Source organism: Cibotium barometz, chromosome 33, assembly GCF_041138505.1.
Source record: "Cibotium barometz isolate CiBa-2024 chromosome 33, ASM4113850v1, whole genome shotgun sequence".
In the NCBI taxonomy this organism is placed as follows: Eukaryota; Viridiplantae; Streptophyta; class Polypodiopsida; order Cyatheales; family Cibotiaceae; genus Cibotium; species Cibotium barometz.
The window spans coordinates 44365752-44437840 of NC_141078.1; the positions used below are offsets into that span (position 1 = coordinate 44365752).

General features: G+C 43.9%; 1 protein-coding gene across 1 annotated transcript; it reads left to right on the forward strand.

The window, feature by feature from the left end:
- Positions 1–1688: 1688 nt before the first annotated feature.
- IWS1 (Transcription elongation factor (TFIIS) family protein) lies at positions 1689–46691 on the forward strand. Its single transcript, XM_086773296.1, has 11 exons — positions 1689–1769; positions 1916–2378; positions 2611–2733; positions 2836–3059; positions 3202–3331; positions 44962–45024; positions 45121–45198; positions 45288–45379; positions 45486–45557; positions 45775–45928; positions 46133–46691. The coding sequence occupies exons 1-11, from the start codon at positions 1762–1764 to the stop codon at positions 46229–46231; spliced, it is 1506 nt and encodes a 501-aa protein (XP_086629422.1). The 5' UTR covers positions 1689–1761; the 3' UTR covers positions 46232–46691.
- The last annotated feature ends 25398 nt before the right edge of the window (positions 46692–72089 follow it).

Below are 72089 nucleotides of genomic sequence, written 5' to 3' on the forward strand. Positions count from 1 at the left end.
CAAGATTGAGGCATGTGAATGCAATGGTTAAAAGCTACAACTACACTAACACTTTTGTATGGTCTTTTCTTTTCTTTTGTTCCACTTACATGCACATAAACAAAATAAGTATTGTTGTATAACAATTAACTTCATCAACGATTAATGTTGGTTAACATGTTGACGTGCATGGATTTTATGAGTGGCTTATTTTATACTCAATATAAGAGGATCTTCCTTATTTTTGACAATAACTCTCAAAATTTACTCCTCAAAGAATAACTTCTAGCAAGTACACTTCTCAAAGCAACCTTGTTTCATTGTTGATGAATCATTATTTCTTCCTATATACTTATATTGTTCCATAAATTCATTTATATTTCTTTGAAGTAGTAGTGAGAATGAATCATTGAAGTATTAGTGTTTATAGCAATAGTGAGAATGAATCGTTGAAGTGTTAGTGTTGTGCATGCTTGATTTGCATCAATCCCATGTCATTTAAAAAAGTTAGCTAAATAAGAATGAACCATTGCGAGTTGGTGTTCTGCATGCTTAACTTAGGAGTAATGCCACCATTAAGCAAGCTCGCATGTTGTCTTTGTTTATTTAAAGCACTAGTGAGATTGAGCCACCAGTCTCAATGACCGCATGCTTACGTTTGTATCAACGTGTTTATTTCTACATTTCTACATGGAATGTTAACAACAATAAAATGATTAATAGATCAATGATCTACATGCTTAGGTTTGAATCAATGATCTGCATGCTTAGGTTTGTATTAATGTGTTTATTTCTACATTTCTACATGGAATGTCAATGATCTACATGCTTAGGTTTGAAACAATGCCACCATTCAACATAGTGACTCGTCCATTGAGAAGAGTTAGAGCAAAACAAAGATCTTGATCAATCAAGAAGTTGTTGGTTCATTTATCTTCATCGTGCTTCATCATGTGGTCAACTATGATTGAGTTGTATAAACAATGGGTTTGCTAGTGCGCAAGTCCATATTCTTAGTGCTCCTCTATTGTAAGTTTCATACCAATCATCCACACTCTGGAACTTCTCATAGAGGCTTGTGAACGACTACCGAAGCATTCTAGTTTTGAGACGGCACCTTGCTAAGTTTAGAACTTTTTTTAAGAGGCTACCTTGTTGAATTTGGAACCTTTTTTTTGGGTTTTTTTAAGAGGCTACCTTGTTGAGTTTGGAACCTTTTTTTTAAATTTTTTGAGAGGCTACCTTGGAGAATCTAGAACTTTAAAGGGATGCGTGCCAATTATTTTTGGTGTGCCTCTTTCAAGTCAAAGAGGCATGATTTATTTGCTTACTAAAATAAATAATCGCGTATACAAATTCACAACTATTATTTCTTTTTATCCCCCCCTCCCATGGGTGCATGTGTGTGCACCCATGGGGGGGGGTGCATGTGTGTGTGCACCTTATGATACAACAATTTGATTTAATTATTTAAGGATTTGATAATGCTTCCTTGATAAACCTTTGTTTTCAAAAGCCTTACTATACTCTCTCTCTCTCTACACATTATAAAATTTATATTTTGAATATATAAAAAATCGTGAAATATAGCAAGGAATAATTAAAAATCTATAATTATATTTAATTTTAAATCAGTAGACATGAATATATAATGTATAAATCTAAATCTAAATAAATATAAATATAGATATATATCTGGAACGCGCACAAGCCATTTCTTTCTTCTCCCTGCGCGACTCCTGTGATCCCACGGCTCTGCCATCGCGTCGCAAGTTCTCAGCAATGGACCGGTAAGAATTTGCGGTTACCTTCTGTTTCAAGCTCGAGGTCTGTGCTCTGTCCGATCTCTGTGTTTTTGGAATCTCGCCTTTGCAACCCTAAAAACTGGTGTTTTGAATCCGGACTTGTAAAACCATGCGTGGGTGCGTTCTTGCAGTGACTATGACGAAGAAGGAGAGCCCATTTTCGATCCGGACGCCCCATCCGACAGGGAGGCATCCCCCGAGCCTGCCGAAGAAGAGGATTGGGAGCAAGAAGCTGAATTCGGTGCAGAGTCTGCCGACGATGCTGATGCTCCCAAGCCTAAGCCCAGGAAACGGCTGATCAAGAAAACTGCAAGGGAGAGCCCCTCTGATGATGAGGTACCCTACACAGAACCCCTGGACGACCATGAAGACGACATAGTAGAACCCGAGGAGGAGCGACCCAAGAAAATCAGGAAAAGGGACAGCAAACCCTCCAAAGAAGCAGGAAAAGGAAAATCCAAGTTAGGAAATGCAGAGAAGCTTGCCAAGAGTAGCAAGAAGAGGGAGAAACCCAGTGCTCCCTCCCATACTGGCAAACGGGGAGATATGGAAATGAAGGAAATGTGGGACTCTGTTGCAGGAAATGAATCTGAGGTGCTTTCCGAACAGTTCCATTATGTTTTGTTTTACATGTCCTTTGACAGCATAGGGTTTTGGCATGCTCCAGTGTAAACATAGGGTTTCAGTATGTCATGGGTTGGCCTTTTAGGCCTAAGCATGTAACGTATTTGATACATTTGTGGTTATTGTTTTTTCAACATATTCTAGTCATTGCTACAGCATGCTGTAGTTTACTTCCCTTTGAGATTGTTGTTTGTTGAAGCAGGATGATAATGAAGGGGTGCGGACGAAAGATGATGATGCTTTTATCGATGATACAGGAGCAGATCCTGTTAGTCATTTGGGATATAGTGATGATGAGGCTGGCTCCATCGGTGATGCTCCTCAGGTAGATGCCAAGAATTTTCAGTCTCTGTTGTATAATGTATGGGATTTCCACCCTTTTTGCACATTGTGTACCTGTCAAACTGCTCTTTATGTACGTTTGTAGGCTGAAGAAGGGGAGGAAGATGATGATTTGAAAAATATGTTCAAGTCGGGGAAGTCAAAGAACAAGAAATATGAACGGTCGCCAGAAGAAATTGCAATGCTTGTGGAGCAGTTCATGGCTCGACTGGAAGTTGCAGCTGAAGAGGATGCTGAGTTGAACAGGCAATCAAAACCAGCCATCAATAAGCTGGAATTGCTTCCTTCGCTCGTCAATGTTTTGTCAAAGTAAGCTATTGTTTTGTTTGGAATTTGGCAAGTCGCACTAATGCTGAACAATGTATACTAGATGTCAAAAATGTATTTTTTTCCGCTAAAGGAAGGTATGGAGAGGTCACTTTGACTGAGAGGGAAGTTCCTTTTCTTGCAGGAGACAGTTGCAACAGGAGTTTTTGGATAGAGGTGTGCTGTCTGTTTTGAAAAACTGGCTAGAACCCCTACCTGATGGATCGTTGCCAAACATGACTATTCGCTCAGCAATATTAAATCTTCTCACCGAGGTAAGAGGGAAGGTTTCGGCCATTAAAAATGCCATTCCACACCACCTTTACAATGAACACATGAACGTTTCATTTAGTCTCTCTAATTTTTCATTTATGTTTTCACATTGAGCTGTGTTTGACAGCTAAACTGCCTGATAGTAGGTATGATGGCCATCTAAAAGAAGGCGGCATAGCGGCCTATGCTGCATCTGTAGTTGCTCGTGTTTGTTTCCTTCTTGTGGTTTGCTAGTTAGGCAAGTTATAGTTATGACACTATTGAATGGCAAGTAAATAGGTATGACTTACACACTAAATAGGTTAGAAAGGGGTAGGAGATCGATGGCACACATTGTCCAAAGAGCTTCTGGTGTTGCCTTGTTGTGGTGGGAAGGTTCTTTGAAGCACCAGGTGGTCAAGATATGGAACAGTTGTTGGGCACTCGTGAAGGAATTTGCTCCTGTTGATTTATCGACGTGGAGAGTTTTGCATATAGAAGTAGAGTGAAAAGGTCACTAATTACCTCACCCGCTTGAGAAAGCTATTACTTATGCTCGAGAAGACCTTCCAGTGGTATCACCCTCTTCACCAGCATCAATTACATGCTCTCGGCCTTTATGCATGAAGGTGATCCTGTTGGTCTTGTAAGCCTTGCATAGATCATCACAGTCATTCAAAGGCGCCACCAGAAAGTCCTCATGATCCACATAGCCTTGAATGTGTATGTGCAACTTGCCAATAATAGGCATAACATGCACTTCTCTACCAACAAAGGCAGCCTCTGCTTCAATTTGAGGACCCATGTCCTCCACTTCAATACCCAAAGCAGTTGCCACTGCGATTAGTTGGTGTAAGGTGTGACCGGGATACATTTGTGGTCTTGCTTTGTACACGGGTTGCAATCCCGATTTAAACTTAGTCTTCCTTTCCGCGTCGGTGACATGCATAAATGGAGACATCTCCAAAAGTACTTTCCAAAACTTTTGTACATATACATTCATTGTTTTTCTTTCATTTTGCTTCACTCAATCCCACTTCATTGTTATCTCATTCAATGCATTGGGAGGCAAGAATTGGGCATAGAACTTGTCCTTGAACTCTTTCCACGATCTAAGAGGATCCGGTGAGAGCTTCTCCATGAGCCACTAATGGGCATCAGTGCCTTTCATGAACATGCTTACATGTCAGATCATGGATTTCTGAGTGAAATCCTCATCACTGAAAGTAATATCAAACTAGGCAATAAAAGCAAGTGCCTTTGATGCATCATATTTCCCATGATATGCGTCAAACTTCACAGATTTGTCTCCGGATTTGAAGTCATGAGACTTTGATGCATGTGTCTGTATCTCAACATGTTTTCCCCTATGTTTGTCTATTGGGATAGTCCCTGTGATGACTGGCAGCATTTTAGGAGCAAAAGGTGATGCATAAGGCATAGACACATGTGCCCTGTAAGCATGAGGCATGGCTGGCTTCTCAATATGCATTTGTGCATTTTTAGCGATAGCTTCTCCCTCACAAGCACATGCGAAGGCATGAGAGATATGAGGAATACCTGTACCAACATAAAAATGCAGCCCATGTTACATGTGTTGTGCATGCACATTTTCAACCGGCAATTGCATTTGACATACATTTTGACCATCGCCATAAACATTGTATCTTTCACGGGCTACATAAGGTACTCCTTGCATGGCGTGAAGTCGCAGATGGTTCCTCTCCCATAGCATGGAGATTCATTCTCTTAGACATAAGTTCTTGTTCGGGCACATGTGGGGATTCCAAGACGTGTGGGATGGTTGCCTTTTCTGCATAGGTATCCTCGGTACGAGCCAAGTATGCACGTGCTGCATCTCTCGGTTGCATATGCAACTCTTGAGCAATCATTGCCATTCCATGATCCATATAAGATTCAGCTTTCTTGGCTTTCAAACGGTCATGTACCAATGGATCCTCGCGGCGGTAGAGCTTCAGTTCTTCTTGTTGTGCATGGAGAAGAGCTTACATACGAGTAAGTTTAGCCCTTAAAACTATGGACTCTTCTTCCTGCATTTTCTCTTGGCCATGTGACGGTTATCCCACATATTCATGTTCCCTAGTGTGCACCACATGATAAAGCATTGGAGGCATGCATTTCATTGTCCCCGCCTCTTGTGTTAGCATCTCTAACATTCATTGTACGGCTGTCCATAGTGTTCTAAGTGTAGAGATAGATAGTGTTCACGGTGATTGTCTCTCATGATAGAAGTGAAAGAGAACCGTATGCTCTGGTACCAATGTAGCTTGGTTGAACACAATGCTAATCAATACACTTAAATACACCAAGATTTAATGGACAACATGCTCAGTACAAGAAGTAATTTGTTGAATTGACAAGAGACACACAATGAGCCGGAACGACCGGTCCCTTATTCAAATAAAGTATATTGATCTTGGCCCTTGGGAGAATTAAGTACATAGTGATGTTGGCATTATTATCTCCAGATTGGGCATATATGTGCATATTTCATGCAGTATCTGGCCAGATTTATGAGGCCATGCATAAATCTAGCCAGATTTATGAGGCCATGCATAACCATCAAGCCAAAGGAAAACTCTCAAAAATTCATGTAAGCTAGAAATCCTACTTTTTCTTTATTCTTTCTCGTATTTTGGTGCTACAACAGGGTTTTAACCCAAGGGAGTCATTTCTTACCTCTCCTTTTGGTTTCCCACCCTCCCATCCTTTCTTCTCCTTCCTTTCTCTTGGCTGCACTCAGCTTTCGAGGAGGAGTTTGCTGATTTTCTGATCAGCTTTGTTGAAGAGGAGGATTTTGCTGCGTTATCAGAGATATGGCTTCTGGTCATAGTCATTCTTCTCACTCAGGGATTCTATTTTCTTCTCCCCGCTCCCAAGCCCCAAATTCACAGGCAGCTTCTTCCCAGCTTCCTGTTTCTCTGCCTTCTTCCCAGATTTCTGTTTCATTTCCCCCTCCATATTCCCCACCACCACCACTTCTCTTGTTTCTCCCCTCCCACAAACCCTCATCCCAATCCCTTCCCATATGCCATCCTATTCACCCCCTCAAGTGAGTGATTCCATGAAGCTGACTGCTACCAACTACCATACTTGGTCGTTTTATACGCAATTGCTTCTTGAAGGAGCAGGTGTGTGGCCCTCTGTCACCACTCCTCACTTGGTGGATCCCGCGTTTCGTGGAGTTCTGGATGCACGGGCCCGTCTCATCATCATCCATTGTATGACACCATCTATCCAGACACAATTTATATCTTCCTAGAGTGATGCCAGTTAGATGTGGAATGAGATTCAGAGGAGGTTCGGGAGAGTATCTTCCGTGAAGATTGCTAAGTTGGAGGCGGATCTTGAGAAGATTACCATCAGTGACTCAGATAATATCATTGATAAGATTGGGGAATTCACAAGGATCAAGAGGCAGCTTGAGGAGTATGGGAGCTCAATCAACAACCCGATCCATAAACTACTTGGTAAGCTGCCATCATCCTTTGACTTTCACAGATCACATCTACTTCCGTGAGCCTCTCCCCCCTTTTGAGGAAGTCGTGAGTTATCTCCAAGTCCCACGACAAGTGCATGCTTTGCGGAAAAGGCAAGTCAGAGTCTGCTTTCGTTGCCTCTAACAAGGGCAAGGACAAAGGCAAAGGCGGAAAAGGGAACTCCAACAACAACAAGCAGAAAGTCACCACAAAGTCATCTTCTGACGACGACGATTCTGACAGTAACAAGGGTTCCAGGATGAAGGAATCTTGTGAGTTTTGTGGTCGACTTGGTCATTATGAGGCCAAATGTTTTGCCAGACAAGCTGCTTTCCGCAAAGCTAAAGTCAAAGCTAAAGCAAAACAGGAGTCCTCCTCCGATGGCTTAGACACTTCACCCATGGCAGATGGTTCACATACTTCGCCAACGACAGAGGAGGGTACGAAGTCTCATGCTAAGATGGCTTTTCTTGCTGTCTATGATCCCCCTGTTCTTTCATCTTCACAGGAGCAGGATGAGTCCATCCTAGTGGTCACAGAGGAGTCTTCTGATTCAGAAGTCAGTGCCCTATCTGCAACAGAGGATTATTTACAGGAGTTTCTGATAGAGACCTTATCAGTTCCTATAATCCCTTTGGATGAGTATCTCCCTTCCCTTGTGTTGTTTCATACTGATGCTATTATTGCAGATTTTCTCTCGTCTCTTTCAGAGGAGGATAGTGGTTCTTCTACTGGGCAGGTGGATGATTTTGCCGAGATATCCTCACATATTCTCGAGCTTCCTACTTCGGCAGTTGCTTCTCCTTCCTATGTTTCAGAGGAGGCATCTTCCACTATCTTGGAGTGTGTCCCTACTTTGAACCTGACAACTTCTACTATCACTGATGATCAGTTTGTTCCAATGGTTGTTTCATTTCCTCCTTCTTCAGAGGAGAAGTCTACTTCGGTCCCAATACTTGTTGCAGATGCAGAGGAGGTACCATCTATGAGGGCTTCTCTCTTCAGATTGATCCTATTGTTTCGTCTTCGATATCTTCTCGATCTTCTCGTGGCTTCTTCTGAAGACCTTCTCGGTATTTAGATGTACCATATCTTCGCGAGCTTTGTGTCTTTTATGAGGAGGTTGTTCCTTCAGACTCTTTGGAGGTCTTTCTTCAGCGTGCTGGAGTCGGTCCGCCCATCTGGTGCTGAAGAGGAGGTGTTGGCATTATCATCTCCAAATTGGACATATATGTGCATATTTCATGCTGTATCTAGCCAGATTTATGAGGCCATGCATTCATCTTATTTTAGATATTTTTTTTGGCTATTTTTGTCTATTTTTTAGACATTATTTTAGTATTTTTTTGCATAGTCGGCCAGCCCACTGTTTTTATACTGGCCGACCAGCTCTTGTCCAACCTATAACACATCATTTTTTCAGCTACTGCTGTTGGTTGTATGCACCTACGGGCAGCCCTCGTAGATAACAAGTTTTCTACTTCAGTTCTTTTGCACATGTGCTGCTTTGCAAGATCTATTTGCTGTTTTTCTGTTTTACAGCCATTCTTTTAGTGTCATGGGCATTTCTGACGAGATTTGCATACGAATGTATATGAATACAGTATTGCAAACAAAGTGGTTGTCGGTGTAGACTTGCAACTCACATTACCTTCTCAAGTGTCCATGTTCCCTATCATCTGCTCTCTATTGTTCCACCAACACAAGGTAGCAACACTTTGCAAGAGAGCACGTAGGACAAGAGAACACTACACAAGGTATGTGATCTTGGAATCCGGTTCCTTTCCCTTGCTACTTGCTTCCATATTTAAGAATAAAAGCTTACCAATTGCAAGTAGAGTCGATGACAACGGAAGTCTTCGCGATGGAAGTGCTTGGAGTGTTGAAATCTTTGATTTGTTCGTGACAAAAGTCTTCAAGAGGATGAAGGGAACTTCCCCTATGGTTCAACTTGAGAAAGGAAGGTTGAAATTAGGGTTTTCAACAAAAGACCAGAAATTACACCAAGAAAAAGAGTTGTTTTGCTGAATTTCAGTCATTGGGAGTGTGTAGGAGAGTGAATAGCACCCAGAAACACTCTTGGAAGCTTGGGAAACACCTTAGCAAGCTTGGATATGGAGTTCGGAAGAAAGTGCAGAAAATACAGCCCAAGAGGTCTCATGAAGAAGGTGTCTACTTCTAGAGAGGGAAGAGTGAGGTGGTGAGTTGTCCACTCTAGGTGTCATGTAGATGCTATGTGGTGCAAGCTAGGACGGACACATGGCTGGTTACTCCCTTTGTACAAAGGAGATAAGGTCTGGGTGGTGGACATTGGGTTTTGTCCACCTCGGGACATCAGTGTGTGTGAACATCGAACTGGTCATAATTTATAAGTGAGTTTTGGATGCGCAAAACTTAATGAAGTGTGTACACAGTCACTTATAAATTAGTGCTAATTCCTAAGGCTAGGTTTATGATCGATACTTACCACCTGTCACATGCCACATAACCATGTCAGCAGACAGTTTCACACGGACGGTTCACGGGCGGGCGTCCTCTTACCCGAAACTGCACATTGGTCAAGCAAGCATGAAAACAACATGCAATTTCAATTGTAAGCAAGCACATAAAGATGCTATGCAATGTAGCATTGGTATGGACAATCCCCGTTCATGAGACTATACCAAAATAGACGTGCTCCGAGCAAGTACACGAGGTACTAGACTCAATGGAACACCAATCCACCAGGCATTTCCGGGCATGCACACAAAGACACAAGTCCCAACGGAAAGTCAATTCCACAGTATCACATGAGTGGCATCAATCCCCGGTATATACAACTGCCATGGACACCAGTCCAATGTACATACGTGATGAGAAAGCATGGGTGGACCAATTGGGTGGCCAAATGGTGACATCTAGACCTTGGAAGGTAGACAACGTGGACACTAAGAGTGGGCTTGTCACTAGTTGTGACATAAGCTTACAGGTTACTGGTCCTGGATGTCCAGAACAACAATGGACGTTAGGAACAAGATGTACAAGTAGTAAGAAGGGGATGGAGGGGGTGGTGGTTATCCAATACAAACAGCCAGACATCTTTCGTTTTGTTGGCAATTTGTGGAAGTGTGTTTGTGTGTGAAGCACCTCTTAGAGGGGTTATAATAATATCTTGATATTTTTGTGTCTTATGACATAAGCAGTGATGTCACACTGAGACAACCTTTGTAACCTATAAAGGTGCATGTACTTCATTGAAGAAATCAATCAATAGTTATATCATTGTGTCGTGTATTTCGCTCCATCTCTCTCTCTCTCTCTAGCATTGTCTTCTCTCTCTAAACTTTTTCTCTATCTCTATCGGCTCCATAGCCATGACTGCCTTCACCTTCAAGCCACCATAGGTCACTCCTGTTTAAACATGATATCAGAGCGTTCAACTTCACATTGTATGTCGCCTGCCTTGCTTGTCTATGCTCAACGCCCACTTGTCTACGCCAGCAACTCAGCTGTTGTCTAGCGTCGACTTGTAGATGTCCAATCGAGTGCCACGTTGCTGTCTTACTGCTCTCAGCAACAACAACAGAGGTACAATAAAATCGATTTGGGGTTTTTTTCTTCAGCCTTGCAAATTTGCCTAATCAGAGTAATTATTGTTGATTACTGAAACCGGCCTTCAGAAATTTGATGGGCGGTGGAACAAACACTCGCACACAAAACACTTCATCACCCATGGGAACCTGAAAAGTAAAACAAACAGGGGAGCTAGAGTGCTCCTGCAAATAGTACAAGGACACCGATTGGCCCCAAAACGCAGTGGCGTTAATCCTTTACCAATAGGATCCCTTTTAGCTTTTCACCCAAGACTTTCCAAATAAGAACTCTCGCTATTACAGCAAAGCATTCCATAGAGAAGGCACACCTGTACGACACCTTCTTGCTAGAAAAGGTCTTCTCCATCTCCACCATGGATCCCACAACCCTTTCCCAAACAGCAGTAGGGCTGTACCAAACCATATGTCCTTCCTATAGTCACAGCTTGCATGTAACCTTGAGAAAACTATAACCTGTTCACATGAATCCAGAAACATGTTCTCCACATGAAACCAAAGACCTGTATATGATAAACCATAGACCTGTATCCTCGATACCAAAGTCTTGTTTCTTCCAGAAAGACCAATGTCTTGTTTCCATGACAGATAAATCCACATATGCACAATCCAATCACAGTGCCAAAAACCCATAGACCCGCTTCCATCATGCTGGTCTAAGCCTGTCCAGTCTGGTTGCAGAGATGCCTCGGCGATGCGATCTGCTCCATGATGCAGGAAATCGCCTGCCTAGCTGTCACATGCAAGTAACGTGCTCCACGACCACCAGTACCTGGCCAAATTCATTGCGGTGTGCCCATCCTCTGCACCGCTTTCCCACACCTGGCGTCCATCTGATTGCCCAACTGGCTGTCCACCTAACTGATCGCTTGCCTGGCTGCCCACCTATTTGGTCGCTGGATGCTGGCAGCCTGTGCATATAGCACTCTTGATATCCATGCGCTGGCAGCAATCCATGTGGCGCCTAGAGCTGTTCACAGCCCACCTGACAGCGCCCAGCAGCAACCAGCAGTAGCAGCATCACCCGGCAGCTGTAGCAGCAGCATCTCCTGACGGCGGCAGCAGCATCTCCTGGCGGCGGCAGTAGCATCTCGTGGTGGCAGCATCAGCAGTCGCCTGGCTCCTACGCAGCAGCACCACCCGCCGCCTGTAGCCATACGTGCAGCAGCACCTAGTATAATCCAGCCGGCGACTCCCACACGACGATCTCCACATAGCCACCTTCATGCTCGCCACCCTTCAATTTATAAGGAGGTGATGCGCTTTTTCTCAAAAACGCCAAAAGCAAGGATTTAAAAACGCATGCCTCCATAAAAATAATATTTTAAATCATCAAAGGTTTAAAAACCTTATAACATTAAAATTCCTTTTTGTCCCCTTTCACACTTGGGCTGGCCACACTAATGAATTTCCTTTTCATATCCAATTGATGCATGTTCACACTGTCCATCCTGTGCCCGTGCCCGTGCCCACCTGCTTGTTGTCCAGAGGGAAAAACACAGGGTCGTAACGTACCCCTCTCTTGAAAAAGTGCAAGCGTCCTCGATTGCACTCAATAACATAGTAAGCATCCAAAAGATTCCCCATATGACCAAAGCAATGCCCCTCCAGTGCAACTGAGTGATGAAACAATCATCCTGAACAATAAGGTCACACTGTCACGTCGAAGTGACAAACAACTCTTGCTTGTTCCTTCAGAACGTGCAGCAAAAGTCTAAAATCAAGTGGAAACACGTAATCTGTGTTAGCCAAAAACAAAACCATGCATCATTCTACATACGACAAACATATGCATGATACATATATGCATTCGCAAACAATATGCTCCTCAAGATGCTCTACCCACTCCAAAATAACAGTCTCAGGGTTGCTCGCAAGCCTTACACCCATGGATATCCCGCAGGACACACGACTGACGGTACAACATGAGCATATGAAAGCACTCAATGCATCCAAACAGTACATCCACGAAGTACTTCCCACATATGTCCCTCTTGATGCTTTACCCACTTTGCACATGGCCATCCCGCAGGAGCCACACTCAGTGATACACCATGAACATGGTAAAGTACCTGATGTATCATACCAACATACATGCATCTCATCCTGACACATCAAGAGTATTACCCAATGTATTCTCAAGGGTACCAGGATCCAATGGCACCATAATACCATAATATCTCGGAAAGTGTATAAATACATGCACAAATAAAGTTCAATCCATATATCCATGAACCAAACCAACTCTAGGACTGCGCGCAAGACTAATGCCCTTCATAGAGTCTCGAAGTGTTAGCTCAGGTTGCCGCAGCCTTTGAGCTCAACCAAACCATGCCATTCCAAAGGAGACCAACTCCACAAATAGCATCATCTCAATATCCAATTGACCGATCCTGTGGTCAAGAACAGCCAGAACCATATGACAAAGATCAATCTTCCTCAGTCATACCTTAGTTCTAAAGGCAAAAACCATCCATAGTTGAAGTTATAGTTCAAGGTGCGGCCGACTGTGAACATACCTAACTTTACCATCTCATGTGACTAGTACACAATATCATAGAAGTCCCATAAGGAGATGTACTGTCAGCCTTAGTACCTCGGGTGAATACAAAGATGTCACCAAGCGACTCCTAGATGAAAAACTGAGCTTGTCTATAACAAGGGAGCGGAGGTGCTATCCCCCTCTTGAGCATCAGGCAATGCTCCAAATCCAAGCTCTGCTGAACCTGAATGAGCCGTAGCAAGAGGTGGCTCCAACTCAAAGGCATCAAGATAAAGCTGCAATACTTTAGGTGAACCTGCTAAGTCACCCTCCTCCATCCACTTCACATCCATCAGTGAATAGTTCTTTAAACTTCACAAGATAGCGACAGGAAACTTTACCTCATACCTTTCTTTCCTTGTGTGCCAGTATCTGCTCTGGAATAAGAACCTCATCAAGTTTCTCTGCTTCCGTTTGAGCCTCATTTGATACATCCATAGGCACCCAAAACCTGCTTGCACTCCACCCAATTGGTAAGCACAAGTCCCTAATGAAGCATAGTAGATCACCACTGCTAAACATAGAAAGAAGCTGCCTTCCGAACCCCATAAAGCCTCCGTGAAGATACCACCGGTAACGAAGTGTTGAAAGCCATAGCCTTCAACCCATCTCTTGCACCATAACACTTTAACTGCTTCTTGTTCCTGGCTGACTACTTCTTGTTCTTGGTGTCTTTTCTCCTGAGCTTCATCTTTAGCTTTTCCTCTTCACCTCATATAGGCAAAGACTCATAATCCTATATTGTCTCCTGTACTTTCTTTCCACTTTCCTCATGTAGAAGCTTTTGATGCGAAAACCACAGGCTCGCCTCCTTGAGAAAGTTGACGATATCCCGGCGATGGAACCATGAAACAGGCCTTCAGAAATTTGACGGGCGGTGGACACTCGCACACAAAACACTTCATCACCCATGGGAACCTGGAAAAGTAAAACAAACAGGGGAGCTAGAGTGCTCGTGCAAATAGTACAAGGACACCGATTGGCCCCAAAACGCAGTGGCGTCCCTTGCGGTATTTCTTTATTTGAACAAATATGAGTACAAAGTACAACTTGTCGAATCCTTTACCAATAGAATCCCTTTTAGCTTTTCACCCAGGACTTTCCAAATAAGAACTCTCGCTATTACAGCAAAGCATTCCATAGAGAAGGCACACCTGTACGACACCTTGCTAGAAAAGGTCTTCTCCATCTCAACCATGGATCCCACAACCCTTTCCCAAACAGCAGTAGGGCTGTACCAAACCATATGTCCTTCCTATAGTCACAGCTCGCATGTAACCTCGAGAAAACTATAACCTGTTCACATGAATCCAGAAACATGTTCTCCACATGAAACCAAAGACCTGTATCTGATAAACCATAGACCTGTATCCTCGATACCAAAGTCCTGTTTCTTCTAGAAAGACCAATGTCTTGTTTCCATGACAGATAAATCCACATATGCACCATCTAATCACGGTGCCAAAAACCCATAGACCCGCTTCCATCATGCTGGTCTAAGCCTGTCCAGTCTGGTTGCAGAGATGCCTCAGCGATGCGATCTGCTCCATGATGCAGGAAATCGCCTGCCTAGCTGTCACATGCAAGTAACCTGCTCCATGACCACCAGTACCTGGCCAAATTCATTGCTGTGTGTGATGGGGAGAAAACAGCAATTAGGGTTAGAGTTCATTCATGGGAGACATACACAGAGAAGCAAGGGAGAGAGAGAGAGAGTTGTGGGGATAAGTCAACTCACGAGGCATGAGTGTGTGACTCCCCTATCACACATGTATATTGCACTAGTACACATAATGCACTTAGTACATTAAAAGTACTAAGTGTACTATGTACTATAACTTATGGGCTTGTACACACTATAAGGGTGGGCATTATGCCTTTACCCCAACAACCTCCCACTTAAAGGCAAAGTGCCCTTAAGTAAAGGAAAAGAAAAATCAGCATGTACATGATAATATACAAGGCCATATCAAGGCTGAAACTGGCCTCATCCAATGCCCATCAAGTGTCTGCAATGAGCAAACCGCTCCGGAGGCAAACTCTTTGTCAACAGATCAGCCGGGTTGTCATCCGTGTGAATCTTAACAAGCTGAATTTGCTTGTTCTCTATCACCTCTCTGATGAAGTGATACTTCACATCCACATGCTTCGTCTTTGCATGAAAAACAGGGTTCTTTGCCAACTGAATGGCACTCTGACTGTCACAATGCAACAATGGAATATCCCCTGTATAGCCCAAATCAACCACTAACCGAGATAGCCATAATGCCTCCTTGCAAGCCTCTGTGGCTGCAATATACCCGGCCTCTGTAGTAGATAAGGCTGTGCACTTCTGCATCCTGGGTATCCATGACACAGCACCTCCTGTGAATGTAAACACATAACCGGTAGTAGACTTCCGGTTATCTGGATGACCGGCATAATCCGAATCCGTGTAACCATGCACTAATGCATCTTGTTTGCCAAAACAAATGCACAAATCCTGTGTGCCCTTCAGGTATCTCATGACACCTTTCACTGCTTCCCAATGCTTCTTGCCAGGGTTGGCCATGTATCTAGAAACCACTCCCACTGCAAATGCAATGTCCGGCCTAGTAGCAACCATGGCATACATGAGACTGCCACAAGCTGAAGCATACGGAATCTTGGCCATATCAGCCCTGTCTCTATCTGACTGTGGGCTGTCCATAGCACTGAGTTTCACATATGGAGGCAAAGGAGTACTAGTCTTCTTCCCCCCGTCCATATTGAACCTCTGCAAGACTTTGCCAATGTATTCCTTGTGAGACAAATACAACACATGCTGATTTCTGTCCCGAAGTATCTGCATACCCAAAATGTGATTTGCATCACCCAAATCCTTCATATCAAAGGTTTCATGCAGCTTCTGCTTCAAGGCATCCATCTCTTTACGAGATTTCCCGGCAATCAACATATCATCAACATACAAGATGAGGATCAATAGACTGCCATCCAAAGCTTTCTTGGTGTACAAGCAGTGATCTATGTCACTTCTCCTGAATTTCTGAGATTTTATGAATGTATCAAATTTATGATACCATTCTCTTGGTGCCTGTTTGAGTCCATAAAGACTCTTTTTCAGCTTGCATACAAGCTTCTCCTTTCCACTCACTGCATAACCCTTTGGCTGCTGCATATATATCTCCTCATGGAGATCACCGTGAAGAAAAGCAGTCTTCACATCCATCTGAATCAAGTCCAGATCATCATGCGCAACCAAAGCCAACACAGCTCTAAGTGTGGTCATTTTGACCACTGGAGAGAAGATCTCCTCAAAGTCCACACCATATTCCTGCTTGAAGCCCTTAGCCACTAACCTGGCTTTGTATCTTGGCTTTGCATCTGGTGCAACTTTGAGCCTGTAAACCCACTTGCATGGCAAAACCTTCTTGCCTGCAGGCAAATGCACCAACTTCCATGTTCCATTTTTATTCAGAGAATCCATCTCTGACTTCATGGCACGCTCCCATAGAGCTTTGTCTGCCCTCTGTAAAGCCTCTTTATAACATGAGGGCTCCCCACAGTCAGTAAGCATCAAATAGTCAACCCCTGGAACAAACCTGTCAGGGGCTCTGGAGGGTCTTGTGGACCTCCGTACCCAATGACCATCATTTGCAGGTTGCTGTCCAGCCTGCATATCACCCATTGGTGGCTCCTGTTCCATGCCATAAGGCTGAAATATCATGCCCGGTATCTCCTCCAACTGTGGTATATCCATAGGGATATCTTCTGCCATATCTGGCTGTCCATTTGGACCATTTTCAGCACCATTTAAGGGCTGGTTTTCCTGCTGTAATGGCTGATTTACAGCCCTTTGTTGTTGTCCATGATGTCCATCATCATCAAAGATGACTCTGCCAGGCTCCTGTTGCCTTGCAGGCTCCTTATACATGCATGTTTCATAAAAAATGACATCATTTCCCTGTCCCCTGTCCAATCAGTAGCAAGGCTGTACCAAACATGTGTCCATTCCTGTACCTTCTGCCTGCATGTGACCCATCTCCTGGAGAAACCCAAAAACATGTCTCTTCGAGAAAACCTACGACCTGTTTCCACATGAAACCCTTAGGCCTGTTTCCCTTTGAAACTTATGTCCTGTTTCCAATACATCTAGTTACCTGTTCCCTCATGAAACATCTGGCAACATAGAGATGCCCATAACTGTAGGTCCCACTGTTCCTTTCTAGCAGGAAGAAAACAATCTGCTCCATGAGCACACAGCCATGCGAGCTTGCATCACTCCCATGCCAAGAAACATAACCAAATGACCTTGTCCTTGCAGCCAAAAGCCCAAGCACATAGCTGAATTTGCAGCCAAGCAAAAACAGCCCATAAACAGACCTGTTTCCACCCTCTGAACTGCCAAACCCTTCCTCTCACAAAAGGCTAGAGATAACCACTCTGGAACAATCTTGAGCCAGTGAAAAGAGAGACTCCGAAAGACATCACCTGCAGTCCCACTTGCTCACAAAGAAAGAGAGACTTACAGTCTTTATGTCGCTTTCCACAAGAGAGGGAAAGACACGAGGAAAAGCCCCTTTGTGTCCTGCCTTCTTGTTCTGCAGTCCACGCCTTTGTGTCCAACTCTGCCTGTATGGACAGCAGCGCAGCCAGCCATTCATGCCAAAAGCAAAGGGGAAAGAGGGATTCAAAAAGCGCCAACTTCTGTCCTGTCCGTACAGCTGTCCGTACAGTCGTACAGATCTGCTTGTTTTCCCCTGTGCGCAGGGTGATAAAATAATCATCCTGCACAATAAGCCTCACTGTCCTCTTGCTTGTTCCTTCAGAACCTACAACAAAAGTCTAAAACCAAATGGAAACACGTTAACTGTGTTAGCCAAAAACAAAACCATGCATCATTCTACATATGACACACACATGCATTCGCAAACAATATGCTCCTCAAGATGCTCTACCTACTCCAAAGTAACAGTCTAAGGGCTGCTCGCAAGCCTTACGCCCATGGGCATCCCACAGGACCCACGACTGAAGGTAAAACATGAGCATATGCAAGCACTCAATGCATCCAAACACTACATCCACTAAGTACTTTCCCACATATGTCTCATGGCCATCCCGCAGGAGTTACACCAAATGGTGCATCCATGAACATAATAAACGACTTGATGTATCATACCAATATACATGCAGCACACGACACAATGTAGAGTATTTCCCAATGTATTCTCAATGATACCAGGATCCAATGGCACCAAAATACAAAAATACCTCTACCTCAAAAAGTGAATGCATACATGCACAAATAGAGTTCGATCCATATTTCCATGAACCAAACCAACTCTAGGACTACTCGCAAGACTTATGCCCTCCATGGAGTTATCCATAGTTGCAGTTAGAATTCCAGGTGCGCGCGACTATGAACCTTACTCAACCACCATCTCCTGTGACTAGTACACAATATCATAGAAGTCCCATAAGCAGATGTGCTGTCAGCCTCAGTACCTTCGGGTGAATACAAAGATGTCACCAAGCGACTCCTAGATGACAACTGAGCCTGTCTGTAACAAGGGAGCGGAGGTGCTACCCCCCTCTTGAGCATCAGGCAATGCTCCAGACCCATGCTCTGCTGAACCTGAATGAGCCGTAACAAGAGTCGACTCCAACTCATAGGCATCAAGATAAAGCTGCAACCCCTGAGGTGAATCTGCTAAGTCACCCTCCTCCATCCACTTCGCATCCATCAGTGAACCTCCTCCATCCACTTCGTATCCATCAGTGAACAGCTCTTGAACTTCACAGGATAGCGACGGGAAACTTTACCTTGTACCTAAAGTGCTCGGGAATAAGAACCTCGTCAAGTTCCTCCACTTCCGTCTGAGCCTCATCTGATACATCCTCAGGCACCCAAAACCTGCTTGCACTCCACCCAAGTGATAAGCACAAGTCCTCGATGAAGCATAGTAGATCACCACTGCTAAACATAGAAAGAAACTGTCTTCTGAACCCATGAAGCCTCTATGAAGATACCACCGGTGACAAACTGTCGAAAGCCATAGCCTTCAACACATCTCCTGCACCATAACACTTCAACTGCTTCTTGTTCCTGGCTGACTACTTCTTGTCCTTGGTGTCTTTTCTCCTGAGCTTCATCTTCAGCTCTTGCTCTTCACCTCATATAGGCAAAGACACACAACCCTGCACTGTGTCCTGCACTTCCTTTTCACTTTCCTCATGTTGAAGCTTTTAATGTGACAACCACGGGCTCGCCTCCTTGAGAAAGTCGACGATGTGTCCCGGCAACGGAACCTTGTAAACCGGCCTTCAGATAGCAAAGGGCGGTGGAACAAACACTCGCACATAAAACACTTCAACACCTTGAAGACCTAGAAAAGGAAAACAAACAGGGGGAGCTAGAGTGCTCCTGCAAACAGTACACGGACACCGATTGGCCCCAAAACGCAGTGGCGCCCCTTGCGGTATTTCTTTAATTGAATAAAAGAGCTTTGATTACAATATAAGGCTGGGAACTCAACCGTCCCAGTAGAACTCCTGAAGCCTGCAAAGAACCTGCATCTGGCTTCTTGTCCACACGGCATCCACAAATAAATCCAGCCATTGTTCACATCGAAAGACTCTCCTCACATTGAGCCTGCATTCAGAAGCTTTCTCCCATGATCAAGGCTGCCACAGCCATCCATAGCCTCTCACACTATGAACAGCATCACACCCTGACACATCCAGTGCTTCAGCATCACAACACAGACTCCCAAACTGTCTCTCAAAAGAGTATCACAGCACAGCATACCATACAGTCGACACACCTGTACAAACCCTCTCTACCTTCCAAGGGTACTATCCATCTCTGTCATGGATTCCCTGTCCCCTGTCCAATCAGTAGCAAGGCTGTACCAAACATGTGTCCATTCCTGTACCTTCTGCCTGCATGTGACCCATCTCCTGGAGAAACCCAAAAACATGTCTCTTCGAGAAAACCTACGACCTGTTTCCACATGAAACCCTTAGGCCTATTTCCCTTTGAAACTTATGTCCTGTTTCCAATACATCTAGTTACCTGTTCCCTCATGAAACATCTGGCAACATAGAGATGCCCATAACTGTAGGTCCCACTGTTCCTTTCTAGCAGGAAGAAAACAATCTGCTCCATGAGCACGCAGCCATGCGAGCTTGCATCACTCCCATGCCAAGAAACATAACCAAATGACCTTGTCCTTGCAGCCAAAAGCCCAAGCACATAGCTGAATTTGCAGCCAAGCAAAAACAGCCCATAAACAGACCTGTTTCCACCCTCTGAACTCCCAAACCCTTCCTCTCACAAAGGGCTAGAGATAACCACTCTGGAACAGTCTTGAGCCAGTGAAAAGAGAGACTCCGAAAGACATCACCTGCAGTCCCACTTGCTCACAAAGAAAGAGAGACTTACAGTCTTTATGTCGCTTTCCACAAGAGAGGGAAAGACACGAGGAAAAGCCCCTTTGTGTCCTGCCTTCTTGTTCTGCAGTCCACGCCTTTGTGTCCAACTCTGCCTGTATGGACAGCAGCGCAGCCAGCCAGTTTCATGCCAAAAGCAAAGGGGAAAGAGGGATTCAAAAAGCGCCAACTTCTGTCCTGTCCGTACAGCTGTCCGTACAGTCGTACAAATCTGCTTGTTTTCCCCTGTGCGCAGCCAGCATGCAGTCCACTTCAGAAGGTAAGCATAAGAGAAGCGCAGCCCTGCAGCCCCTGAAAGAAACGCAGCCCTGCAGCCTGTATGCGCCTCTTTTTCCAATAAGCTCTCCTCGCCAGCAGCCTGTATGCGCCCTCCTTTTTTTTTCAGAAAAGCTGTCCTCCTCTTGCGCTGCCCGCCAGCCTTCCTTTTCCCCAAAAAGCACACGTGGCCCCCAAAATACCATAAAGGCCACGTTTCTTTAATGAAAGGCTTTATAAATGATTTTAAAGGTTTTTAAACCTTTTAAGCTAAAATCTCATTGCCCCCTTTCACACATGGGGTTGTCCACACATGGGCTTCCTCTTTCACTCCAACCTGATGCCATTCACACTGTCCACCATGTCCCCGTGCACATCTGCATCTTGTCCAGAGAAAAACACAGGGTCATGACACATCTTGTATGTTGATGATATGTTGATTGCCGGGAAATCTCGTAAAGAGATGGATGCCTTGAAGAAGAGGCTGCATCAAACCTTTGATATGAAGGATTTGGGTGATGCAAATCACATCTTGGGTATGCGGATACTTCCAGACAGAAATCAGCATGTGTTGTATTTGTCTCAGAAGGAATATATTGGCAAAGTTTTGCAGAGGTTCAATATGGACGGGGGGAAGAAGACTAGTACTCCTTTGCCTCCATATGTGAAACTCAGTGCTATGGACAGCCCACAGTCAGATAGTGGCAGGGCTGATATGGCCAAGATTCCGTATGCTTCAGCTTGTGGCAGTCTCATGTATGCCATGGTTGCTACTAGGCCGGACATTGCATTTGTAGTGGGAGTGGTTTCTAGATACATGGCCAACCCTGGCAAGAAGCATTGGGAAGCAGTGAAAGGTGTCATGAGATACCTGAAGGGCACACAGGATATGTGCATTTGTTTTGGCAAACAGGATGCATTAGTGCATGGTTACACGGATTCGGATTATGCCGGTCATCCAGATAACCGGAAGTCTACTACCGGTTATGTGTTTACATTCACAGGAGGTGCTGTGTCATGGATATCCAGGATGCAGAAGTGCACTGCCTTATCTACTACAGAGGCCGAGTATATTGCAGCCACAGAGGCTTGCAAGGAGGCATTATGGCTATCTCGGTTAGTGGTTGATTTGGGTTATAGAGGGGATATTCCATTGTTGCATTGTGACAGTCAAAGTGCCATCCAGTTGGCAAAGAACCCTGTCTTTCATGCAAAGACGAAGCATGTGGATGTGAAGTATCACTTCATCAGAGAGGTGATAGAGAACAAGCAAATTCAGCTTGTTAAGATTCACACGGATGACAACCCGGCTGATCTGTTGACAAAGAGTTTGCCTCCGGAGCGGTTTGCTCATTGCAGACACTTGATGGGCATTGGATGAGGCCAGTTTCAGCCTTGATATGGCCTTGTATATTATCATGTACATGCTGATTTTCCTTTTCCTTCACTTAAGGACACTTTGCCTTTAAGTGGGAGGTTGTTGGGGTAAAGGCATAATGCCCACCCTTATAGTGTGTACAAGCCCATAAGTTATAGTACATAGTACACTTAGTACTTTTAATGTACTAAGTGCACTATGTGTACTAGTGCAATATACATGTGTGATAGGGGAGTCACACACTCATGCCTCGTGAGTTGACTTATCCCCACAACTCTCTCTCTCTCTCTCTCTCCCTTGTTTCTCTGTGTATGTCTCCCACATGAATCTCTAACCCTAATTCTTCTTCTCCCATTCAATGAGAACCAGATAGAACCATGATGATGGAGCACAGAGCACTATTGGCAATATGGACTTGGAGATACTGGAAGGAAGTCCTGTCAGCTGCGTTAGATACAAAGGAGGACAGTCGGCTTGTCAAATCCCCATCAGATCTCCTCGTGGAACGCTCCTGGTACAAGACTCAAAACCTGCAAACAAACAAACAAACAAGGGGATGCAGGCCTGACTCACCTCCCAACCATGACAGCCGTGGGCAAGCCCACAGTCTTGGCTGTCCCCACCGAGCCACGAGCTGAGCTAACTAGGTTGACGTACCGACCAATCTCCACCTCGCGACGTCCCATACCGCCACGAAGCTACCCTAGCGGGCCTCGAGATTGCTGTCGGCCTCGGCTACATAAAGCAGGTGCACGTCTGCACTAGATCCAGGCTCCATACCATAGAGCTCTCACAAATCACGCGAGACTCTATATACTTATGACTAACCTTGGCCACCCTTTTATAGGCTCTTGGTCGGTCATCGGGTGTCCACACTTGGGTGCCCGCCCGTCCATACCTGGGTGCCCGTCCGTTAGTCTATCCATAACTCAGCTAGTCTTGCGTGCGTGTAGCACACGGTAAATACACACTGTGCACATGACATACTCCCCTTCCTCTAAGAGCTCACTCCTGAGCTCACTAAAAAGCCAGGGTAATCTCTCTGAAGAGTAGTCAATGTCTCCCATGTAGCGTCCTCCTCAATACGATCCTTCCACTTGATCTTGTATTCCGTGATAAGCGTATTACGCAATCTTCTTTCACGAAATCCAAGAATCTTTTCAAGTTCGTGCGGAACAAATGTCATGTCCTCGACATCTATGATTTCTTGAGGAGTAACTAACTGGTCTGTTCCACCCAGTACTTCCTTAAGTCTACTGACATGAAATATAGGATGAACTTTCATATGAGAAGGCAAATCCAATTCATATGCAACTGAACCAATTCTTCGTGTAATATGAAATGGTCCACAGTATCTAGGAGATAATTTCGGAGATCGACCTGTTCGTAAAGTCTCGGAATCTTTCGGAACTCACAAATACACCATCGTTCCTTCAGAGAACTCTCTGGGTGAACGATGTCTATTAGAATAAAATCTGTCTCAGTCTTGAACACTTCTAATAGATTCCTTCGCAACTTGTAACATTTCTTGCAGATCTTGCAAAAAATTACGTGCTACATCATGCTGAAGTCCTGATAATCCTACTGTAATAGGTGATCTAGGTTGAAAACCATACATAAGCATGAAAGGACTAAAACCTGTACTCGAATGCTTAGTACTGTTATATGCAAATTCTAAAATAGGAAGATAATCCTCCCATGAACTCTGTCTTTTGGATACATATGCTCGAAGCATATCCTCCAAAATCTGATTCACTCTTTCAGTCTGGCCATCAGATTGAGGATGATATGAGGAACTCAAATTCAAAGTTGTTTCTAACTTCTCAAAAACAAGTTTCCAAAAATCACTCGTAAACTTAGAGTCTCTATCACTGACTATGTCTTGCGCCTGCGGCGGCAACCCGTACAGTCTAAACAATTGCTCGATAAACTACCGTGCTAATTATGTAGCTGTAATAGTCTTCCGGATCGGTAAAAATCTAGCCATTTTTGTCAAGCGATCTACCACAACCCAAATAGAATTGTGGCCTTGATGTGTTCTAGGCAATCCGGTAATAAAATCCATGGAAATACTTTCCCATTTATTACCTGGGATTTGCAAAAGATGCAACAACCCAGCTTGTCTAAAGCGTTCAGCTTTATTTGCCTGACAAATTTGACACTAGAGAACATAATCTTCTACATACCCTTTCATCTTTGGCTAATAAAAAGTGTTTCACTAACGATAGCGTCCTGTGTACCCCAAGGTGTCCAGCAGAAGGGGCGTCGTGACACTCCTTAAGAATCTTGGACCTAATGTCCGAGATCTGTGGTACACAAATTTTGTCATTACGGAATAGTAAACCATTCCGAATCATCCACTGGCCTCCTGCAGCCTGAATGGTAGACTGCTCAGTTATTGAGTCTTGGTCAATCAATGAGCTCCTATCCTGGATCTTCTGCCAAAATGGACCATAATAACTATCAGTCTTGCAAAGCCCTCTCAATGGCTGAAATAAGTCAGTAGAAATCTCGGTGAACGACAAAGTATTCACCTCTCTAATTCGACTAAGCGCATCTGCAACACTATTCATGGACCCTTTCCGATAACGGATCTCAAAATCAAAATCTTGCATTAACTCAGCCCAACGAGCTTTCCTTCCTCTCAAATCATCCACATCACACACATACTTGATTACTGATGATCAGTCAATACCACAAACTTGGAGCCATATAAATAATGTCTCCAAACCTTGAGAGCATGAATCACAGCATAAAGTTCCTTCTCAAGGGTTGGCCAACGAGATTGAGTGTCGTCTAACTTTTTACTTTCAAAAGGAACCGGTCTACCATCTTGAAATAGAGCAGCCCCGATGACATAGTCACTGGCATCAGTTTCAAGAACATAAGGCCGACTAGGATCGGATAATGCTAAGATAGGTGCTTCCTTGACTTTATCTTTCAAAAGTCTGAAGGCCATATCCAAATCGTTATTCCAAGTAAGAGGCTGATTTGACTTACGTCCACGACCTTTCAACAAGTCGGTCATCGGTAGTGTGAGCTGAGAGTACTCCTGCACAGATTTCCGAAGAAAAACAACAAAACTGAGAAAAGAACGAAGTAGTTTCACTGTTCGCGGTAAAGGCCAGTCCAGAACCTTCTGAACTCAGTCATAGTCAATGCTCAATCCATCTCTAGTGATCTTGTGTCCCAAGTAAATGATGTCTGTCATAAAAAACTCACATTTACTTAACTTAGCATATAGTCGATTCTGTCTTAAAATAGATAAGATAATCGTGAGGTGTCTAACATGATCCTCAAGAGTACAACTATATATCAAAATATCATCCAAGAACACCACCACAAATTTTCCCAAATGTTCACAAAAAAGATCGTTCATCATTTGCTGAAAAGTGGCTCGAGCATTGGTTAACCCAAAAGGTAATACGAGAAACTCGTAATGGCCATATGTAGTCCCAAAGGCGGTTCTTTCGACATGCCTTTCATGAATACGTATCTGGTGATAGCCAGTACGTAAATCTATCTTCGTGAAATATTTCGCTCCAGCTAACCGGTCAATCAGGTCATCTGATCTAGGAAGAGGATGACGGTTCTTAATTGTCAGCTTGTTTAATCTCTTGTAATCTATACACATTCTCTCGATGTTGTCCTTCTTTCTCCTAAGCAACACAGGTGCACCCCAAGGTGATTTACTTGGACGGATCTGACCCATCCTCAAATAATCTTCGAGTTGTTTAGCCAACTCATCTTCCTCAGCTTGGCTCATCCTGTAAGGTGGAATACTAACAGGATGAGCTCCAGGGATCAAGTCAATACGATGATCTACTGCCCTTTCAGGTGGTAAACCCGATGGGAGTTCCTTAGGAAATACATCTTGAAACGAATCAAGTATCTTCTGTAATTCTTTGCTTTCAAATACACTTAATTAATTGACTTCCATGGAAGGGATGAGAAATGAAGAAAGTGGAATCAATACACAATGGAAAGCGGTATACAAAGAAGAATCCATTATATTTCCAAAATCAACTGTATTTACAAGAGGTCCGTGAGAGGGATGTATACAATCACCTAAAATACTATACTGGGTGTTCCTATGCTGAAAAGAAAAAATATAACTAGACCAATCTATCTGGACTTGAAGAGTCTTAAACCACGCAATCCCTAATAACAAGTCTACATTTTCTAGGTGCATAACATAGCATTCCAGAGTATCTTTGTAGTCCTGAATCCGGATTGGTAGCATCTCCACCTTTCGATCCCATACTTGCCTTCCCACAGGTAGGCGTATCTCTCATAGGTATGATCGCTGGGTGTCGTATCAAGACTCAATTTCTGCACAAGTTTGTAGTTAACAAAGTTGTGTGAGTTGCGAGGGTCTAGAAGAATGTGAATTCTATGGCCATTCACTTCTCCATAAACTCGGAGAAGATCATGCAAGCCAAATACTTTAGAGTTGAACAGACAATCAGAACATGTACTAGGGCGAGAAAGTACAGTAACTAACGTATCTGTCAAAGACAACTGGTTAGCTGCCTTTGGCTTGGGTCCTACGTTGGTCTTTGCACCCTTTTGCTTCGGGCACTCATTACGCATGTGTCCTTTTTCTTCGCAGATGATGAAACGTCACTCCTTCTTGAGCTTCAAAGCCTTAAGGAGTCGTTTCTTCTTCGCTGGTGTCGAACTGGAATTCTTCGAAGGTTGGCCGAAAGACTTTCCTTCAATCGTGTTAGCCATTGGTGCGGAGAACTTTCTTTTATGCTTGTTCCCCTGCTCGGTAACGGGTTTAGACTTGGAAGAGACCATTGTATCATCATAGATACGAGCTGAATGAATGGCTTCGTCCAAAGTTTTGCATTTGTTATTTTTAACTTGTAAACGGTATGAGTCTGGTAAACCAGCTACGAAGAACCCCAAAAGAGTAGTGGGATCCATCTTTGTAGCTTTCATCTGCGAGTCCCTAAACTTCTGGAGGTAGACCTCATAGGTGAGGTACTGCGAGGTCATGGTCAAAGCTGTAAACCGGGCAACAACATCATAATCATCCTCTTTCTTGAGGAATTTCTTCTTGAAGACGTCTTCGAAATGTGTCCAAGTCGTTGGCTTAGGATTGAGTTCCTTCCACCAAAGCAAAGCTTTGCCTGAGAGGAAACCTGCTGCTAACTGGATCTTTTTTCCATCATCATATGGATGAAACTGAAAATGGACCTGCCACTTATGTAGCCAAGTGTCCACGATCTCCTTGGTACGCTGCTTTTGCTCGCTCCCGAACGGTTCCGGAATAACGTTGGGGCCTAAAGCAGAGGCCAAGGTATCCATACCCGAAAGAGTAGAGAGGATAGTGGTCAAGAGAGAGATGGAGTTCTGCAAGGCTTGCATCTGGGCGGCAATTTGTGCCTGACGTTCCAAAGACGAAGCTTCGAGAGCAACTTTGAACTCTTGGAAATCTGATTTTGACACATAATCGTCAAAAAGATCGGCATCGATATCTTCCGTAGCCGGCAAGCCTTCGCGTTCGACAAGGCGCTGCAACCCTAATTCTTGGGTCGACATCTTAAAGAGGGCAAGTGGAGAGAAAATTCGATCTTTGCACAATAAAAGTGCGAGTGAACTTGAGAGCTTGAGAGCTTGAAAACTCGAGAGATGTGTGGCAAGAAGCCCACTTAAGGGGTTTATATAACTGTCCCCAAAAGCTACTTGAGCTTTTGGTTTTATATATATATATATATATATATTCTACTTTCTTTAAAAAAAACACCTTTAAACCTTAGAGGAGACCTTTAAACTTTTTTTAAAAAAAAAGTTTAATCTAATAAAAATCAAAAACGCCTCAAATCGGCGAAGGCTTTCTTGGATTTTTATTTTTTTTCTCTTCCCTCCTGGATTTAGCGCTGCCGGCTGTATGCTGCCGTCGCCACCTTGCTGCCATTGGCTACCGTGCTGCCGTCGCCTGCTTTTCTGCCTGCGCCGCCTGAGTTCGTACAGGTGGCCTGCGCCTGCGCCTGCGCCAGCTTGCCTGTGTAGGCGTGGCCTGGGCGCCAACCAGCATGGCCAGGGCGCCTGCCTCATAGGCATGGTCGCCTGCCTAGCCTGCGCCTTCAGCTTAAACACCTACACCTGCAGCACGCGACCAGCAGCACACCCGACCAAGAGCACCCTGCCAGCGTCCGACTGCGCATACTACAGTCGGCGTCTCTCTCTCTCTCTCTCTCTCTCTCTCTCTCTCTCTTCACTGATGTATACCATTTTATACCCCCAGTATGGTACAGGATGGAGCTAGCTAGGTTGCATATCATGATTGTATACTCCATGCATATAGCTTTGCATTCTCCTAGTAGTAGAGCTCCATCCCCTGCACACCCAGATTCAGCTTTTTTATTCAGTACTTTTTCATTTTGTTGGGATGACAGAGGATACCCCATACAAGTACTCCGATTTGTCTCATAGGCCGAGTTCGGTCTTTTGGAAGACGTTAATAAAATCTTTCTTTCTTTCTTTCTTTCTTTCTCTCTCTCTCTCTTGCGTGCAACCAAAAGCAAACGTGCTTTTTTTTCTGTTTTCTCTCAAGAGTTCATGCGACTGCACAAACACGAATCTAGCCTTCTTCTTGCAAACAAACAACCCTACCTACACCCTCATCACGGGTTTCTTTGATGAAAAAGCACATACTAACTGAAAAAAAAAAAGCAACATGCATAGAAAAAACAGCAAGCTTCTCGAACTCGTACCTTTTCTTCGACTTCATCTTCTCTACCTACCGACTTGCTCGTTCACGAGGCACGCTCTAATACCACTGTCAAATCCCCATCGGATCTCCTCGTGGAACGCTCCACATACGAGACTCGAAACCTGCAAACAAACAAACAACAAGGGGATGCAGGCCTAACTCACCTCCCAACCATGACAGCCGTGGACAAGCCCACAGTCTTGGCTGTCCCCACCGAGCCACGAGCTAAGCTAACTAGGTTGACGTACCGACCAATCTCCACCTCGCGACGTCCCATACCGCCACGAAGCTACCCTAGCGGGCCTCGAGATTGCTGTCGTCCTCGGCTGCGTAAAGCAGGTGCACGTCTACACTAGATCCAGGCTCCAGACCATAGAGCTCTCACAAATCAAGCGAGACTCTATATACTAATGACTAACCTTGGCCACCCTTTTATAGGCTCTTAGCCGGTCATCGGGCGTCCACACTTGGGTGCCCGCCCGTTAGTCTATCCATAACTCAGCTCACCAATCAGCCTGCCTAGCTCCAAGCTTCCCCAAACCTCGAAGCTAGTCTTGCGTGCGTGTAGCACACGGTAGATACACACTGTGCACATGACACGGCTGCAGATGGGCTGTCGGCTGTACCTGATCAGAGGTGGTGGCTGCACTATAGGAGGCTGTCGGCTGCTGCAGGCGCTACATGTATTATGAGCTAGACCGGTCGGACAAGCATCAAAGGGAATTCATGAACTGTGGACTGGCCGACCAGCAGTCGGCCGGTTGGCCAAGTCTTTACAAAGGCCTATAAATAGGGATGAAGGCTCCTCATTGTAATCATTCATTCCTTTATGGAGTGGGTCCTTAGGGTCCAAGTAGGGACTAGATTTTGGGTGTTTATCACCTTTTGTATGAGGCAGCCTAGGGCTGTAGAAAAGTACCTTTTTGTACTATATGAAATATACTGAATTTCCAGCTCTCTCTCTCTCTCTCTACTCTCTCTTCCTGTCTGCGTTTTGCATCAGCATGTTTCTTAGGGCTGAAAGAAGATTCCCAAAGCTTCCGTGTGTTACATGTTGGGTCGTGGGCTAGTTGATTATTTTAAAAGCCCCAATTTTAACCTTACAATAAAGGCTTGCATTATTAACCCTCTTCATTACTTGTGGCTGCCCCCAGCTGACCGGCGCTGTAACTGATCGCAAGGGTTTTGTGCACACTTGGACTATTAATGCAATTAAAACACTTAAGGCCACAAGTACAAGCATGAGGGCCTTTCCGTGACCACATCATCCAAATACACTCTTCAGTGTTTCACCTTACGTATGTATAAACTCTTGCCTGCAAATACACATGTGTACAGCTGGTGCACTTGCAATACCCAACACCACAACAAAAACAGGGCACCCAACAGAAGATGGAAGTGCCCAACCACCAGTACCATGAGTACAGGTTGACCTACTACAGAAGGTACAATCAGCCAGTACATGTACCCAAAACGTGTGCAACAGGTACAAAGGCACCAGCCACAGGTACAAAGGATGAACTCGGCAGCAACAGCACCATCCAGTACACAAGAAGGTACAGTCAGTATTGTAGGGAAAGCACAACACAGTTGAAAACAGCAGCAAGGTATGGAAGCAACAGCACCAATATGTACAAATGACAGTATGGTCTGTGATTGTCATGTGCAAGACATGCACTGGCTAATCCCAGGGCTAATCCTGAAGAGGCAACAGATAAAGAACCAGACTTGAACCTGATTTTGGAGCAGTTGTTGCTAATATGGGCAGGGAATGATTGGGGGAGGACAATGGGTTGCTGTCGACCAGCACTTGAGTGAGCAGAGGACTTGTCGACTGCAGCAAGAAAAACATGGTTTTGACCAGGACCTGGCTGACCAGTCCATCAGTTTATTCAAGGTCTATAAAAGACAATATTGCTCATCGTTTGCATTCATTCAGTCCAGCATTGGGCTGGATCACTAGAGTAGGATTTAGATTAGGTTTTACACCTTTTCAAGAAGGCAACCTATGGCTGCAAGATTGTATGTACCTTTTTGTACTATAGAATATACTGAATACTCAGTTCTCTCTCTCTTCTCTCTCTTCTGCATGTGTTTTACATCAGCATGTTCCAGGATGTGTTTAGGCTGAAAGAGGACTCCCAGAGCTTCCGCATGTAACAGTGATACCAGCACAACAGCAAATGTATGGATGGAACAGGGCTGTACAGGCAGAACAGCACGTACAAAGCGACAACAGAGAGGCAGAGAGCAGGCAAGTACAAGTTTACCAAGCTCGCGGCAAGTGCATGGAGCTGGCAGCCTGATGCGCAAGCTGTGCAGAATAAGGAAGAAGGTCTCAATGGGGCCTTCCTTTAATGTTTAACCCTCCCCCCTTTGAACAAGACAGCCATGCATAACCATAATGCCCACGTGTTTGGGAAAATTGAAGGGGACCGACCACCTATCAAGTGCCCAAGCAGAAGTCCTCCAACCATAAAGGGCTTCCCACATATAGATGTCCACCCAGAAAACATGGTATGCACGCCCAAAATAGTGTGAAACTCATTAAAATTTATTGAAACAGGGGTGAGCTATACTGGCTTGAAGGTGAAGGCAACCATGGCTATGGAGCAGACAAAGATATACAGAGAATTTAGCGAGAGAAGACAATGCTAGAGAGAGAGAGTGAAGTACACGACTCAATGATGTGGTAGTTGATTGATTTCTTCAATGAAGTACATGCACCTTTATAGGTTACAAAGGTTGCCTCAGTGATATCATTGCTTATGTCATAACACACAAATATCTAGATATTATTATAAGTTTTAACCCCTCTAAGATGTCATAACACACAAAAATCTAGATATTATTATAACCCCTCTATGAGATTGTTCACACACAAACACTACCACACTCATAAGAGTGGGTTCACACACAGGTAAGACCTTGATTCCCAACAAAACCCCCCCTCAAGGGATTACCTCATAGAGTGTCAAGGATAAATCTAGGCTCATGGTTTCTAATGCCAATTTTCCTGGTCAAGGATAAATCACATGGCTTTGTGAGGGCAAAAGGACGAAAGGACCAAATGCACGAAAGATCAAAGCGAAACAACACAACATGAAATGGGTGAGTGAGTGTATATATGATGGTGAGTGAAAACATGTACAAGAGGCCCTTTGATGTGAGGAGACCCTGAATAGAAGACTGGTGCAGAAGTAAAGATGACGTTGGAGCTGAAGCATAGTCAGTGACGAAGACTCGCGTCGATGTGAGGCAAAGGCACTCCGTGAGGTGGTAGGTGTCGAAGGCTCACGTCGGTGGATGCAAAGGCACTCTAAGGTGGTAGTGGGCAACGGAAAGTGAAGTGGTGCAAGGTGTTGCGGTACCTGAAGGGTGATGAGGAGCAGAAAGGGCTGCCATCCCGAGTGGTATAGTGGTGCAAGATCTGGTGACAAGGGTGCTGCGATACCTAAGGGATGGAGAGATGCAGAGAGGGTTGCCGTCCCGAGTGGTGTAAGATGGTGAGCAGAGAGTGGGCTGTTGTCCCAAGGTAAATTGTAGAAGAAAAATGATGATAAACTGTAGCCAAGAGTGGGCTGCTGTCCCAAGATATGTGATGATGATAAAACGCTCAAGTGCTATACTGTGTAGCAGAGAGGACTGCTGTCCCATGAACTGAAGATAAAAACGCTGAGGTGTTGTATGTGGCAGAGAAGGCTGATGTCCCATGAGCTGATGTAAAACGATGGTATGCTCTGCTGTAGCAGAGAGGCCTGTTGTCCCATGAACTGATATGAAACGCTGATGTGCTCTATGTAGCAAAGAGGGCTGATGTCCCATGAACTAATATGAAACGCTGATATGTCAGAGCAGATAGGCAATGATAATGTAGCAGATGTAGTGCAGACCCCGGCAACACCAACAACCAGCAGGTGTGGTACCAGATATGGTCTATGAAGTGGTACAAGATGTGGAATGATGAGGCGAATGCTATACCTTTTTAGGACTGGGAAAAATATTGTTTTCACACAAGCTCTAGTTTCACACGCCAATTATGGAATCCCATGAATAAGGACAAATACAAGATCAGGTCACATACTCACAACAGAAAACAACACTCAACTGAATAGAAAACAAAACATAACTTTAAAAAGCCCAATCATCCTAACAATAGTTTGCTTTCTCTGTGGAAAGCTCTTTCTCCTCCATGATGTTGGCCGATACTTTTTCGTAAAAGTAGTTCTTCTTAATGTGGTTATTTTTCCCACAATGTTTGCACGGCTTCTTTGAGTAACAGTCCTTTTTTGTATGATTGTTCCTACCACAGTGAACATTTCATACCTTTGAAGTTCTTTGTGAAGAGCATAACCCCTTCCAAGGTAAGACTCGACAAGTACTTCAAAGTGGTGATGAGATTTTCATAAAGCTCATCTGGCACCATTGACTTGATCACTATGACTACGGCCATAGCTTCTTCCACTTTAGCTTTAAGTGCAACAAGCTTGTTCATGAGAGACTTCATTTTGTTCACATAAACGTCGAAGCTCTAATGTGGTTACACGATAAGTCCATAGAACTCTATCTGCTATGAAACTTTAGAGTTCTTTCCATGTGCTCAAAAGTATATCCAACTTCTCGTAGGCCTCTTTGGATGTCGGGTGATCTACAACATGATGTATGAGAGGCCAAGGGTTATTAGACCAAAGGCTCTTTGATCCCTTAGTTTTCAAGCTCTTTGAGCTGCATCTTCTTGTTCAAGTATCTTATCTTTCCCTTCGACAAAAGGCCAAAGACCCTCTCTCTTGAGGTTGAATTTCAACTTCAAGAAATGACGAGAAGGTCTTAACAAAGGATGGATCAAATGTCAGTGTCTAGTCCCGTACAGAGAATGTTCCCGAAAAATTAGGGTTTTTTGAAATTAAGATTTTTAAACAAGGAGTTTATAAAATTGATACTATAGGAGGCTAGAGCATCACTTTAATGCAAGGTATGCATCCTCAATTTTGAATTTTATCAAAGTAATTGTTACGACCCTGTGTTTTTCCCTCTGGACAACAAGCAGGTGGGCACGGGCACGGGCACAGGATGGACAGTGTGAACATGCATCAATTGGATATGAAAAGGAAATTCATTAGTGTGGCCAGCCCAAGTGTGAAAGGGGACAAAAAGGATTTTAAAAGTTATAAGGTTTTTAAACATTTGATGATGTAAAATATTATTTTTATGGAGGCATGCGTTTTTAAATCCTTGCTTTTGGCGTTTTTGAGAAAAAGCGCATCACCTCCTTATAAATTGAAGGGTAGCGAGCATGAAGGTGGCTGTGTGGAGATCATCGTGTGGGAGTCGCCGGCTGGATTATACCAGGTGCTATTGCACGTTGCACGTATGGCTACAGGCGGCGGGCGGGTGGTGCTGCTACGCAGGAGCCAGGCGACTGCTACTACTGCTAATGCCACCGCCAGGAGATGCTGCTGCCGCCACCAGGTGCTGCTGCCGCCGCCGCCAGGAGCCACTGCTGCCGCTGCTACTGTTGGTCGTTGCTGCTGCTACTGCTACTACAGCTGCTGGGTGATGCTGCCGCTCGTTGCTACTGGGCGCTGTCAGGTGGGCTGTGAACAGCTCTAGGCGCCAAATGGATTGCTGCCAACGCATGGATATCAAGAGTGCTATATGCACGGGCTGCCAGCGTCCAGCGACCAGATAGGTGGGCGACCAAGCAAGCGATCAGTTAGGTGGACAACCAGTTGGGTAGTCAGATGGACGCCAAGTGTGGGAAAGCAGTGCAAAGGATGGGCACACTGTTGGGGTAAAGGCATAATGCCCACCCTTACAGTGTGTACAAGCCCATAAGTTATAGTACATAGTACACTTAGTACTTTTAATGTACTACGTGCATTATGTGTACTAGTGCAATATACATGTGTGATAGGGGAGTCACACACTCATGCCTCATGAGTTGACTTATCCCCACAACTCTCTCTCTCTCTCCCTTGCTTCTCTGTGTATGTCTCCCATGAATGAACTCTAACCCTAATTGCTGTTTTCTCCCCATCAACTGGTATCAGAGCCTTCAGTTCCTTCGAGGAGAAAGAAGTAGGATTCTCTTCAGGTGTTGCTGAGGACAAGCAAGCTGCAGCTACTCACTAGCGCAGTTCAAAAGGATTCTCTTCAGGTGTTGCTGAGGACAAGCAAGCTGCAGCTACTCACTAGCGCAGTTCAAAGGAGGCATCCCGGCAGTAGTGCAGCAGCAGGAGCCGAAGCAGGTTGACTGGCGCATAACCACAAGGCAGCGTGGAGCGATGGCATGAAAATACGCATGCGAAGGCAGCAGCACAAAGCGTCGACTTCAGGCGTGTAGAAGGCGCCAGCGCTAAGCAAAGCCCTTCAGTGTGAGCAGCTTGTATCAAGGTCACAGTAGCCAGGCGGACAAGTAGTCACGCGCAGCCAATCAAGTGAAGAAGCGCAAGAGCACGCACGGGCGTAGCTGGATGAGTCGGCAGCAGCCAGGCGAGTGTGGCAATCGTAACGCAAGCGAAGGCCTAGCGCTGGCGCTAGGCGAAACATAAGCGAAGAAGCCCGTCGACGTGTACAAGGCGCTAAGCAAAGACTTCCATCGAATACAAGCGCGAAGAGGAGTCGGGTCAGTTTTTTTTTGGTGCTGCGCTCCATTGCAGCTCGCCATCACCTTCTGATCTCCCACTACTGAAGCGGCCGATTCTTGCATCAAATGATTCTTGCTACAAGCAACCATCTTCTTCTGGCCGCTCTGCACTCCTTTGCAATCACGCAGGCCCTCAAGGTTCTCACCACTTGAGTACCTGGATCATATTGCCCATTTTTGCACAACAGCAGCAAAAATTCATCAAACACAATTTTCCTGCAACAGCCTGCAAATTGAGAAAAATCAAAAATTACAAGGTATTTTCCTCAATTTTTTTTGGGTATTTGCAATTGAGCAAGTACAATCAACAATTGAGCAGGTACAGGTGTCGAATTGCTCAATTTTTGAGCAAAATTGGCAAAATTGGGTGACATTGGTCACAATCAGGATAAATTTGCAGGAAATTGGTCAAATCAGGATCAATTTGCAGGAAATTGGATGTCGAAATTTGGGGCTTTTGATGTAATTGTGCAATTAAGCACTCATACATGCTGTATGATGTAAAAAATCGCACATTTGAGCAAAATTGCAGCAAATTGCAGTGCAAATCAAGGGGCTTTTGTGCCGATTTGGTTGATTTGCATGCAGGCAATCGCATTTGATGCTGTGGAGAATGTGTTGATGCCTTACAAGCACTCAATGTGCCTGTAAATCAAGGGGCTTTCATGTATTTGATGTATATGTGGCCAGGGGGAAGCATCGTGAACAGATGGATGCCTTCATGTGCGTCAATGTACCATGCATGATCAGAAATTGATCTCAAATCAAGGGGCTTTTCAAGTTTGTATGCTTGTTGAGCTTGGCAAAGCAGCAGGCAAAACATTTATGCCTTGAATCCTCAGAAATCAGCTTGCAGTCAAGGGGCTTTTGCCCAATTTCTGTTCGTGACTGTTTTATGCAGTGTACAGGACTGTAAAAGTCTGATTTTCACTCATTTGGACAGCCAGGAGAGCATTTATTGCCATTGTACCTGCTGGTACAGATTTGGCACAGCTTTGTGCATGTTTTGGCATGGCTGTACACTGTTTTGAGTGACCAAAAGATTCAATTTCAGTTGCTGAAATTGCCGGTACAGGTTTGGTACATTACAAGTGAGCACTTGGTACTGCTGTACAGTACTTTGGAAGGGCAAAAGAGCACATTTAAGGTGCTGTCCAAAATCTGCAGCAACCAGATTTTGGTGTTTTCATCACATAAAGTGGGAGAAAAGTTGCATTCTTGCTTCCGCAGTGGGAGATAAAGCTTGGGAGAACATTTGTGAGCACTTTGTGTGCTTTGGGTGCAGTGTTTGCACATCTTTTGGTGCAGTGTTTGCACATTTGCAGGGAGTCAGGCATTGACAGGTTGCATTTTGCTATGGCAACCACAGGTGAGAGCTCTTCATTGCTTCACATCAAGAAGCTTGAAGGCTCGCATAACTATGATATTTGGCAAACCCAATGCTACAATGTGTTGCTCCAGAAAAAGCAGCACAAGCCTATCAAAGAAAGGGGTGTGATGCCCGCTTCTCTTACAGCTGAAGAGTGGGAAGATATGGATGAGCTGGCAAGATCTACTATCATGTTGTCTGTGTCAGACTCATTACTTTTCAGCATTCGTGAAGAGAAGACAGCTTGGGGAATGTGGCAGAGATTGCAGGACTTGTATGCCCAACAAAGTGCCTCAAGCAAAGTGTATTGGTTGAAGAAACTCATAGGTCTTCAGATGAAGGAAGGGGCGTCTATGACAGCCCATCTAAATGAGTTTAATGGTATTGTCAGCCAGGTCATCAATCAAAAGTTGGCAATGGACGATGAGTTCAAAGCCACTTTTTTGTTATGCACTTTGCCAGAGAGTTGGGACACATTCAGGACAGCCACTAGCAATTCGAATGCTATGCTGTCATATGCAGATGTTGAGGGTGCTCTTCTTCAAGAAGAGATGAACAGGAAAAACAACTCTGTTGGCAAGTCTAATGCAATGAATGCACGTGGGAGATCCCAGCAAAGGGGGAAAAGCCAAGAAAGGGGAAGGAGCAAGTCTCGCTCCAAAAAGGATTTGGAATGCCATTATTGTGGCAAGAAGGGACACATTAAAAAGCATTGCTACAAATGGAAAAATGATCAAAAAGAAAAGGGAAAAGGCAAAGACAAAGAGAAAGATGAAGCCAAAGATGTAAAGCCAAAGAGCAAAAGTGGAGTCAAGATTGAAGAAATCAATGTGTCACATGCAGGTGGCAGTGAGGATGAGGTCCTATTTACTTCTTCACTTGATGCCCATTCACTTCTTACAGGTGGTCATGGTATGCACTCATGGATCATTGATTCAGGTGCCTCCTTTCATGTCACAGGTTGCAGAGACTTGTTTGTCAGGTATACTGCTGGCAATGAAGGAGTGGTTTATTTGGGTGATAACCATGCATGCAAGATTCTTGGCAGAGGTGATGTGAGGCTTGTGTTTTCAGATGGCTCACAGCTTATGCTCCATGATGTCAGGCATGTGCCTGAGATCAAAAAGAATCTGCTTTCTACTGGACAGCTTGATGATGCTGATTATGTTACCACATTTGGTCGTGGAAAGTGGAAAATTAGTAAGGGCTCACTGGTTGTTGCCAGAGGCTCTAAGGTGGACACTCTTTATTTTATGCATGCAGGTGTTTGTCACCATGCTAATGTAAATGCAACCGAGCTGCCGGAAATCTCTATGTGGCATAGCCGGTTGGGACACATGAGTGTCAAAGGAATGGAGCAATTGTCTTGTTTGGGTTACTTGCCTTCTCTAAAGTTTTCAAGTTTTCAGTTTTGTGAGCATTGTATATATGGTAGGCAACTACAGTGCCCCCACAAGAAAGCTCTTGGACAGAAAGATGCTCGGTTAGAGCTTGTGCATATAGATGTATGTGAGATGCCTCAGCTTTCTTTGGGAGGGGCAAAATATTTTGTGTCTTTTATAGATGATGCCACACGCAAGGTGTGGGTTTATCCTCTTCGTTTGAAGAGTGATACATTCTCAGTGTTTGAGAAGTTTGTTGCTCTTGTTGAGAATCAAACTGGCAAAACACTGAAGGCTTTGCGTTCCGACAATGGTGGAGAGTATATGTCCAAACAGTTTCAGGACTTTTGTGATGCGAAAGGCATCAAGAGGGAGCTCTCTACTCCTTATGATCCTCCACAAAACGGGACAGCAGAGAGGATGAACAGGACCATTCAGGAGAAGGTCCGTTCTATGTTGTCACATGCTGCATTACCTCATGGTTTTTGGGCTGAAGCTGTTATGACAGCCGTTCACCTTATAAACAGGTCACCTAACACGAGGCTTGGTGGGAAAGTGCCAGAGGAAGTATGGACAGGGAAGCCTCCGTCATACAAGCACTTGAGAGTGTTTGGTTGCGTTGCGTACGTGCACATACGCAGGGAAATGCGCACCAAACTTGATCCTAAGTCTCACAAATGCATATTCCTAGGATATGGTGACAGAGGTGAAATGGGGTATAGACTTTGGGATCCCATGAATAGAAAGATCAGAGATGGATAGTACCCTTGGAAGGTAGAGAGGGTTTGTACAGGTGTGTCGACTGTATGGTATGCAGTGCTGTGATACTCTTTTGAGAGACAGTTTGGGAGTCTGTGTTGTGATGCAGAAGCACTGGATGTGTCAGGGTGTGATGCTGTTCATAGTGTGAGAGGCTATGGATGGTTGTGGCAGCCTTGATCATGGGAGAAAGCTTCTGAGTGCAAGCTCAATGTGAGGAGAGTCTTTCGATGTGAACAATGGCTGGATTTATTTGTGGATGCCGTGTGGACAAGAAGCCAGATGCAGGTTCTTTGCAGGCTTCAGGAGTTCTACTCGAACGGCTGAGTTCCCAGCCTTATATTGTAATGAAAGCTCTTTTATTCAATTAAAGAAATACCGCAAGGGGCGCCACTGCGTTTTGGGGCCAATCGGTGTCCGTGTACTGTTTGTAGGAGCACTCTAGCTCCCCCTGTTTAATTTCCTTTTCTAGGTCTTCAATGGTGTTGAAGTGTTTTATGTGCGAGTGTTTGTTCCACCGCCCTTTGCTATCTGAAGGCCGGTTTACAAGATGAGGATCAATAGACTGCCATCCAAAGCCTTCTTGGTGTATAAGCAGTGATCTATGTCACTTCTCCTGAATTTTTGGGATTTCATGAATGTATCAAATTTATGATACCATTCCCTTGGTGCCTGTTTGAGCCCATAAAGACTCTTTTTCAGCTTGCATACAAGCTTCTCCTTTCCACTCATTGCATAATCCTCTGGCTGTTGCATATATATCTCCTCATGGAGATCACCGTGAAGAAAAGCAGTCTTCACATCCATCTGAATCAAGTCCAGATCATCATGTGCAACGAAAGCTAACACAGCTCTAAGTGTGGTCATTTTGACCACTGGAGAGAAGATCTCATCAAAGTCCACACCATATTCCTGCTTGAAGCCCTTAGCCACTAACCTGGCTTTGTATCTTGGCTTTGCATCAGGTGAAACTTTAAGCCTGTAAACCCACTTGCATGGCAAAACCTTCTTGCCTGCAGGCAAATGCACCAACTTCCATGTTCCATTTTTGTGCAGAGAATCCATCTCTGACTTCATGGCACGCTCCCAAAGAGCCTTGTCTGCCCTCTGTAAAGCCTCCTTATAACATGAGGGCTCCCCACAGTCAGTGAGCATCAAGTAGTCAACCCCTGGAACAAACCTGTCAGGGGCTCTGGAGGGTCTTGTGGACCTCCGTACCCAATGACCATCATTTGCAGGTTGCTGTCCAGCCTGCATATCACCTATTGGTGGCTCCTGTTCCATGCCATAAGGCTGAAAAATCATGCCTAGTATCTCCTCTAACTGTGGTATATCCATAGGGATATCTTCTGCCATCTCTGGCTGTCCATTTGGACCATTTTCAGCACCATTTAAGGGCTGGTTTTGCTGCTGTAATGGCTGATTTACAGCCCTTTGTTGTTGTCTATGATGTCCATCATCACCAAAGATGAGTCTGCCAGGCTCCTGTTGCCTTGCAGGCTCCTTATACATGCATGTTTCATCAAAAATGACATCATTGCTGCGTATAATCTTTCTATTCACGGGATCCCAAAGTCTATATCCCATTTCACCTTTGTCACCATATCCTAGGAATATGCATTTGTGAGACTTAGGATCAAGTTTGGTGCGCATTTCCCTGCGTATGTGCACATACGCAACGCAACCAAACACTCTCGAGTGCTTGTATGACGGAGGCTTCCCAGTCCATACTTCTTCTGGCACTTTTCCACCAAGCCTCGTGTTAGGTGACCTGTTTATAAGATGAACGGCTGTCATAACAGTTTCAGCCCAAAAACCATGAGGTAACGCAGCATGTGACAACATAGAACGGACCTTCTCCTGAATGGTCCTGTTCATCCTCTCTGCTGTCCCGTTTTGTGGAGGATCATAAGGAGTAGAGAGCTCCCTCTTGATGCCTTTAGCATCACAAAAGTCCTGAAACTGTTTGGACATATACTCTCCACCATTGTCGGAACGCAAAGCCTTCAGTGTTTTGCCAGTTTGATTCTCAACATGAGCAACAAACTTCTGAAACACTGAGAATGTATCACTCTTCAAACGAAGAGGATAAACCCACACCTTGCGTGTGGCATCATCAATAAAAGACACAAAATATTTTGCCCCTCCCAAAGAAAGCTCAGGCATCTCACATACATCTGTATGCACAAGCTCTAACTGAGCATCTTTCTGTCCAAGAGCTTTCTTGTGGGGGCACTGGAGTTGCCTGGCATATATACAATGCTCACAAAACTGAAAACTTGAAAACTTTAGAGAAGGCAAGTAACCCAAACGAGACAATTGCTCCATTCCCTTGACACTCATGTGTCCCAACCGGCTATGCCACATAGAAATTTCCGGCAGCTCGGTTGCATTTACATTAGCATGGTGACAAACACCTGCATGCATGAAGTAAAGAGTGCCCACCTTAGAGCCTCTGGCAACAACCAGTGAGCCCTTACTAATTTTCCACTTTCCACGACCAAATGTGGTAACATAATCAGCATCATCAAGCTGTCCAGTAGAAAGCAGGTTTTTCTTGATCTCAGGCACATGCCTGACATCATGGAGCATAAGCTGTGAGCCATCTGAAAACACAAGCCTCACATCACCTCTGCCAAGAATCTTGCATGCATGGTTATCACCCAAATAAACTACTCCTTCATTGCCAGCAGTATACCTGACAAACAAGTCTCTGCAACCTGTGACATGAAAGGAGGCACCTGAATCAATGATCCATGAGTGCATACCATGACCATCTCCTGTAAGAAGTGAATGGGCATCAAGTGAAGACGTGAATAGGACCTCATCCTCACTGTCACCTGCATGTGACACATTGATTTCTTCAATCTTGACTCCACTTTTGCCCTTTTGCTTTACATCTTTGGCTTCATCTTTGTCTTTGTCTTTGCCTTTTCCCTTTTCCTTTTGATCATTTTTCCATTTGTAGCATTGCTTTTTGATGTGTCCCTTCTTGCCACAATAATGGCATTCCAAGTCCTTTTTGGAGCGAGACTTGCTCCTTCCCCGTTCTTGGCTTTTACCCCTTTCTTTGATAGGCTTGTGTTGCGTTTTCTGGAGCAACACATTATAGCACTGGGTTTGCCAAATATCATAGTTATGTGAGCCTTCAAGCTTCTTGATGTGAAGCGATGAAGAGCTCTCACCTGTGGTTGCCATCAACCTGTCAATGCCTGACTCCCTGCAAGTGTGCAAACACTGCACCAAGAGCACACAAAGTGCTCACAGTTGTTCTCCCAAAGTATATCTCCCACTGCGGAAGCACAAATGCAACTCTACTCCCACTTTATGTGATGAAATCACCAAAATCTGGTTGCTGCAGATTTAGGACAGCACCTTAAATGTGCTCTGTTGCCCTTCCAAAGTACTGTACAGCAGTACTAAGTGCTCACCAATGATGTACCAAACCTGTACCGGCAAGTACAGCAGCTGAAAATGAACCTTTTGCTCACTCAAATCAATGTGCAGCCATGCCAAAACTTGTACAAAGCTGTACCAAATCTGTACCAGCAGGTACAGTAGCAATAAATGCTATCCTGGCTGTCCAAATGAGTGAAAATCAGACTTTTACAGTCCCGAACACTGCATACAACAGTTCCGAACAGAAATTGGGCAAAAGCCCCTTGACTGCAAGCTGATTTCTGAGGATTCAAGGCATAAAAGTCTTGCCTGCTACTTTGCCAAGCTCAAGAAGCATAAAATCTTGAAAAGCCCCTTGATTTAAGATCAATTTCTGATCATACATGGTACATTAGCGCACATGAAGGCATCCAGAGTCTTCACGATGCTTTCCCCTGGCCACATAAACATCCAATACATGAAAGCCCCTTGATTTACAGGCACATTGAGTGCTTGTCAGGCATCAACACATTGCCCAAATGCGATTGCCTGCATGCAAATCAATCCAGTCGGCACAAAAGCCCCTTGATTTGCACTGCAATTTGCTGCAATTTTGCCCGAATGTGCGATTTCTCACATCATACAGCATGTATGAATGCTTAATTGCACAATCACATCAAAAGCCCCAAATTTTGTCATCCAATTTCCTGCAAATTGATCCTGATTGTGACCAATGTCACCCAATTTTGCCAATTTTGCTCAAAAATTGAGCAATTTGGCACCTGTACCTGCTCAATTGATAATTGTACCTGCTCAATTGCAAATCCCAAAAAAAAATTGAAGCAAATACCTTAGGCAATTTCTGATTGCAGGAAAGGGGGGGGTCGTGCTGATGCTGCTTTTGAATTTATGTGCAGATATTGAAAGGGCAGCTGTAATAATGCAGGCAGCAGTTGCTCAGCCGGGAGCTCCTTGCTGGGAACGATGCCTAAGAAGGCATGCACAATCTCCAGGAATGCTGCTAGTTGCAGAAGGCGAACGAGGTCCCCAGCAGCATCAAAAGGCTCCGTCGATGGACTGCTTGCCAAATGCCTGCGCAACGGATATGGACGAAGCAACGGATATGGACGAAGAGGGCAGGATAGGCGACACGAGCTCAGAGTGCTTCGGAAGAGGAGGCGACGAATGGATCGAAGCCTCTCCCACACGGCGTTCACACAGGGCTTCGGAAGAGGAGGCGATGAATAGATCGAAGCCTCTCTCGCACGGCGTTCAACTCCTCCAGCTGCACGCGCTGGTGAGGCGCCACTGCTCTTCCTCCTCGCTCGCTTGCCTCCCCTTCGCGCTGCAGGTGCTCGCGCTACGAATGCTCTCCACGTTCTTGTTGTTGCCGACTCAATGTTTCCGCCACCTTCTTGCGACTGTTGCGAGCGCTGCTGCCCTGTGGTGTGCGTTGCTATGCTGCGCTGCGTGTCATGGCAGCTGCTGACACCTGCAACACCCAAAGTTACCTGTTTGTTTGCAGCCGCCTCTCACTGTCTTGCAGCGCCCAACACGACAGCCTGTTTGTTTGCAGCGCATGTGCTCCAGAAAGCTCCTTTGCTCGTGCCAAGCTCAAGGCTCCATAGCCGAGCTTCTTCTTCGCGATGAAGATGACTCCGTACACCCGCACACACACGGACACAACCGTGGCTCTGATACCAGTTGAATGGGAGAAGAAGAATTAGGGTTAGAGATTCATGTGGGAGACATACACAGAGAAACAAGGGAGAGAGAGAGAGAGAGAGAGAGAGAGAGAGAGAGAGAGAGAGTTGTGGGGATAAGTCAACTCATGGGAATGAGTGTGTGACTCCCCTATCACACATGTATATTGCACTAGTACACATAGTGCACTTAGTACATTAAAAGTACTAAGTGTACTATGTACTATAACTTATGGGCTTGTACACACTATAAGGGTGGGCATTATGCCTTTACCCCAACAACACTCTTTATCTGGCTGCCTCTTCTGGACCAGCATCTGAGAATGTCCATGGCATCTTTCATGCACATGACACAACATGGACCAGCCCCGACCAACACCTAGCGAGCCCTATAAAGAGGTGTCCAGCCTTTCAAATAAAAAATCATCAAATATTTTTGCACCCAAGGAGCTCCTCAATGCATGGGCCTATTGGCAATTGGAGGAGCGAGGAGGAGATATGTAGCCAATTGTGTTTGGTTATCTTTCGTTGCACCTCTATCTTTGTAAACACCAGCACAGCACTAGGAGTTCTACATGAGCTCGCGTTCTCGTCCTCCTTGTGCATGCAGGTCAAATTCTTCCCCATCAAAACTACAGCTGTCCTCAGCTATTCAGTGTCCAAATAAATGCTACAAACAAGAAACCAATCCAATCTCCCGAATTGGCTGCCAGAAAGCTGGAAGACTACCTTGCGTCCTCGTTGGAGGCCGACATTCCATCCTCACCTCATTCACACCAATAGTCAAACAAAATTCTCGGCAATACCGCTAACAAAACTCCTCCCAAAGATGTATGGGCTACTTGTCTGACCAGTGACACCTCTTGCTGAATAGCAAGTTCGCCATTTTTTTAGCAAGCGTGAAAGCTCATAAATTTGGCTTTATTTGATCCTTTCCCTAACAAAAGAGACATGCAAAGAGTCTTCTAATGATTTTCTTCTTTGGATGCTTGACAGTTGCCAATTGATGTGGAGCTCTATGAAAGGAGAGAGCAACTCAAGAAGAGTGGGCTGGGAAAGGTTTTACCTCTTCTAACCTTCTTTTGCAAAATATTCAAGAACTGGCTTCAACTTTGAAAGAAGGGTTAAGCTTGATATCTAATGTGAATGGCCCAGGTTATTATGTTTTTATCAAAGTCTGATGAGGAGGGTTCAGCGAACCGCAAACTGGCCAGGGACTTGGTGGATAAATGGGTAAGGTTTAGGTCAACGGTCAGCTATACTCTAGTATTTTGTTGGACAAAAGAGAAATAAGGATGTTGACTGGATGTTTACATACCCAGAGTCGCCCCATTTTTCAAAAAAGTACTCGTTATGAAGATCTGCGTAACTATGACGATGAAAGGCCACCACCGCCACGGCCGCCTGTTAAAAAGTGAGTACAGAGATTTGTTTATGGAGTATACCGACTAAAATAAGATGCAGGATGTTTTTAAGCACTCTCGTAACATGATACCATGTGTTGATGATGAATGGGGCAGGCCTGCAATGAAATCAGCTGCAAGATTCGATTCACGAGGAGGAGATGATTTGGATCTTATAGATAATTCACAGTATGTAGATTGTCTTAACTTCATTTGTCAAGCTTCATCATCTTTTTCTGTCAACTACCTAGCAATATGGGTTATAATCTGGGTGTATCTGGTCGCATGCATGTTTTGTAAGAGACAGTTGAGCCAACATCTGAATGGCTTTGCAAGGCATTGTTAGAGACATGTGCGTTGATGCTTTAACTCTTGTAGTAAAAGTTATTTTTTTTGCGGTCTGCAGGGATCCAAAACCAGGCCAGCCTGGCTACAGACTACATGCATCAAGACCTGAAGCCCTCCCACTGGACTTTGTTGTTCGTCCACTTTCAAAAGTTGATCCAGATGAGATCAGAGCACGTGCAAAACAACAAAAATTAGATGAGCGGCGAATGAAGGTTCATTTCTACTCTTTTTCCTGGTTTTGAAGTAAGCTTCTTCCCTTGCATGTAGAGCTTCGATAGACTGAAGGTTTTGTAGAGAGTATGGCTTTTTGCAAGAGTTTTTTGTTCATGTAGGTATTTTATCTTTCCATTCTCAATCTTGAGTGTGTAAGCAAAAAATCTTTTATTCGCGCTGAGAGTTGGTTTCTTAAACTACAGATGAACAAGAAACTTCAACAACTGAAAGCTCCCAAGAAGAAGAAATTGCAAGCAGCTAAAGTGAGCGTGGAAGGGCGGGGCATGGTAAAGTTCTTCTAATCTTCAATGTGGACCTGCAACATGTCACCGACCATTCAGGATTAAGTGGGTAATCCACCCTGAGAATAGCTCCTACAGCGTGTTGGCTGCTGTCGATGTCAACACTAAAAGAAACAGCAGGCTTATGTCTTGTTGTGCACAAACGATCAAAACGATCATCAACTGATCCCGTTCATTGTGGGGTGGCAAGTCTTTGCCAAATTGTGAATCTTTAAAATTGGCATTGGCTGTCAATAAAGGGTTGTCCTTATTTTTGATTGGAGGAGGTGGACAGGATGTCCTCTATGGCATGGTTTTGAATCATGCCAGGTTCCCTATGTACTTGCTAAATTTCTGTGGAACTTTAAACATCATTATCACATGGTAACATAGGGCACACGGGTGGTCCAAAATGCAACTCCATGGACAGGAATGGTTGAGCTCAGTATTCTGCAAAATGCCAGGATTTTTTCTTGATTTTCATAATGTGTGATTACATGTCCAAAACCAAAGGTTTATTTAAGGAGAGTTGCCTGTAAAAACCTATCACTTGAGTCTAGTTTGGAAATTCACGATCTTGTTCTAAAGAATGCATACTTCTTCTCATCCTTAGAGACCTTATCATGTCAAACTTGCAATTTCAACTTAAGGCATATATTTTCATCTAGGTCTGGAAGCACATGTTGCTTGGCTTAGTTTCTCATCCTGATTGTCGAGAATTGATGGACCAGGTATGGCCCTGGAGTAAAGTTATTTTTAATGATGAAAATCATGCAGAAAATTTGATCCGAATAGTTTGATGCCCATCAACGAATTTTCAGTCCTGTGCTCTTAATATGTTTTTCACCTTATTCATTTGATTGCCAAACCTTAAAAGTCACACATTGTGGGAAATGTACTTGTTGAATTGTAAGCTGAAAATGGGAGCGTGAATAAAGCAGGGAAGATTTTGACAAGATGTGTAAAAAACCCTCCATGGCCTTGGTGATCTAGCCTTCTAGATGTGCTAGGTTGTGATGCTAGCAATGATCTCCCTTACGTAGCCGATCTTTGTGTTGGAGTTACGTAGCTTGACTTTGGCATGTCTTGAAGATGGTGTTGCCTAGGTAACCTGCATGACTGTATCTCTGATGTTCCCTTCAAACTTGATTTGTGGGCCTGATTGTGTCAACCAAATAACAACACCAAAACAAAAGTAGGCATGCCTTATCATCCTTCCAAAAAGGCGTGCTATGTCCTTTGTCCCTCCTTGCACTCTCATGAGAGTTCAATGGTAGATTGAAGCTCTTGCACACCTTGGACAAGCTAGGCTAGCACCAACGATCGATCTCCATTGGTTGATGGCAAGGCCACTATGTAGAGAAAGCCAAATAAAAGAGGAAATCTTGGATTCCTTGTAAAATGCCACCACTTCCTTCAAAAAGCTCTCTAAATGTCAAGGGTGCCTCCCAATGTGGTATGAAAGTAGGAATTCTCTAGATTTTGTCTTAGAATCAAGTGTTCGGCGTTCTGCATAGTGTAATTGAAGAAGGGCATGCTTTTCATGGGGTTAAAAACATCCCTACACTTCCACTCACCGAGGTCCTAGTGTAGGTATTTGATAGGACACCCATCATATAAACAGAGGCTCCAAGAGTCCTTAATCATCCCTTGAGGGGATCAATATAGATATGTGTCCTTGCCCTACCCACCACTCTCATTGGCCGGACCGTTGGACCCTTAATGATATTCTGCCTAAGACTTCTCTCCAAGAGTCATTGATCTTGAATGGAGTAAATAATTGGTACATTGTCCTCACTTGAAGTGGGAAGGCACATTACTTGAAGAGGTATCCCTATCCTTGAAAATACCCCAAACCATAAGTGATGCGGACCTTCCACGAAGTTTCCTATGATCTCTTCCTGGCACTGAGCCTTGGAAGGATTATAAGGTGTAGTCCAATTAGGAGAGGTGATTGGATTCACATCCCACGTTTTATCTTCTCAGATGTAAAGCACCGACCACCTTCTCCACCCTTGGTGAGGTTTTTTTGTGAGCTTGGGATTGCATGAGGAGCTTCTTGCTTCATATGCCTCCAGTTGAGGAGGCTTACATGTAGCTCATTGTGTGGAACGGCTTGATCTTGGATGAATATGGTAGACCTCTTGGAGCAACCACACATATCCAGTGGGCTACCTGGGCAACTCTTCTCCCCTCAACGTTGGATTGGAAGAGGTTCATGAGTCTCACGAAGAATGAGAGGATGCTTTGCACCCACCACTTAAGAGGCACTAGTCAAAGGATTAAATCCTTTGACTATACTAGTTTACAAAGTAAAGCCTTACAATGCACCTTCGGGTCAAATGATGTTCAATCCTCCCTCTTGCTTAGGCATAATAATGGTATCCTAAGCCACTCTCACTTTGGTGTTTGCAGTGCAATCTTATCCTGATCAAAGGAAGTTTCGAATAAGCTGACGGAGTTGACCTATGCATCCCTTATGAAAAACCTAGCACGACGTGACAAACCAAGAAATCGCCAATAGCACTTGGTTAGCTACCAAGGCTCTAGAGGCCAAATCAAGCTTCTTGTTACTCTAATGCTGATGTTTGCTTTTAATGCCCATGAGCACATGAGCGAACTGTTGTGCAAGTAAGGTGTCAATGCCAACCTGACAGCCAAAGTATTTGGCAATGCATCCTCTCTCAATCCAAGTAAACCCCACATCCAAACCCCAATCTATCTCTGCAGAGAGCACTAATCCAGAATCCTGATGATTTGTGCCAATTGATGGTGGCACATTTTGCCAAACAAAACATCTCTAAGGTAGCAGAAAGCACAGGGCCATGCTCGTGAAGCCTCCAAAAACATAGTAGTATTAGCTGCTAAATGTGAGTCCATTAACTCTTCCTCTTTGTGAGGAGGTAGCCTAAGGCCCGAAACCCCTAGGGTAACCTTGAGAAACTTGCTCATAGCCTCCGCTACTCTAAGGTAAAGTCGTGGAGCTAAGGGGCATCCTTGCCTCATGGAACGTGAGATTTGAAAGAGCTCACCACGTCCCCACAGGCCAAAACTGTGTTGTGGGCCTCCCTATACATGCAAGAAACCCCTCTGATCCACTCCTAGGAGAAACCCATCCGTGCCATCGTGCCTTCCAAGAAGTCCCAATCCACTTTGTCAAAAGCTTTTTCAAAGTCTAGTAAGGGGTTGTTGGCTAGATTTAGCCCACTCCACAGCTTCCTAGAATGAAAGGATGTTTTAAAAAGTACTCCTTCCTTGGAGGAAGCAATTATGTGTATCATGAATAACTATCTGAAGAATAGGCTAAAGCCTCATACACACCACCTTCGCGAAGATTTTGTGAGCAGACCCAAGGAGAGTTATGGGCCTCCATTGTTTAATATTGGTGGTCTTATCTCCAAATTTCGAGACAAGGTGGATAAATACTTCGTGAGAGAAAAGGGGGCATCATATCACTACACCACATCTCTTGCAATAGAACGATAATGCTGGCTAGTCCTCTCTAGGGCCAAGATAAGCCTCTCTCGGGGGTCAGGATCATTACAAAACCTCCAAATCTCTCTAATCTCCAGGGAGGTCTTTGCATCTTGATGCGAGCATGGGGTGTACACCCTTCTTCCTCCCAAGTTCCCTGATGTATATGACAACTAGGTAGTGATTTGATTTGGTAGGACCAAGAAAGACGGTAATAGAGCCTCCTCTATCTAGGCCTGAGTCATCCACATAAAATCTATCCAACCATGCAAAGATGCATCCATCCCCGCTTCTACGATTATGCCATGAGTAGGATAAGGAGTTATGCCTCCTCTAGAAATCATCCTCTGTCCAACAATCCCTGCCACATAGAAGGAGAGTATGAATATCTTTTTGGAGGCTCTTTCCAAGGGATGTGCTCTATCCTCATGGCCACCCTTTTTGTCCAATGACTGCTCAACCATATCGAAGTCTCCTCCAACAATCTAATGATTGTTAGTAGCAATTCTGTGATGGTGCTTCAGAGGGCCATCCTCTCTCCCCGTACATTAGGTGTATAGATATGTAAGATACCCAACTTTTTTCCCTCTTGCATAACCATAATCCACTATACTCTAGCAGGTATGATAACACCATGGCCAATAACATGAGGCAAAAGTGATGCTGACACTGAGATGCATAGCCCACCTTTGGTACCCTATGCATAGGACCAAAAAGGATCTTATCAGTTTTACCACACTGAAGCATATTCAATTTGTGTTGCTCCTACAAAAGCAACACCTGCAATGATAGGGTGGATTAACAAGGCGCTTCCTACTACGCGTGGGAAGCCTCCCTCAACCCTACACATTCCACGAGATGATCCTCATTGTAAAGAGGAGGTTTTGATTCCGAACTTGAGCAACTGCTTGGCCGAAGTCAGGACTCGCCTCTCATAATACTATAGAAGGGGGTAAACCGTGGGGCAAAGTCCAATGTCAGTATGTTCACTCTATCCCTTGGACTCTGTAGTACAGTCTCTGCATATATGTGCATTGCATGGGTGCCTTGTAGGACATCGTGGCATATATCCTACTCCACATCCTGCAAGGCCTCATAAGATGGCAATGTGTATATGCATCCATACTAAGTGCATCCTATATATTGTCCATCCCAAGCAAGCAAGGAGACTCAACATAGTCAATCTGGGCTGATGCAACATCCTATATATTGTCCATCACCAAGGAAGGAGGAATTAACATAGTCATTTTGCCTTGATGCAACATCCTTCTGTAAGGATGACTCTGCAAACTCATCACTCTGACCGATTACATCATCACTATGTACATTGTCTTTGGGAAGATCCTCATCATGTGCCCTAGTGTTCCCCATCTGCATCAAAGTCTACTTGGAAGAATCCTCTTCCAAGTAGCCTTACATCTTTAAAATGGAGCATGAAGTCAAAAGGCACTGTCGCCCAGCACCCAGTCATGGGCCTGGATACGTGAGGAGTGAGAGCCAAAGATTTTTCCAATGAGTGTCATCTTGGAATCTTTCTCGATTTTTGGCAAAGAGGACTGCAAGCTTGTCTTGAGAGAAATGGATGGTTTGCCCGGTCGGAGGGGATTGATTAGCGTAGATGCTAATCATGGCTAATCAAGAAAAAATGCCCACTTGAACCTCGATTAAGAGTAATTCGTACTTGAGCAAGGAAAAGGAAAAGGAAAAGGGCAGTGAAGAGGGGTGGCTAAATAGGGCAACAGGGCATGCATGAGAGAGAAAAATAAAATAGGTGAAGGAGAAGGGCAAAGCTAGAATGCAGGGCTGGGTGTGGAGGCAGAAGAGAACATTGGGGGGGGGGGGGGGGTGTGTTCTAGAAACTCTGAGCCCAGGAGAACGCGGAAGGGAATGATGGCGGGCATAAGGAGGTGCAGAACAGTACAGAGACGTACAGAGACTGGGGTGTAAAATGGTAGGAAGGAAACGAGGAAGAAAATGGAAGGCAGAAAGATCTTCATGCTTCTCCTTTACTATTGTCTTCACTATATGACTCATTGTCCTTCTCATTTTCCTCTTCTTGAAGCCCACCCACACTAGAAATAGGTATAGGAAATTGAACATCATACATCCATGAAGGAAGGATCTCTTCAAGCTTTTACTCACTTGTTTCTCAACATGCCATGAATTTATTGCTCCACTTTTTTTCATGACTTGAGTTAGAAGTAGGTTGGATGGCAACGCACCACAACAGAGCACATTCGACCTTTTACACCTTACAAAATATTCATCATATCATGTTCTTACCTTATTCTTACTTTTGATGTTTCACTGATCCAAGGGAAACCATATGCTTTTCATCTTCCCTCTTAAATGGTATAAGAATAAGGATATATGTAGGGAAAGGATAATTAAAAATATTTGGTATGTCTTGATATATATGTGTGGAACCAAGGTTACCACAAGTATAAAATTGCGGATCTACTTTAATTTTTGTACACATTTGGGCTTATTTTTAGAGCCCCATATGAAGAAGTTGTTTCTTGTTAATCTTTTTGAATTCTTGTTGATGAGTCTACGAGATTGTATTTCTTATTTATTCACATCTACACACTATAACCTCTTCTCTTGGATGCTTACAAGTCTAATTGTGTGAGTTTTATACATACCATTTCCTGTTAGTTTCAAGCCTTTCTTAAAAAAAAAACTCTAATTGAGTTAGGGATGCTTGGCCAAATTGCATTAAATTCTTGGAGTCAGAGGTAATTGGGTCATGGAAAAAGGAGCCAAAATCAATCCCTATTACATAGCTCATAATGCATAAGCTTAATGCATTATGTATTAAGTAGATTTCTGTAAAGATGTCGTCTAACATTGCAAAAGAAAGCTACAACTTTTCTCACACCTATAGTGGAGGCTTTTCCATTGAAAGCAGACTTGAGCTTTTGGTGCTCTAGCTCTATTTGCACACTCCACTATGCTCTCAACTACCATCTTCCTTTTAGACTGCTTGCTAAGTGTTGTTAGGATTCAATCTTGGACATGGGGGTTTTTGGGTTTGCCCAGATTGAGGTTAGGAGAAGTGATGATAGAGAATTCGATGAAAAGGGCTTCTTGTTAATTTTTAGCTTCTTTTGTAGTGGTGCTTGAGATTATGGTACTTGGTAATCTCGAAATGGGATTACACATGATGAGATTTAGAGTTTACGAACATATAATGAGATGAGGATGGGTAAGGAGTTTGTGAAATTGGGTAAGGTTCTGCACATTATACATGGTACAATCACTTCCTTGGAATTTGAATAAGCATTGTAGTAGTTTTCTCGGCTAGTAAATGGTACATTGGCAAATCCATTCCCATCCAAGGACCAATTCATCTTGGAGTGTAACCACTTTATTAAGAACATGCATCTTGCACTCACACCAGGTTTAAACACTCAAAATAACCAATGCATGGGAGTTTTGCATCCCCAATAGATAGAACATGTGAATGTGTTGGTTCAAGCATGGATTGGCCTAGGGATCTCCATGTATTGGATTGGCCTAGGGATCTCCATGTATCATGACTTATGATATTATGTTCATGCATTGGATACATAGGTGTTTTCTTTAAATGTATCTCTTGAGTCAATAAACCTAATCACATTTTAGATTCTTTTCTTTCTGTCAATTGGAGGTTCAACAGAGACTTATTTTTGATGCTTGTGTTTATCCTTATCCATCCCTGAGGAACAAGATCACGATACCTATTGGTAACTGCAAGGCCACCGTGATTGATTGATATTTGAGATTTTCTCACCTAGCGTCCTCCAAGGATGACATCTTCTTCTAGGGCACCTGTGAGCAACTACATGATGGAAATTGCATACAATGGAACATCTTCTTCTAGGGCACCTATGAGAGCACTACATGACGGAAATTATGCTAGAATGGATTAGATGCAAGGTAGACAATTTATCCCAAGTATCTCATCGAACAATTTACTATGATATGTATTAGCATGTCACTCTCTGCTAGATTAAGTTGACCAAGGGTCACCCAACTTTCATAATAATGACACAACATTGTGGCTTGTTTTTGGATCAACAAAGTTTCATGTCTCACTTGGTTCATCAGCATGACTGGAATACTCTTACCACACTCTCAACCAAAGATTCAAGGGTTATCCAACTTTCATATGACACAACATTGTGGCTCGTTTTATCAAAGTTTCATGTTTCACTAAGTCCATCCTGAACTGAAAAACTCTAACCAAAGATTTTCCTTTTGCACTCAAAATGTTGACCATAACCATGGATAATGCTTCTCATGACATAAATTCTCCATTTTCTTGCTAAAAAGATCGGTTCTGGTGCTTGTTACATTTGTGGATGTAAAGGGAAGATCTATGACTAGCTCCAACTCCAGATACTTCAGGCAACTTTGGGCATAACATCTCAATGGTTCCCAACAAATATGTCTAGTTTTCACAAAATCTATGGTTCCCACCAAATGTGTCTAGTTTTCACAAAATCTATGGTTCCCACCAAATGTGTTTAGTTCTCATAAAAGTATGGTTCTATATTAGAATATACACCATAATTCATCTATGAAGTCTTTGCTTTCATGACATGAGGGTAACAATGTCTTCACATTAGAGCCACTTTTGCACAAGGACTCTATCATCTCCTTTTCCTAACTTCTTCACTCTTCTTCTTCTCAATGTCTTAGCAGTTTCTCCATTTTGGGTCTATTTGATTTGCTTGCAATGTTGTAAGATTATGCAATGGAATAATAGTTACTTTTTGGACACTAAGAACATTGGTGGGTCTATAAAACTCACAGTTGATGCTTTGGACACTAAGAACATTGGTGGGTCTATAAAACTCACAGTTTTTGGACACTAAGAACATTGGTGGGTCTATAAAACTCACAGTTGATGCTTTCATTGGGGAAGTCTTTAAATAAATGTTTCACACTAAACTTATTGTAATAAGTAGGAGCCATCGAGGGCTACTACTGTTTGTTAACTCATCACCACATTCTTCATAGGATAGTCTTCTACAACTCTATGTGATTCTTGGTAATGATGGGAATGTAGAGAAGCTCTACGGGCAGTTGAGTAGATATCTCTGCCTCGGGGTCCCTACTTGAAAAACTGCAATCAAAATCCCTTGATGATTCTAAACAATACCTGCATTATGTTCTAATTTAACTTCATACCCTAATTTTTTCAATTTCATCAATAAAGGGTTAATTGGTTGGACTAGTTTCTAGGTGTTGGATCTTGTTGTTATAATACCGATGGAGGTAAAGGAACCTTGGGAACCCTATATACACCCCTTTGATTATTAATTGCATTGACAACTAGCATTTAAGTTTGATGGTACTAGTAAAACAAGCGATGGTCTTTAATATTAGTGGAGGTAAAGGAACCTCATGCACCTTGTATACACCCCTTTTATTATTTATTGCATTGACATCTAGCATTTAAGTTTGATTTATAGCCATGGTTAGTCATGATGATATTGGTAAAGCAAGTGATGCTCTTTTTTGGTCAAGCAAAGCATTTGATACTCTAAGGTAATGGTATGAATTTATACCATTACACCATCGCATACAATGTGTAAACATTTGGATCATGTAATCCAATACAAAATCATGATAATCAACTAGTTTATCACTCATTATCTCCCTTTCTTCACATCTTTGATTTAGATGTTTCATGTGTGCTATGAACTCACGAACACTTTCATTCTCATTTTGAGTGATATTACTCAATTGTGTTAAAAGCTACACTCGATTTTTCTCCAATTCAAGAAAATCCAACCATAAAAGTTACTTTCAAAATTTCAAATGTACTTTCTCAGATTATTTTATAGTATAAACCACTCATGTGCTTTTCCATCTAATGTGAGATTAAATGTGCTTTCTTAGATTATTTTAGAGTATAAACCACTCATGTGCTTTTCCATCTAATGTGAGACTAAATGCCCTGAGCTTAGTCAAGTCATTTGATTCACCGAAATCATATATTTGTGGAGAAATCTCTAAATGTTTCCTAGGATCAATATCTCCTTAAACATTTAGCCACTTGTGCAAGCTTGATTTGATCTCCTCTCAAATCTCTTTCACTTGCCTAGGATCCACTTGTGCTGGCTTGATTTTATCTCCTCTCTCAAATCTCTTTAAAAATCTCTTACCACCTTCCCTTCCTCTTTCTTGGATTAATTTTAATATGTTTGTTACAATTGAAGCTACAATAGGCAGCTAAAGGGTTGGTAAAGTTGGTGGTATGTATCTACCTACTGGCATTCCTCATAATAAGGTGGAATTATAGGAGCAAATTTAATTCATGGGTTCTAAATATAGGTCTTCCTATCACACACTGATTGGTTATCATTTTGGATCTAAACTTTAGTGTTAAACCACGTCACAAATTAACATGGTTTCACTCAACCGACCTACCATAAGGGTGCTTTGCCATGTAGTGGAAACCCATCTTTTGTAAGACAATGATGGAATTCATAAATCTCACTTACCTTGAGCTTAATGACAAATGGGGAAGTGACAAACTTCATGTATATAGTTTTCTAAAGACTAGAACTAGTGCCACTAGACTATTTTTTTGTTTAGCCTAGTGTGAAAGCTAGTCATTAATATAGTCAATTTTGACATAGCAATACACATTCATTCCCTTGCAATATAATACTTGTGAGATCTCCCTCTTCTCTACTCTTACTTTCTTGTGTTCTATTGGATTCTTGCATAGGCTAGATGGTTGTTGCTTGAATAGGTTTGCTTATAGGTTTCTCACTCATTAGCTTCTTCTCCAACCACATTTTGTGAGAGAGAGCAACATTAAAGGAAAAGGAAGCTCTAACTTCACCTCCTTAGCAAAGGAAGCATTAGAATGTGTGATATAATGGAGTGAGGATGCGATGAACTAGGCTATCACACCAACATTGGGATGCTGCATTTATGGCTTGAAGTAAAGACCCAATAACACTTGTTTTAGCACAAGCCAAGGTAATCCCTTAACTTGAATATATTTGGCATTGTTGGACGGGGACTAGCCTAAGGCTCAGCTCCATTTTTTTGTACATTCCAAGCTATTCGGATCACCCAATATTTCCTAACCTTGATTAAGAGGTCACACTCTAAAAAATATATAGCTTTGGATGTGTTAGAAGCTCTGTTAACCCATGACGGACATTGAGACGTACTATGTTTTACGTCATTAATTTAAATATTCTGAGTCATGGGCCGGGCTTGTCGGTACCATATGTTAAGGATAAAGGGATTGGGTGATCGCCGATGAGAGGCGCACCTTGAATATCAGTAGGATAAGGGTTAGGGTCGGTCGGCCATGTATGGGCGCCCAAGTGTGAACGGCCAAGTCACCTATAAGAGTCAAATGTAACCCTAAAATCCTCATTCTCATGTGTTGTGAATACAAGAGTGCTCTTGCCTTATCTCCTTGGTTTCCTTCTCCTGCGTGTGTGTGTGAGAGAGAGAGAGAGAGAGTGAGAGAGCGATCGAGCGCACTGTGTAGCGGCACGGCGGCGGCGGCGAGGCGGTAGAGCGGTGACGGCGACTCCTCCTTCACGGCTGCGACGCGAGAATCCTTCAAGGCGGCAGTTAAGCGGTGAGTGACACACCTTTTGCATTCGGTTTTGAGCTTGCCTTCCTGGTTGTATGCTTGCAGCCATTCGTGGCTCGCATACGGTGTTCGGCAAGTCCCCAGCTACGACCTGTGCGGCAAAAGCGCACATTTTTGGCGCCGCTGTCGGGGAGTTGCCGTGCACCAAGCTCTAGTTTGCAGCTCGGGCTGCTGCGCGAAGTTTAATCTACACTGTAGGAAAGCGACTGTGTGTTTGTTGTTGAGGTGTTTCTGTGTTTTGCAATCTGTTTCTGCAATTTGTCCTCTGCATTTCTGTTTCTTTTGTTATTTTTTCACTCCGCGTGTGGGCGTGCGTTCTGTTATCTGGTTAGCTGTGTGCGGGGGGGATTTCTGAATCTCCAGACCTGTGCTGTGTGCGAACCGCGCCGCGGCCAAGGCTGAAACCCATAAAGAAACCCAAGAAAACTTATCTCAAAAAATAAAAAATAAAAAATAATAATTTTAAAAAATAAAAATAAATAAATTTTATTTTGAAAAGAAAAAACCAAACGTGTGGAGAGGAAAGATTTTTTAATTGGAGAAAAAAAATTTTGAAAAGAAAAAACCCCAATCGACCCACGACCCACGACCCCGGCCTCGGTCTTTTGATATATATATATATAGGAGAGTGAGCCTCCATAGCTTTCTTTCAAGTGAGAGCTTATGGGAAGTTGTGCCCTATAGGTAGCCCACTCCCCAAGGAGTAAAGTGAGCATGTGGGATAAAGCCCTCACCCTTTCCTCCACAAGCAAATAGGCTTTCGCCCCTTCCCCCATAGGGAAACGAACTGTTTTGAGGACCACAAGAGCTCTGGATAGGCGAATACGGTGCTATAAAGCACGCTAGGATCCTTTAAACGATACGCTCGTTTTGAGCTATCACACGTCCTAGTCCAGGTTCGACCATAAGTAAGGGGGTTAAAAACGAGTTAAAAACAATATAAAAACAAGTAAAAACGGGGTGCGAAATACCCAAGAAACCACTTGTGTGAGTTTCAAGGGTAGTTACCAACGCACGTAGGGTACCCACGTCACATGCATCTACGTTCTGGTCGGGTGCTAGAGCCTGAGCCACTAGAAAGCGTTTCAGTTTACGCAGGCTCACACCATCCCTCCACGTTAGCATCTTGGCCTTCGGCTGGAACCCAAGGGAGTGCAACCCAAGATCCACGAATAGTGGATAGTGACTCGTCCTCTGACTCAGAAGCCATGGAAGGGCACCCTACCAAGAACCCTGAGGAGACAAGCCAAAACATGCCAGTGTGGGCTCCACAACCCGGATCTAGCATGTTTAGTCGTCTTATAGAGACCTTTAGTAGAGCTACATGCTCTGAACATGCGACAAGCGAAGTAAATGAGGAAGGAGGGGTAGTAGATTCGCCATTCACATCTTATGTAGACCCTACCCTCCCAAAGAGTGTCCATATGGATATTCTACCCACCTCGTTTAATGAGGACCCTACTGAGCTACCACATTCCGATGCTCTTCCTAAAGTAGAGGTCCCTAGAAGCCAATCCATAAGAAGTGACATTGCGTCCACTTCAAGAGAACCGTTTGGCACACCAAGTCTGGATGGGATATTTCTCAATGAAAATTGGGAATATGATCTACACACAGAGACTCTAACTGACCTATACACGGGTTACACATACCATGTAGGTTGGTTAGAAGTCCTACGATCTACATCTAGCGCCACTAATCTAGAGGAGCAATAACAAATGATATGTGAGGTTATTCATAGAATTATCCAAGTTGAGAGCCAAAATAGGGGAGTGAACTTAGTTTCCACTGGCCCTATGAGATTTTTGGATACGGGCAAGGCCAAACAACCAACCCTATCACAATTTGGAGACTCCCTCGGTGAGTCCCATAGACCCTTCGTATGTTGTTTCGCCTGGAGTCTCAATGCAGGTTGAGCCCACGAGCAGTAACTTTAGTTTTCCAACCTTGGCTCAACTTTCCATTAAGGAATCCACAATGCCTACCCCAATGATGAGCATGACGGAAGGTGCACCTGTTACCGCTGTAGTTAGTACGACGTCGCTACCTAGTGGAACAGTACCTACAACAGCGCGTGCCAGTGCCTATCGACCATATGTACCTATCGCTACTCATGCTCATGTAGCTCCTACGCCTCTTAGTATGCCAATGGCGTATGCTCCATGACCGCCTTATCACCACCCTTATCCAAGAGGAGCTAGGCCTAGCCACATATCATATCCTACGTCATTTGCCAACATACTCAGACCAACGCCAACTCCTATCAGCCAGGCTATCCCAGAAGTGCCTCCACCAGCTATGCCTGCTCACCTAGGTGATCTCGCAGCGTTTGCTCAGACGATCGGACGATCTATTGCCGAAAACATGCGGGGTATGCTTGAGAGAGAACCTAGAAGCAAGGCAGTACAAGTGGCTAAGCTCACTCAAAACTTTAGTGGCAATGAGGATGTTAGGAAGCACATTGAAGTCTTCGAACACGTGTGTGATTCCTTGGAAGAGCACAATGAGCTGCATAAGTGTAAAGCCTTAGGCTTAACCTTGAGTGGGAAGGCCGGAGATTGGTATCGAACCTTAAGGGTTGAAGAGCGCACTCACTACCCCACTCTCAAGAGATTGTTCTTGAAAGAATACATACGTGAGGGTGTGCTTTGGGGAGTAGCATCTCAACTCCAAAAAGCTGAACGTGAGGAAGGGGAGCCAGTGAGAGACTTTATAAGTCGATTGAAGCATCTAAATTCTCGCTGCACTCCCGATGAACGCTTCAATAACAACCAACTCCTCGATAGATTCATCCGAGGATTGCGCCGCCACGAGGACATTTACAATGGCCTAGTCATTAGAGGTCTTACAACGTGGGAAGCAGTCACTGCCAATGCAATCCAGTTAGAAGACAACTTGATGATTGCAGGTAAAAAGGTGTCTTCGGAAACAAAATCCATTAGTTCGCAAGTATCTGGGCACGAGCCAATGACGGTGAAACCTATTGCCAAGGAGCCCAAGATATCTGAAATGTCTGACCGACCTTACTAAGGCTCTCCAAGAATACTTTAGGGGTAATCGAGCTCCTCAGAATAGCCATATGTACCCAAGAAGAGAGCAACAATGGTGTTCGGTGTGCTTAGGACCACATAGCACGAGTGAATGTCCCACATTCAGAGTCAAATTCAATGGGAATTGCAATGCATGTGGTAAGTACGGCCATCAATCTAAGGATTGCCTAGTACTTAAGCGAATGTTGGCAAATCAGGCACCACTAGCCTGGTCAAACACACCTCAAGTACCCGCGCTGATGCCTGCACAACCTGTCGAGCAACCATCACAGCACATAGTTCCAAGGAATCCTAATGTAGTCCAGTCTATGCCATTACCACCGCCAGTGCTAGGACCACAACCTCCACATCCAAGGATTACCCCAATAAACTAGATGGGTTGTGAGTCACATAGTGCGTGTGGGGATTATGAAGAGGAGATAGACCCCACTGCTCCATATGGGATTGATACGTTTGAAATGATTCCCCAGTACTACATGGAGGATCATTTCGGGCAAGTCAAGCCTGTATATCAAGCGGCTGCTCTCGCCACAAGAGGGCAAAACCTTAATACCTTGGCGAGGAGACCACCTCTTCAATGCTACGATTGTGGTGGACCGCATCGTGTAGCAGAGTGCCCTAATAGGCTACAGAAGATCGCTACTCATATGCAACCAAATCAAGGGAGCACATCGGGAATGCCGGTACTTACATGTAATCGTTGTGGCATAGATCATTTGATCGCTCAATGTCCACATAATCCTAATGCACCCAAGATTACGCCATTGAATTTGGTTGAGGTCACCAACCAAGCACGAGGAACCACACCCGTTGTACCCGCGAATGTAGTTACACGGTCAATGCTTCAAAATCAAAACTACATTCTTGAAGAGAGGGATACTACATCAATCGCTCAGGCAAAGAAAAAGAAAACACGGCGAAAGAGATCGCTTAATGCCACGAGCTCCAAGCCTAGTTCAAAGACTAACATAGGGACAGGAGACGACCCCATGTATATGAATGATCCTGAAGATGATTCTGATTCAATAGAAACCATGGGGACCAAAGCCACTACCTTAAGGGAGGAACCCACTGGGGAGTTCAATGAAGGAGAATTAAGCGAGTACATAAATAAGGGAAAACAGAAGGAAACTTCCTCGGTCCCACAACCAAGTCAGTTAATGCCCTCTCGACCACCCAAACTGACTGAGACTCCCCAAGACAAGCCACGTGGGCCAAAAACCCTCAAGAAAAAGATTGGTACTTACCCAAACCCAGTTGAGGAGATTGAACAAGTGCAACACTTAAGGGGTTTGGTGAAAGAAACACAAAGAGAACTGGAGCCAAACTCGAGAAAAATCAAAATTCCAGACATAGTGTTTCCTACGCAAGTTCAGCCTCACAGGAACCATAAACCGTTAGCTATACCTAGTATCATTCGGGAAGAAAGTGAGGATAGGACATCAGGAAGTGGGCAAACACCCTTTTTGCTTGAAAGAATGTTTAGTGAGGGAATGCCTGACCCCATCGAAGAGGAAGTGATTCCATCTTCACCAATCCCTAGTCAAGGGGCGATGTCTCGAAAAGTACCGTTGAATGTGTCTAAGCTAATGGATTTCATGTCCTCTGAAATCAGAACCACGATCATATCCAAATTATACGGAGATCCTGAGCTATTCTTAGCTCTTCGGGCATTTCTCAATGGAGAACTAAAGGCGGGGCTACCACAATTTGCAAATATGGATAGACCCGACACGCTTCAAGATGAAGGGGAACATTGGGATCTACAACCCAACTTAGATGAAGATTCGGTCGTTGAAATACCTGTTAACAAGTTGGGACAGTACTTTGAAGGTGACGAATCTAATGTAACCCTCCCCATTACTACCAAGGGATTAACTCTAAAGGGAATCCTTGATGGTGGTGCTGGAGTGAGCATTGTGACTAAAAATTGTTGGGAATCTATGGGGAGACCTCACCTCGAAGTCACAAACATAGTGGTTAAGATGGCAAACGGAACTATTGCTAAACCTATTGGAATGTTAAGGGACCTTAAGATCAAGGTTCTGGGATACAAGGTACGACATACCTTCATTGTAATGGATTTCTCCAAGCATCCTATGTCATATCAAATGATCTTAGGACGTCCTTTCATGAGGGAAGCACAAATGGTGCATGATTGGTCGAAAAACCATATCTACCTACAATTCCAGGACTCGGTCATTCGAGTTGATCTTGAAAATGGTCGTGCACATCCTTTAGGAAGCAAGGTTATCATTGATAATCGATTGGATACCACTATTCACTCCGCCCCATTAAGGTATTGCTATACATGTAAAAAAGAGACTGATGATGGGAAGGATTCTCCTTACATGGATGTCCTACCGGGTATGATTGAGTCGGATAACGTGGATTGGGTACACCTAGCGGCAATCATAGACACATGGGAAAATAGAGGCACAAGTTGGGTAACACCTACTGAGGGGCAAGATATGCCACCGTTAGTGCCAATAAACATGATAGGTGTTATGCACTTGACTCCTGATGGCGAGAACGTGGCAAACTCCACCGACACTGAAAGTAGCGAAGACTCTGACCAATGCAACTATGAGTATGAATCTCAAGAAGAAACTGACCCTGAGCCTGATGGGAAAAATGAATCAAATATTCACCCAAATGTGGAAGCAAGGTGCTCAAGGCCTAGGACAGTGACCTCCTGCAGTTCATCCGAAAGTGAGGGGGACACAAGTGAAGATCGACCAAGTGAGTCCGAATCTGATAGAAACAAAAATCAAAAACTTGGTAAGAAGAAAACGAGACATAAGCGCCAACGCTATCGAGCTAATGTACGAACTGCAATAAACAAGGAGAGATCCACTGCAGAATGGCTTAGTTATGTAGGAGCCATTGATGCTCATCGGAAGATAGCGGGGTGGTTGCAAGATCAGGGTGCCTAGTTTTGTCCACTCAGGCACCATGTAAACAGTAAAAAAACAGGCATTTGTTTACATTTAGTGGCTAATCTCTCCTAGTAAATGAAGGAATTTTGTTTCAAGTTCTTTTGTGGGAACATCATATTCAAAGTTGGAAATATAGTTGCATAATTTGATTAAGCATTAGATAGTCAAGAGTCCTTATTTTCTTAGGTACAAAGTCAATGTATACACCCCGTCCCAAATTTGAACTGATTCCATAAAATGCTAATATCTTTAACATATAAACTCATATGAGATTCCCACTTTGTACCTTAGATCTTCACATAATATGGAGCTTAACTTGATTTTTTGAGAAAATTTTAAGATATTTGTCTATTATCTTTAAATATTTCAAGGTCTTTAAAGTGTTATAATATACGCCACTTTTTGTACCCACAATAACTACCACTTAAAATCCTCAATCTTGTAGATAAAAAGAGTGGGTAGATACTAAGACATTAGAAGAATGTGGTGGTTAGTAAAAATTACAAATCCAATGGTTGGATTTTTAATGATCTCTTTTTTAAAATTCTTCCAGACTATCAGAAGGCCTGCAAATATTAATAATCTAATTAGTAAAATTACATTTTTGATGTGAATCATATAAAACCTATAGAGACTAGTGTGCTTGTAATGGTGCATCTATGGAAAAATAAATTGGACCACTCCAAGTATGGAAAGATCATTTTTTTATCATTTCATCATATTTTTTATTAATTTTGATTAATTAGACTAATTTATATTAATTTAAGTTATATTGGGTTAATTTAAGGGCAAGCGTATTTTCTATTATTTTCTTGATCTCATTTTAAGTACCTTGCCCCCCAAAACTTGCTCTCCAAGCATCCCAGTCCAGCATAAACTGGATAAAACTGGACACCCTGATCTTGCAACAACCCAGCGGATAATTGGACAATACCTCCAAAGTGTCATGTGGTGTATTGTGCAACCTCATGACGTCGCTCAATTAGAAATCGAAGAGAAGCCAAAACTAAGTCGTACTGCAAGAAGGCGACAAAACCAAGAGTTGGCTCAACGGCAAAAGGAAGCGGAATTGAAAGAAAAAAGCCTGGCACAACAAGAACAAGTAGAGTTACACCCCGCACCCGAGCATTTTAAATCATTTACCACAGGGGAACGTAAAGTGGTCTACACAAAAGCCCAACGAAATGGGAGTAGCGGTGTCTACGATGGCCCTGCGGTAGTTAAGGAGATAGACTTAGCAGATCCGGGTGAGGAGTCTAAACCAGTTTTTATTGCTCAAGACCTCACCAAGGCGGAAGAAGCTGCACTTACGAAGCTTCTTAAAGAATTCAAGGACATATTTGCTTGGACATATCATGATATGAAGGGTGTTCCACCCTCGGTGGTGCAACACACGATTCCAATGTCTGGTGGCTGCATTAACCTTTTTGAGATCAACGCACACTCTGAGTTTCCCATTCTTCTTTGGCACGATGACTATCGGAGAAACCCATTCTGAGTGCTCAATTGGGTATATGAATCCACATTTTACCAGCTTTTCAATTTCCTCTTGTACAATCTTTACATACTTAGGATTCATTGGGTAGGGACGTTGCTGGACTGGTTTAGCAGTGCTAATCATTGGAATCGTGTGTTGCACCACCGAGGGTGGAACACCCTTCATATCATGATATGTCCAAGCAAATATATCCTTGAATTCTTTAAGAAGCTTCGTAAGTGCAGCTTCTTCCGCCTTGGTGAGGTCTTGAGCAATAAAAACTGGTTTAGACTCCTCACCCGGATCTGCTAAGTCTATCTCCTTGACTACCGCAGGGCCATCGTAGACACCGCTGCTCCCATTGGTAGGCGTTCGTTGGGCTTTTGTGTAGACTACTTTACGTTCCCCTGTGGTGAATGATTTGAAATGCTCGGGTGCGGGGTGTAAGTCTACTGGTTCTTGTTGTGCCCGGTTTTTTTCTTTTAATTTCGCCTCCTTTTGTTGTTGAGCCAACTCTTGGTTTTGCCGCCTTCTTGCAGTACGACTTAGTTTTGGCTTCTCTTCGATTTCTAATTGGGCGACGTCATGAGGTTGCGGAATACACCACATGACACTTTGGAGGTATTGTCCCCAATTATCCGCTATCTTCCGATGAGCGTCAATGGCTCCTACATAACTAAGCCATTCTGCAGTGGATCTCTCCTTATTTATTGCAGTTCGTACATTAGCTCGATAGCGTTGGCGCTTATGTCTCGTTTCCTTCTTACCAAGTTTTTGATTTTTGTTTCTATCCGATTCGGACTCACTTGGTCGATCTTCACTTTCGGATGAACTGTAGAAGGTCACCGTCCTAGGCCTTGAGCACATTGCTTCCACATTTGGGTGAATATTTGATTCATCCCCACCATCAGAGTCAGTTTGGTTTTGAGATTCATACTCAGAGTTACATTGGTCAGAGTCTTCGCTACTGTCAGTTGAGTTTGCCACTTTCTTGCCATCAGGAGTCAAGTGCATAACACCTATCACGTTTATTGGCACTAACGGTGGCATATCTTGCCCCTTAGGTGTTACCCAACTTGTGCCTCTATTTCCCCATGTGTCTATGGTTGCCGCTAGGTGTACCCAATCCACGTTATCCGACTCAGTCATACCCGGTAGGACATCCATGTAAGGAGAATCTTTCCCATCATCAGTCTCTTTTTTGCATGTATAGCAATACCTTAATGGGGCGGAGTGAATAGTGGTATCTGATCGATTATCAATGATAACCTTGCTTCCTAAAGGATGTGCACGACCATTCTCAAGATCAACTCGAATGACAGAGTCCTGGAATTGTAGATAGACATGGTTTTTCGACCAGTCATGTACCATTTGTGCTTCCCTCATGAAAGGACATCCTAAGATCATTTGATATGACATAGGATGCTTGGAGAAATCCATTACAATGAAGGTATGTTTTACCTTGTATCCCAGGATCTTGATCTTAAGGTCCCTTAACATTCCAATAGGTTTAGCTATGGTTCCGTTTGCCATCTTAACCACTATGTTTGTGACTTCAAGGTGAGGTCTTCCCATAGATTCCCAACAGTTTTTAGTCACAATGCTCACACCAGCACCACCATCAAGGATTCCCTTTAGAGTTAATCCCTTGGTAGTAATGGGGAGGGTGGCATTAGATTCGTCCCCTTCAAAGTACTGTCCCAACTTGTTAACAGGTATTTCAACGACCGAGTTTTCATCTAGGTTGGGTTGTAGATCCCAATGCTCCCCTTCATCTTGAAGTGTGTCGGGTCTATCCATATTTGCAAATTGTGGTAGCCCCGCCTTTAGTTCTCCATTGAGAAATGCCCGAAGAGCTAAGAATAGCTCAGGATCTCCGTATAATTTGGATATGATCGTGGTTCTGATCTCAGAGGACATGAAATCCATTAGCTTGGACACATTCAATGGTACTTTTCGAGACATCGCCCCTTGACTAGGGATTGGTGAAGATGGAATCACTTCCTCTTCGATGGGGTCAGGAATTCCCTCGCTAAACATTCTTTCAAGCAAAAAGGGTGGTTGCCCACTTCCTGATGTCCTATCCTCACTTTCTTCCCGAATGATACTAGGTATCGCTAACGGTTTATGGTTCCTGTGAGGTTGAACTTGCGTAGGAAACACTGTGTCTGGAATTTTGATTTTTCTCGGGTTTGGCTCCAGTTCTCTTTGTGTTTCTTCCACCAAACCCCTTAAGTGTTGCACTTGTTCAATCTCCTCAATTGGGTTTGGGTAAGTACCAATCTTTTTCTTGAGGGTTTTTGGCCCACGTGGCTTGTCTTGGGGAGTCTCAGTCAATTTGGGTGGTCGAGAGTGCATTAACTGACTTGGTTGTGGGGCCGAGGAAGTTTCCTTCTGTTTCCCCTTATTTATGTACTCGCTTAATTCTCCTTCATTGAGCTCCCGTGTGGGTTCCTCCCTTAAGTAGTGGCTTTGGTCCCCATGGTTTCTATTGAATCAGAATCGTCTTCAGGATCATTCATATACACGGGGTCGTCTCCTGTCCCTATGTTGGTCTTTGAATTGGGCTTGGAGCTCGTGGCATTAAGCGATCTCTTCCGCCGTGTTTTCTTTTTCTTTGCCTGAGCGATTGATGCAGTATCCCTCTCTTCAAGAATGTAGTTTTGATTTTGAAGCATTGACCGTGTAACTACATTCGCGGGTACAACAGGTGTGGTTCCTCGTGCTTGGTTGGTGACCTCAACCAAATTCAATGGCGTAATCTTGGGTGCATTAGGATTATGTGGACATTGAGCAATCAGATGATCTATGCCACAACGATTACATGTAAGTACCGGCATTCCCGATGTGCTCCCTTGATTTGGTTGCATTTGAGTAGCGATCTTTTGTAGCCTATTAGGGCACTCCGCTACACGATGCGGTCCACCACAATCATAGCATTGAAGAGGTGGTCTCCTCGCCAAGGTATTAAGGTTTTGCCCTCTTGTGGCAAGAGTAGCCGCTTGATATACAGGCTTGACTTGCCCGAAATGATCCTCCATGTAGTACTGGGGAATCATTTCAAACGTATCAATCCCATATGGAGCAGTGGGGTCTATCTCCTCTTCATAATCCCCACATGCACTATGTGACTCACAACCCATCTGGTTTACAGGGGTAATCCTTGGATGTGGAGGTTGTGGTCCTAGCACTGGCGGTGGTAATGGCACAGACTGGACTACATTCGGATTCCTTGGAACTATGTGCTGTGACGGTTGCTCGACAGGTTGTGCAGGCATTAGCGCGGGTACTTGAGGTGTGTTTGACCAAGCTAGTGGTGCCTGGTTTGCCAACATTCGCTTAAGTGTTAGGCAATCTTTAGATTGATGGCCATACTTACCACATGCATTGCAATTCCCATTGAATTTGACCCTGAATGTGGGACATTCACTCGTGCTATGTGGTCCTAAGCACACCGAACACCATTGTTGCTCTCTCCTTGGGTACATATGGCTATTTTGAGGAGCTCGATTACCCCTAAAGTATTCTTGGAGAGCCTTAGTAAGGTCGGTCACAGACATTTCAGATATCTTGGGCTCCTTGGAAATAGGTTTCGCCGTCATTGGCTCGTGCCCAGATACTTGCGAACTAACGGATTTTGTTTCTGAAGACACCTTTTTACCTGCAATCATTAAGTTGTCTTCTAACTGGATTGCATTGGCAGTGACTGCTTCCCACGTTGTAAGACCTCTAATGACTAGGCCATTGTAAATGTCCTCGTGGCGCAATCCTCAGATGAATCTATCGAGGAGTTGGTTGTTATTGAAGTGTTCATCAGGAGTGCAGCGAGAATTTAGATGCTTCAATCGACTTATAAAGTCTCTCACTGACTCCCCTTCCTCGCGTTCAGCTTTTTGAAGTTGAGATGCTACCCCCTAAAGCACACCCTCGCGTATGTATTCTTTCAAGAACAATCTCTTGAGAGTGGGGTAGTGAGTGCGCTCTTCAACCCTTAAGGTTCGATACCAATCTCCGGCCTTCCCACTCAAGGTTAAGCCTAAGGCTTTACACTTATGCAACTCATTGTGCTCTTCCAAGGAATCACACACGTGTTCAAAGACTTCAATGTGCTTCCTAACATCCTCGTTACCACTGAAGTTTTGAGTGAGTTTAGCCACTTGTACTGCCTTGCTTCTAGGTTCTCTCTCAGGCATGCCCCGCATGTTTTCTGCAATGGATCGTCCGATCGTCTGAGCAAATGCTGCGAGATCACCTAAGTGAGCAGGCATAGTTGGTGGAGGCACTTCTGGGATAGCCTGGTTGATAGGAGTTGGCGTTGGTCTGAGTATGTTGGCAAATGACGTAGGTATTTCGCACCCCGTTTTTACTTGTTTTTAGATTGTTTTTAACCCGTTTTTGACCCCCCTACTTATGGTCGAACCTGGACTAGGGCGTGTGATAGCTCGAAACGAGCGTATCGTTTAAAGGGTCCTAGTGTGCTTTACAGCACCGTGTTCGCCTATCTAGAGCTCCTGTAGTTCTCAAAACAATCCGTTTCCTTTGGGGGGAAGGGGCAAAAGCCTATTTGCTTGTGGAGGAAAGGGTGAGGGCTTTATCCCACATGCTCACTTTACTCCTTGGGGAGTGGGCTACATATAGGGCACGACTTCCCATAAGCTCTCACTTGAAAGAAAGCTATGGAGGCTCACTCTCCTATATATATATATCAAAAGACCGAGACCGAGACCGAGGCCGGGGTTGTGGGTCAATTGGGGTTCTTTCTTTTCAAAATTTTTTTCTCCAATTAGAAAATCTTTCCTCTCCACACGTTTGGTTCTTTCTTTGAAAATAAAATTTAATTTTTTCTTTTTTATTTTTTATAATTTTTATAATTTTTTATTTTCTATTTTTTTTTAAAATTTTTTCTCCAATTAGAAAATCTTTCCTCTCCACACGTTCGGTTCTTTCTTTGAAAATAAAATTTAATTTTTTCTTTTTTATTTTTTATAATTTTTATAATTTTTTATTTTCTGTTTTTTTTGTGAGATAAGTTTTCTAGGGTTTCCTTAGGGTTCAGCCTTGGCCGCGGCGCAGTTCGCACACACAGCACAGATCTGGGGATTCAGAAATCCCCCCTCACACGCGCAGAAAACCAGATAACAGAATGCACGCCCACACGCGCGGAGCGAAAAAATAACAAAAGAAACAGAAATGCAGAAGACAAATTGCAGAAACAGAGATTGAAAACCACAGAAACACCTCAACAACAAACACACAGTCGCTTTCTTACAGTGCAGATTAAACTTCACGCAGCAGCCGAGCTGCAAACTGGAGCTTGGTGCAGGGCAACTCCCCGGCAGCGGCGCCAAAAATGTGCGCTTTTGCCGCACAGGTAGCTGGGGACTTGCCGGACACCGTATGCGAGCCATGAATGGCTGCAAGTATACAACCAGGGAAGGAAGCTCAAAACAGAATGCAAAAGGTGTGTCACTCACCGCTTAACCGCCGCCTTGAAGGATTCCCGCGTCGCAGCCGTGAAGGAGGAGCCGCCGCCGTCGCCGCTCTACCGCCTCGCCCCGCCGCCCGTGCCGCTACACAGTGCGCTCGATCGCTCTCTCACTCTCTCTCTCTCTCTCTCACACACACGCAGGAGAAGGAAATCAAGGAGATAAGGCAAGAGCACTCTTGTATTCACAACACATGAGAATGAGGATTTTAGGGTTACATTTGACTCTTATAGGTGACTTGGCCGTTCACACTTGGGCGCCCATACATGGCCGGCCGACCCTAACCCTTATCCTACTGATATCCAAGGTGCGCCTCTCATCGGCGATCACCCAATCCCTTTATCCTTAACATATGGTGCCGACAAGCCCGGCCCATGACTCAGAATATTTAAATTAATGACGTAAAACATAGTACGTCGCAATGTCCGCCATGGGTTAACAGTCAACACACACATGGCCAGGTGTCAAACATTAAGATGGTTTGACCCTAGACCTAAGACAATCGTATTCCAAGGTTAACTAAAGACACCATGCATTCTCAGGAATATATCCAATAAGGTTAAGCTCAGTAATGATTTACACTAGCACGTCAAGCAACTTCACAAACTAAGTATTACATTGACAATTTTCATGTGGTCATGCATTATAGTTCATGCAATTAATTGAACAGAAAAAACGAAAGAGAGTGGGTATGGAAGAATTACACCTGTATTTTGGAGATGCGATGAGAGAAATGCCCGCAATTTGATGAGATATTTATGTATGAGCGTTGCGGCAGTCTCAGGACTTGAAAGCGAACCCACCTCAAACTTTTTAACCTGTACAATCAACTAACAAGCACTATACCTCGAGAGGCACATCAGTGTGAAAAATTAAAGACTCGTTTAAAAGAATCCAAACTAGAAAAAATTGAAAACACTAACCTACCTACCAGTCACCACACTACTACTGAGGATACGGTAAGAGGATATTGTAGAGTCCTGGCTCTAGCCCTAAGACTAAGCCTCTATCCGCATCATCCAAATAAATAAAGTCAACCTCAGTAGTGCCATGAGTTTCATCCGTCCATTCATCATTGTCAGATATTTCCTTTTCATTTTCCCATTTGCATAAACTCATCAAGAATGTAACCATGCGAGGATAGTCATCTTGTGGAAAAGGAAAGCATTGGGCTATCGGGGATATTTCCTCTACGGAGTAGGGGTCAGTCATGGTCAATAGACGAATTAGCCATTCTAATTCCTCAACATTTTCCTCTCTGGCTAGTACATCTATATGATCCCATTCAGTTACAGGATAGCACGTGTGAAATATCTGAGAAAGGTACAGATGATACCTCTCACCAAAGGTGGGAGTGGATGAAGTGTATGATGATCGTGCATCTGCCATATCTGCAAACACAGATATAGCATCAGTAGGTTTGTGAGACAGGTTAATCTAGTTCTTGATTGTATACGGATATTTCTTCTCTTTTTGTACTCTTGCTCTTTTTACTATTTTTTGTTTTTCTTTTCTTTGTTTTGTTTTTTTAAATGTATGAAGCTATATATATACATCCCCTTGAATTTGGCAATTACATGGTCAGGGGAGAAGGTTAAGGAGGAAGCATTAGAATGTCGAGCGTGAGTACATGCTCCCCCTTTCCTTGGGTAGATCATATTATTTGCAATGATGTTGCAGCCTCTTGGAACCAATTTGTCCAGCGGGTCATCGGTTGTGATGTGGGCAGATAGCTTTTTATGACCCTCGTGGCCACATCCAATTGCAAAGATCGGTTTTTTGTTGGGTGTTGACAAGAGTACGTGTAGAGCATGTAGAAACTTCTATATGAGTGT

What these genes read in the sequence shown, in the direction of transcription:
- IWS1 (XM_086773296.1), top strand. An exon ending in CCACGGCCGCCTGTTAAAAA is followed by an intron (nt 45,380 to 45,485) that starts GTGAGTACAGAG and finishes TGAATGGGGCAG; the next exon opens with GCCTGCAATGAAATCAGCTG. An exon ending in GATCTTATAGATAATTCACA is followed by an intron (nt 45,558 to 45,774) that starts GTATGTAGATTG and finishes TGCGGTCTGCAG; the next exon opens with GGATCCAAAACCAGGCCAGC.